Source organism: Haematobia irritans, chromosome 5 (genome assembly GCF_050003625.1).
Source record: "Haematobia irritans isolate KBUSLIRL chromosome 5, ASM5000362v1, whole genome shotgun sequence".
NCBI classification, from domain to species: Eukaryota; Metazoa; Arthropoda; class Insecta; order Diptera; family Muscidae; genus Haematobia; species Haematobia irritans.
This window is the reverse complement of record NC_134401.1, coordinates 142,027,657-142,096,154: the sequence shown is the minus strand read 5'-3', so window position 1 is coordinate 142,096,154 and position 68,498 is coordinate 142,027,657. Positions and strand designations below refer to the sequence as shown.

The 68,498-nt window shown below is 32.2% G+C and overlaps 3 protein-coding genes across 5 annotated transcripts in view; 1 reads left to right on the top strand and 2 right to left on the bottom strand.

The window, feature by feature from the left end:
- Positions 1-993, bottom strand: part of LOC142240718 (uncharacterized) — a 13,574-nt gene extending 12,581 nt beyond the window's left edge. The window contains exon 1 of the mRNA XM_075312427.1: positions 377-993. Within this exon, the coding sequence (XP_075168542.1) occupies positions 377-640 (264 nt within the window). The 5' untranslated portion in view covers positions 641-993. The remainder of the gene's footprint in view (positions 1-376) is intronic.
- A 9,125-nt stretch (positions 994-10,118) lies between these two features.
- nompA (no mechanoreceptor potential A) lies at positions 10,119-53,620 on the bottom strand. Of its 3 annotated transcripts, none has more exons than XR_012722711.1 (21): positions 53,371-53,620; positions 37,434-37,751; positions 36,959-37,306; positions 36,663-36,757; positions 35,921-36,030; positions 35,647-35,856; positions 35,433-35,575; positions 34,845-35,031; positions 34,642-34,754; positions 34,301-34,558; positions 32,879-34,147; positions 32,285-32,762; positions 32,059-32,225; positions 31,910-32,003; positions 31,621-31,845; positions 29,261-29,515; positions 28,842-29,200; positions 28,714-28,769; positions 24,486-24,889; positions 23,122-23,559; positions 10,119-10,690 (listed from the first exon to the last, which is right to left on the bottom strand). XR_012722711.1 is itself a non-coding variant. In XM_075309997.1 (21 exons), exons 2-21 carry the CDS (start codon positions 37,534-37,536, stop codon positions 10,627-10,629), a joined length of 5,064 nt encoding a protein of 1,687 aa, XP_075166112.1. In that variant the 5' UTR covers positions 37,537-37,751; positions 44,224-44,605; the 3' UTR covers positions 10,119-10,626. The 3 variants fall into 3 exon arrangements, 1 of the variants encoding a protein (XP_075166112.1); XR_012722712.1 differs by lacking the exon at positions 53,371-53,620 and adding an exon at positions 44,224-44,605 and having other exon boundaries at positions 29,261-29,497; XM_075309997.1 differs by lacking the exon at positions 53,371-53,620 and adding an exon at positions 44,224-44,605 and having other exon boundaries at positions 23,434-23,559.
- On the top strand, positions 22,566-23,120 carry LOC142238378 (uncharacterized). The gene is made up of 2 exons (XM_075309998.1): positions 22,566-22,732; positions 22,875-23,120. The coding sequence occupies exons 1-2, from the start codon at positions 22,645-22,647 to the stop codon at positions 23,003-23,005; spliced, it is 219 nt and encodes a 72-aa protein (XP_075166113.1). The 5' UTR covers positions 22,566-22,644; the 3' UTR covers positions 23,006-23,120.
- Positions 53,621-68,498: the final 14,878 nt, after the last annotated feature.

The window sequence follows — 68,498 nt, the reverse complement described above, 5'->3', positions numbered from 1 at the left end:
ATGTTTGGCATTATATTTCAAATTAGAAATATTTCATTATTTATTTATTTTTGTAAAATATGAATTAACCCGATATTAAATTAATTTATGTTTATCTTATGGTATCATATGTTAACATTCGTAATTTATTATTTCGAGCACATGCCTTAATTTCGATGTAATTTTCCTTATATAAACACTTTCGTGACTAAATGAACATTAAGGATAATATTGGCCATTCAAGTTGTAAAAATATTTCGAATTATATTTCAAATTCGAAATATTTCATTATTTTATAGTTTTCGTAAAATAGTAATTACATATGTTTACATTCGTACCGTGTCATTTCGAGGACATTTCCTATTTAAGATTTGAGGCATGTTTCTTATTTACTTACATAATCCACTATGATGGGAACACCACCTCCGGGAAATGGTCGTAAAACTCCTCGTCTTTGATCAAAATATGTACCATGGGGATAATAGTTGGGTATCTGGTAAGGATAAGATCCAGGGGCAATGGCATAACCATTACCATATCCAAAACTGCCATAGGGGTTATACACCTTAGTGCCCAGGGAATGTTTTCCCAAATAACGGCTATAACCACAGGGCCAACAATAGCAAACGAATATGGCGGATAGCAATAAAAGTTTCAACATTTTGGAAAAATCACTACAGTCTTTGAATATTTTAAATTAGATTTTTCAATTTTTTTTCGTTTTTTTAGAATAGGGTTTTTGTTTTTTGGTATGTTTTTTAGTATTTAAATATTTATATTGTTTTTTTATTTTTTTTTTCTATTTCTTTTCGATATTATTTTCCAGTTTTTTTATTCTTCGTTTACATTTTTGTCACTTTGTGTTCACCACAGGACTGAATTTTATTTATAGTTCATAATTTCTTCACTTATAATCCACAATTCAGTTGCACTTCCTTGTTTTACGATCCCGTTAGTTTCGTAGTTCGACTTTATTCTCGATTTCTATGCCGCCGTTCTTAACTCACGAAGCTTCTGTATACGATTGCACTGTTTCCGCTTTCGAGCGGGTGTTTAAATGCATTTTGCGTTGATCTGAAAATTTGCATTGCATTCTCTTGCAGCTCAAAATTTTCAATTTCGCTTTGAACTTTGTTTCTTGCATAATATTCGAATCAAACGTGGATGATTTTAGGTCAACGTGAGATTTGGTGTTTTGAGCTGCATTTTCGCTTGGCGCTTCAAAAGACCAGCAATGGCCACAAAAGAATTCACATGAAACGCCGGCTATATGTCTAGTTTGTGTAAAACCACAGAAACAGTATCGTATACCGGCTTTTTGTTTTGAATATCCAAGCGATTTCTAAATTCTACATTTTACCGTAATATCTTGGATAAAAGTCAAGTTCAAGTACATACGTCCAGATTTCAAGAAAGCCCTCACCTGTTGAAGGAAAAATGCTTAACAAGCATCTTCCGTTTTTGTGAATGATGATTACAACGTCTTTTCGTTATTAATGTGAGTGATTTGTAAATAAACTTGCTTGCTTGCTTCCGAAACTAAACATTGTTCATTCATTTCTGTAATTTCGGCATTTGTATTCGTATAGATAAACTTAATAATATTTCCATCAAAGGGTCACCAAATTACCTAATAACTTGGTTCTAGTTTATTTAAATGTAATTTATATTAACTACATTAAATTAATAAAATTTTATATAATATAATTCAATACAATACAATTTCAATTATTTTTAATTTAAAATTTTAAATTAATAAAATCTAAATTAGAAGAAATTGAAATAAATTAAAAAAATATTTATTCAAGAAAAAATGTTTGTAACTCTTTGTTGATGTGAAGAATTTTTGCGGTGGGCGTAAAAATGAGTTAATATACTATCTTTAGTAAAGAATTGTCCAATAGGGGTTGCAATGTTTTTATTCGAAGAAAATTGTTAAAATTTGAATGATTGCATATTAGCGTGTGATGGCTTTGTCGACCGTTTGAAGGCCATAATTTGTGTCAAAGATGAACAATGGACACTGATTCTAAAATTTTATAATATTTTCGAAATTTAAAAAATTAAAAATTTAGCGCTTTACTTTGTTGCATCATATACCAGAAAAAAGGTAAAATGTTTTATAGCAAGAATGAACTACGACGTGCTAAAGTTGAACTAAATTGTAATCCACATTTTGAGATTTCTTCAAAGCGTCGTTAAAACCAGGAAAATCTAATTCCCTGGTGCCCTTTTTATAAGAAAAAGTTAATTAATAGTACACAGAAAAAATTTCACGAAAATTTTTCCAATTAAAATTTTAATTGAGTTTTAAAAAATATTCAATTAAAAATTTAATTGAATCAACAAATTTTTTAATTGAAACAAAAATCAATCACAAAAATTAATAGTATCAATTAATTTTTTAATTGGATCAATTAATATTTTAATTGACCTTCAATTAATTTTTTAATTGATACTATCATTTCTGTGATTGAAGACATTTCAATTAAAAAATTAATTGGATCAATTAATTTCGTGATTTAATCAGAAAAAAAATTTGTTTTGTGTAAAGAAAAAAATCATTTTTTTTTTTTTTGGGAGCCACCGTGGTGCAATGGTTAGCATGCCCGCCTTGCATACACAAGGTCGTGGGTTCGATTCCTGCTACGACCGAACACCAACAAGTTTTTCAGCGGTGGATTATCCCACCTCAGTAATGCTGGTGACATTTCTGAGGGTTTCAAAGCTTCTCGAAGTGGTTTCACTGGTATGTGGAACGCCGTTCGGACTCGGCTATAAAAAGGAGGTCCCTTGTCATTGAGCTTAACATGGAATCGGGCAGCACTCAGTGATAAGAAAGAAGTTCACCACTGTGGTATCACAATGGACTGAATAGTCTAAGTGAGCCTGATACATCGGGCTGCCACATAACCTAACCTAACCTAACCTACTATATTTTTTGGAAATCATAGGAAAATTGTCTTTTGCTTTAGTTCATATTGAACTTATGTGTACTGCCATTGAACTTTATATCCACGTTTAGTTCATAAAATGTTTGTGACATACTTAAAAAAAGGAAAAAATCATTGGACTATGGAAAATTTCGATACAAACAATAAAATTTAACTACAAATAAATAATTTTGTTTGCAATAAAAATAAGTTAAATTTAGCGTTAGGTTAACTACGAATTTTGTTTTTGTGTACCAGCCACCCTTTATAGTGGCAACTCAACTCGGGCTCACTTAGTCTATTCATTCCATTGTGGTACCGCAGTGGTGAACTTCCCTCGACCTGGGTTAATAACAAGGAACCTCCTTTAAAAAGATTAGAGAAACTTTAATAAACCCAGAAATGTTACCAGCACTAATCAGAGGGGATAAACCTCAATTTTCAGGACAAAAAATAAGACAAATGTCTGGCTTGTATGGCTTAAGGAAATAATTTTGAAATTAACTGCGATTTTGAATCGCAAGCACAAACTCACAAAAACGAAAAAAAAAGAAAATACTTGGATCTAAAGATTTTGTTTCCGAGCCAATGATGCTGCTTCTTTAAAATATATTTATATAAAATTAAAATTAGGTTACAGATCTCATTTATAGACTTTTTATATACACCACCATAGAATGGTGACGTGGGTATAATAAGTTTGTTATTCCGTTTGTAACACATCGAAATATCGATTTGCGACTATATAAAGTATATATATTCTTGATCAGGGAGAACTTGTAAGACGATATAACCATGTCCGTCTGTCTGTCTGTTGTAATCACACTACATTATTTAATAATGAAGCAATCGTGCTGAATTTTGCACCAACTCGTCTTATGTCTGCAGGTAGGTCAAGTTCGAAGATGGGCTATATCGGTCCAGGTTTTGATATAGTCACCATATAAACCGACCTCTCGATTTGGCGTCGTGGGCATATAGAAACCGTAGTTTTTATCCAATTTGCCTGAAATTTGAAATCTATAGGTATTTTAGGATCATAAAGAAGTGTGCCAAAAATGGTGAGTATCGGTCCATGTTTTGGTATAGCTCCCATATAGACCGATCTCGCGATTTTACTTCTTGGGCTTCTAGAATCCGTAGTTTTTATCCAATTTACCTAAAAATTGAAATCAGGAAGTATTTCAGGACCATAAAGAGGTGTACCGAAAATGGGGAGTATCGGTTCATATTTTGGTATAGCCCCCAATATACACCAATCTCCAGATTTTTGGGCTTCTAGAATCCCTAATTTTTATCCAATTTGCCTGAAATTGGAAATCTAGAGGTATTGAAGGAACACAAATACGCGTGCCGAAAATGGCGTGTAGTGGTCCATGTTTTTTCCAGTTTTTATCCAATTTGCCTGAAATTGGAAATCTAGAGGTATTGAAGGACCATAAAGAGGTGTGCCGAAAATGGTGAGTATCGGTACATATTTTGGTATAGCTCCATATATACCAATCTCCAGATTTTACTTTCTTCTAGAATCCCTAGTTTTTATCCAATTTGCCTGAAATTGGAAATTTAGAGGTATTGAAGGACCACAAATACGCGTGCCGAAAATGGTGTGTAGTGGTCCATGTTTTTATCCAATTTGCCTGAAATTGGAAATCTAGAGGTATTGAAGAACCACAAATACGTGTGTCGAAAATGGCGTGTAGTGGTCCATGTTTTTATCCACTTTTTATCCAATTTGCCTGAAATTGGAAATTTAGAGGTATTGAAGGACCACAAATACGCGTGCCGAAAATGGCGTATAGTGGTCCATGTTTTTATCCAGTTTTTATCCAATTTGCCTGAAATTTGAAATCTAGAGGTATTGAAGGACCACAAATACGTGTGCCGAAAATGGCATGTAGTGGTCCATGTTTTGGTATATCTCCCATATAGACCGATCTCCTGATTTCACTTCTTGGGCTTCTAGAATCCGTAGTTTTTATCGAATTTGCCTGAAATTGGAAGTCTAGAGGTATTTTAGGACCACTAAGAGGTGTGCCACAAATGGTGAGTATCGGTCCATATTTTGGTATAACCCCCAATAGGTTAGGTTAGGTTGCAGCCCGATGTACCAGGCTCACTTAGACTATTCAGTCCATTGTGATACCACAGTGGTGAACTTCTCTCTTATCACTGAGTGCTGTCCGATTCCATGTTAAGTTCAATAACAAGGGACCTCCTTTTTATAGTCGAGTCCGAACGGCGTTCCACATTGCAGTGAAACCACTTAGAGAAGCTCTGAAAAACAAAACACACACAAAAACAAATTAAAATAAAAAATCTTAATATTGAAGCCTTTTTATCTACAATCCAAAGATTCTTGAAATCAAAATGACTTTCTTTACATTAAGGAAAATTTACTCTACTTCAAAGACATGCAACTTGAACAGAAGGAATTTAAAAAATTCGTGTCCTAAATTTAATACTGTAAAACATTGTCCCAATATGAATTATAATGTATGCAATTTACAAAATATTAAGAACAAACTTCTTTAATATAAAAAAATTATTGAAAGAAAGTTCTTTGCTTTAAGATTTTTTTTCATTAATGAATCTTTGAAATTTGTGTCCCTCTGTTAAAGACGTAGGTAAGGCACAATTTCCTTAAAGTAAAGAAAAATATTTTTGATTAAATTTTAATTAACTAAAATATGTAATATTTGAATTAAAATTGAATGGTTTTTAAATATAGGCTGAGACTTATTTTGAAGATTTTGCACTTTTGGTTTAAAGTATTTTGAAATGAAGAAATGATTTTTTTCTTTGAACAATTTGTTATATTTTGGATTTTTATACTGACATTTATTTACACATGAATACTCTAGTTGATATATTGTAAACAGGGAATGATAATGTGATAAATGAGATCTGTATCCTAATTTTAAATTGATAGATTCTAGATTTAAAGCTTTATTATAAAGAAGACGTATCTTATTCTCGGAATTAACACCAAAAACCTTAAAGTGAATAATCGATTTTAAAGGAAGCAAGCTCCTTTAAAGTCAATGAAAACATTTGAAAGCACAAGACTATGAACTTGCTTTTAATTGAAATTTATTCATTTTAAAGAAATTTGTCCTTAATATTGTGTATATGATTATATATATATATATATATATATATATATATATATATATATATATATATATATATATATATATATATATATATATATATATATATATATATATATATATATATATATATATATATATATATATATATATATATATATATATATATATATATATATATATATATATATATATATATATATATATATATATATATATATATATATATATATATATATATATGATTTTTTCTTACACAGGATAAAAAAGATAAATTATTAAAAAAAATTAAAAATAAATCTAATTTTGTTTTCGTGGTGGAGACAAGCTTGCGTCTTATAACATAGGCCTTATGAACTATAAATGAGGGTGTTCGAACCATGACATATGTGCTAGTCATTCATTAAATTTTAATTGGTAGGTGATTCGTATATATGAATGATCATTTTTTTGAGATTAATAGTCAAGATCAACATGCTGATTATAATTTCTTATTATCAAAAAACAACAATATTCATTACATTTTTAATAAAATCCATTAAGTGCTAAAATAATGATATATGTATAAAAAAATTTTGTTTACGTTTATTGAACGTGGGAAAAATTCCGATTTTTTTCTATTCAATTTAAGGTCAAATCATTTTCAAATCTGATAAGAAAACTTGCTTCGCGTTTTTTTCCCTAATTTTCGATAATATATTGTTTTTTGCAAGTTTTCATTTTTTTGCGGAAATTTCATGAGATAATAAGAACAGCCTATGTTGATAATAAAAACTTCCGGAACTAGAGGAAATAATTTCAGAAATTACATATTTAAATGCTTTGGCAAAAAAAAAAAAAAAAATACTTACAAAAAAATGCTGTCAACAAAAAAAGAAAAGAAAATACCACATGGTTTTTAATAAAACGTCGTTTCTATAAAAGTTTTCGCTTTTTTTGGCTCGATTACTTGGAGATGCTCAGTAGAGAATTACTTCTGTGAATTATGATTTATTCCCAAGGTCTTTATCACAATATTAACATATTTAAACTACACAGACAGAATAACTTAGAGCAATGTATTTGTTAAAATACTAATATTAAGCAATTCAAAATAGTCTCGAGATCATGCATTCTGAATTGAAGTGCGAAACGCAAAAAATTTTCATCTTTCATTCCACACAGCTTCAGATGAGAGTTTCTCTTGGGGGAGGTTTTATTAAGAAATGCACGTACCAATCCAAAATGTAAAGAAGTAAAAAAACATTAAATCAGCTTCCAATCCAAAATATTTTGTAATACGAATTTAATAAAAAAAAATCCATCGAAATGAAGTTAAAAAATATGACAAGTTTATTGACAAGTGTTTCCTACTTCCGCCATAGAAGAAATTCCATAAGTTTGTACCAGGAATTTTGGAGTAATATGGTACCAAGGGCATTTTAAAATTAAGAATTTATTAAAAATTTCAATAAATAAAATATAGGAAATTTAATTAAAAGAAAAATACTTTTTATTAATATCAGTAAATAGAAGAAATTTCTAGGCCGGCAAAAAATTTTGGTATGCTAGTCATCTTTTGATTAAAAACGCCAAAGGCCCGAGTGGAGACTCGCCACTGTTGTTAGTGACCACTATAGGCGGCCTACAATACTTTGAAAGGGAGCGGGGCCAAAGTGGATGCAGGAATATCTGTGGGGTCGTCGATTTTTTTCGCCTTTAGGTTAGGTTAGGTTATGGAGGATGACACGAATCCGAACTAGCGGATTTGTGTCTACTTAGGCCATAGTTGGTCCATTGCGGTTCCTCAAACTTCTTTCCATGTTTCTCATCGTGTCTGTCTCGCTCCGGCCGGAATGAGTCCATTCTATGATAATGTGTCTTTCGGATGCGCCTAGGTCCTCCACCCCGATGCCTTGATGAAGGCGAGAATACTCCTCTGGCTGCATTCTCGCAAGTCGGTCATAGTCTGAAAGAAATAAGAGTCCAGTATCTTGTTTCTTCTTAAAGATAGTGCTAGACACTGTCACAGGAAGTGAAATGAGTCTTCCGTAGCCTCGGGGTCCATACACCACCTACAAATATCATCATTCGCTAGACCGATCTTTACCAGAGTGTTTTGTCCTGTTATGATGCCTATTATCGACCTCACATCCAGTGTTGCCAGTATTTTTCTGGCTCTTGTCCCAAACTATGATGTTTTCTCCCCAAAAATCCCCAATTTAAACTTAAATTCCTCACAAAAATCCTAAATAAATTTTTGACAAGTTTTTTTGAACAAAAAAAAAAAAACAAATAAAGCAAAAGACTCTACTGTAGAAAATCAGTAATACCTTAAAAATTTAAAATTAAATTAAAAATTTCAAGATTTCGAACCACAACACCAAGAGATTGATGGTCGTCTTCCAAATGCTGGAGATATGAAAATGGGAGTTGGGTCACCTTGTATTTATGAACGAAAATTTACTTCTAAATATTCAAGTGGTAAAATTGGGTGGTAACACGTTGCAAAAGTTGGTAGAATTCTACTAGAAAGTTTAGATTTTTTATTGTTTGGTAGATTGGTATAATTTTTGATGTTTTGGTAGATTTTGCAAAGAGGTATTTCATAAAGTTTCTATAGAAATAAACTTCTGACAAAATTTTCTATATAGAAATAAAATTTTGAGAAAATTTTCTACATAGAAAATAAATTATGACAAAATTTCCTATGGAAAAAAAATTTTGACAAAATTTATGGAAATAAAATTTTGATAAAATTTTCTATAGAAATAAAATTTTGACAAAATCTTCTATAGAAATAAAATTTTGACAAAATTTTCTATAGAAATAAATTTTTGGCAAAATTTTTATAGAGATAACATTTTGAGAAAATGTTCTATAGAAATAAAATTTGAAAAAAATTTTGTATAGAAATAAAATTTTAACAAAATTTTCTATAGAAATAAAATTGTTGTTTTGTTATTGTTGGTTTTGTTCTTTAAGCATTGTTGTTGTTTTTTTTTATTTCAGCTTAAAACCATGTATTGACTAAACTACAAGTGTAGTCCAAATAAATTTGACAAACATTATTTTCTTCTGTTGGTTAAGCTACACTTGTAGTTTAGTCAATGCATGGTTTTAAGCTGAAATAAAAAAAAAACAACAAAATAAAATTTTGACAAAATTTTTTATGGAAATAAAATTTTGACAAAAATTTCCACATAGGAATAAAATTTAGACAAAATTTTCTAGATAGGAATAATATTTTGAGAAAATTTTCTATAGAAATAAAATTTTGAGAAAATTTTCTATAGAAATAAAGAAAATTTTCTATAGAAATAAAAATTTGTTAAAAAAAAGACTAAATCGATTTCTCGAAAAAACCCCCACAAAAAATTCCCAAATTTATGGAAATTCCAACAACAAATCCACAAGTTTCCAACTCACAAATTTCGTCCCCATTCACGAAAAACTATCCCCAATTTGGGGAAAAATCCCCAATACTGGCAACACTGCTCACATCCTCTCTTTGCAATGACATAAGGATTTCAGAGTTCCTAATATTACTCTCGTCCCATTCCACTAAAGTTTTCGTGAGTAACACTGATGGTAACGGCGTGAGTATGCGTGATTAACAAAACAAATGTCGTGCATCAGTCACGAAAATAATATCTTCGTGAGTGTGCGTGAGTAACGAATTTCGGAAAAACACGCTCACGAAAATAATCCCGCTTACGAACATAAAATGCTTATGAGTTCAATACATATATAGTTTTAGTGACATCCTAAGTGTTAAAAGTTTTATAACGCTCTCGATTTTAATCATATTCATATTTTCAGTCAGCTTCTATAGGTAAATTACTCATAAAATTATTCGTGAGTCACGACATTTTTCGTGAGTCACGATATTTTTCGTGAGTCATGACATTTAAAAGATTTTCGTGCGTGAGTCCTACCAAAAAATATCGTTCTTGAGTGTGCGTGAATAAGATTTCTCCGTTGTGAGTGTGCGTGAGCGTGAGTAAAATATTACTCACGTGTACACCTCTAGTTCCAAGTAAATAATGAGGGCACATAGTACTTTTGTATATTTTGTTGATTTTTTTATTTCAGAAATTATTAGTGTCCATTGTTAAACTTAAACTTACATTTCTAAGTTTTTAAATTTATTTTATATTTTTGGTTTGGAATATTTCTTTTGGTATTGGATATTTGCATTTATTTGCTTAAATTTCTTGTGATTTTTATTAAACGTTTTTTGTTTGCTTGTAAAATAATCACAGATTTAAACTGTATGAGCTTAAGTTTTCATGTTTTTTTTTGTTTTGTGAAATTTCATTATTTTTTTATAGCAAATATAAATTATTTTGAAATGAATAAATTTTTTACAGTTCTTAATAATTTATTTATAAAAAATTGAACTTATTAAGATTGTGGCAGTTTTATAATTAAATTCTATTTTTTTTTTAATATTTTGTAGTCGTAGAAAACTAATGCTGTAGTAGTTGTTGTTGTTACATTTTGTTTTCATTATCATTATGATTATTTAATTAAATGTATTTTTGGTTGTATGCGTTATAAAAAAATATTAAAACGAAGTCCATGGGTTTTCGAAGAAATGGAAATTAAAAGAAATGAATTTAAACCTCATGACGATCTTCCGAATCATTGCCTTCTCCCTCCACATTGAGACTGCGCAGAGATCTAAGAAAAACAGAAATAAAATTAAATTAAATTAGATATAAAATTGTTTCGAAATAAATTTTGTAAAAAACTGGTTAATGGAAATGTAAGTGCGTAAAACTATATTTTTAGATCTATTCTAATATATATATAAAAAAAAAAAACATAATTTACGTAAAACAAAGATCCATTTCATAGAAAAAGACTTTGTTGTATGTGTAAACAAACCACTTTGTATATGGTTGCATCTTTCTGTATACATGATTATTACCATATTATTAAGGAAACTCCGCTTTGAATTCCTTTATGTACGTGAAATAATAATAAGTAGTTTAGATTTTAATAAATAGATTTCGGTTGAATGGCGGCAAAATTTTAGTCGAGATGAGCTCACATTATCGACTGACCAAAAGTAGTCGAAGGCCCGACTACACTCAAACAAAAGTTTACTTGGATCCAAAGACCTTCCTTTAAGGGGTTTGGTATTGAATCCGTGCCAAAGATGCGACGTTTTTATCTTAAATCTAAAGTAGAAATATTTCAGTTAATTTAAGGACCATTTCTTTAAATCAAAAATGTGTTTCTTTACTATAAGGAAAATTAGATATGGGACTACAACGGAGGGACGCAAATTTACAATTTTGCGCCCTAAATTTAATGAAAAAAATATTTGAAGCAAAGATTATAAACTCTATTTTAACTAAAATTTCATTATTTTAAGGAAATTTGTCATTAATACTTTGTAAATTTCGCATCCTAAAATTTAGGTTGCGTAATCTTTACGTATCACGTAAATATTTTTTTTGTGTAGGTGGCTTCATTCTCTGGTTCCAACACTGAATGAAAAGTTTTCTTTTGTCTTGTCAACTTTATTATTAAAAGAAAACTTCGTTGATGATAAAATTTCAGAGGAAATATTTTTTTTAAAATAAAGTTAATAAGTTTGTAAAATTCGTGACTCTATTCAATTGAGTTAATCAATTAAAACAATATTGGAAAAGACTAATAGATATCAAGAGCTAACATTAATGTGCAACTTTAGTCATGGAGCGTGCCTTTAAACTACTCTAATTATTTGTGTTTATTCTGTATTAGGTCAATCAAAAAAAATATTTTGGAAATATTTTTGGAATTAGAAACATTATTAGGTCAACCGAGACAGTCGCCATTTAGGCAGTGGTTATAATGACCTATTTTATTTCTCATACCATAGAATAACAGATGATTATACGTGCTAATGCTCCACCAAAAAACTGGGTTGTTATCACATTCCAAACTAAAGATCGCATTTGAGTAACTTACAGCAGGGGAAAATACAATAGCACTATACTTGAAAAAAGCAATAACTTTTGATTAAAGCAACAAAATTGATGTTACCATATATAGAAAAATATTACAGTGTTCGTTTAGTGAGTGTACACTGAAAAAAAATATTGCCACAGGTACCAAGAGTTTATGTCCTTAAAATATGAATGTCATTAATAGCATAGAAGACACATTCTCTAATAAGAATATTTTTGTATACTTGACCAAAAGTATATAAACATTGCACTGAAGTTTTCTTGTCCTTAGGGTTAGTTGATTTGATTTTAAAATAGGTATCTTCAGATTAAAGAAAATTCCATTGAGCTGAGCACAACATGGTTTTAATAAATCTCAAAAATTCTTCAATTGAAAAATCGGAAACTCTTGTTACTTGAATAATGTCATAATTTATACTTGAAGGTGAGTTAGAATTTTAAGTTGCGGTTAATACGTTTATGTAGAACTTTGTATAAATTAAGATTTATGTCTAATTATCAAGTACACAAAACTTAAGTTTATAAGTGAATTACGTCTTAAATGTATTTTTAGTGCAATTACTAGCTTCATTGGCTCGGAATCAATATCAGGAATCAATTTAAGTGAAAACAAAGTTTTCGAACTAGGTAATTTTGTTTTTCAGTGTAAAGCATCCATGATTTTTCGATGCATTAATATCAAACATTGACCTCTTTTTATACCCTCCACCTCACTGTGGTACAGGGTATAATAAGTTTGTGCATTTGTATGTAACGCCAAGAAGGAAAAGTCTGAGACCGATCGTTTAGTATACCGATCGTCTTAGAATTGAATTCTGAGTCGATTTAGCGATGTCCGTCTGTCTGTCTGTCCGTCTGTCTGTATATGTAATTTTGTGTGAAAAGTACAGCTCGCAGTTTAAGTCCGATCGTTCTCAAATTTGGCACAGAGTTTTACTTTGGCTCAAAGACAGTCGCTATTGATTTGATGATGGCCCCAGAAGCCAGAGTTTTACCCTAATTTGCTTGAAAATTTTCACAAGGAGTACGTTTAATAGTATCATTATTTGTGCCAAATTTAGTGTAAATCGGTTCACATTTAGATATAGCTCCCATATATATCTTTCGCCCGATATTGACTTATATGGCTCCAGGCTCACTTAGACTATTCAGTCCATTGTGATACCACAGTGGTGAACTTCTCTCTTATCACTGAGTGCTGCCCGATTCCATGTTAAGCTCAATGAGTCAAGTGTGGTAAATTTTATTGAAATAGGTTCAGATTTAGATATAGCTCCCATATATATCATTCGCCCGATTTGGACTAATATGACCACAGAGGCAACAGTTTTACTCTGATTTACGTGAAATTTTGCAGATTTTTCAAATTTACATATAGATTTCGAATATATCTTTCGCCCGATTTAGACTCATATACCCACAGAGACCAAATTTTTACCCCTATTTAGTTGAAACTTTGCACAGAGAGTAGAATTAAGGTTCTGGATATGCGTGCTCATTTTGGTTGAAATCGGCTCAGATTCTGATATAGCTTCCATATATATCTTTCGCCCGATTTTCCGTCATATGACCACAGAGGTCAAAAATGTAATCCGATTTACGTGAAAATTTGCACAGGGAGTAGAATTAACATAGTAACTATGCATGTGATATTGCTTCCATATATATGTTTTCCGATTTAGGCAAAAATGGCCAAAACACCCACATTTTCCTCATTAAATCGCCACTGCTAAGTCGAAAACTCAAAAAAAAAATGACTCAAATTTAATACACATCTAACGATAAATCATAAATACGTTTTTGCGAAGTTGCTTCAAATTTGGTTCAGATTCAAATGTTTCCCAAATTTTTTTAGTAACATTGTGCTTCATCCCAGGGCATTAGCCGATTTAAATTTAAATTCTAGAGATTTTGTAGAAGGACAAAAAATTGTCTCCAAATCGGTTAAGATATAAATATTTGTATATGGGAATATAAACCTTCATGAAGGAGTTGAGATGGTAACACAAATTTTGTTCTACAAATTGGTGAAGGGTATAATATAGTCGGCCCCGTCCGACTTTAGACTTTACTTACTTGTTTTTAAACTGCTATTGTATTCTCCATTAGTGTGTGTCATTGATATGCGATGTTTACTTTAGAATGCAATATTTTTTTTATTTTGGTTACGTATTAGAACGTCTAATCAATTACCCGAATTAGAGTAGGTAACTGAAACAACTCTCCAATTGACAATTTTCTTGTCTGACCTAATACACTTTCTTTCTTCCAAAATACCTCCAAAAATTTGTTGTTGATTAGCATATACTCGTATGTATGAGAATTAAAACGAATATCAGGCACGCTCCAGTTCAAAATTGAATGGTCAGAATTGCAAACTAATGAAAGCTCTTCATATCTAATATTATTTTCCAAATTTGTTGGTTGATTAATTCAATTGAATAGAAGCACGCCTTTATGTACATCTAGGTTCACAATGCAACGATTAGTTGGTGGAATTATAAAAATGCTGAGAATTTCCGCTGGACTAATTTCGATATTCGGATTTTTGTAGAAAATTTTTGGTAAAAAGTAGAGTGTCTGTAACATTTCATAAAAATTGAAATGGATATGAACGAATCGATTTTCTTTCTTGCACAATCAAAAATTCTTTTCCCAAACATTATTTTAGACAACTTTATATGGGAAGAATATATGTAGATTTTTTGTGACAAACATTGACTCTTTTTAAAGGATGTGGAAACTATTTAATAAAGAGTGGCAACAAAATATTTTATTTCATTTTCTGGCTAGTTGTATATGTATATGATATCTTTCTCACTTCTCTAACAACCATGCAAAAATTGGTCCACATCGGTTCATAATTGTATATAGCCCCCATATAAACCGATCCCCAGATTTGACCTCCGGAGCCTCTTGGAGGACCAAAATTCATCCGATCCGGTTAAAATTTGGTACGAGGTATAACTATATGGTATCTAACAACCACGCAAAAATTGGTCCATATCGGTCCATAATTATATATAGGCCCCATATAAACCGATCCCCAGATTTGACCTGCGGAGCCTCTTGGAAGAGCAAAATTCATCTGATCCGGCTGAAATCCGGTACATGGTGTTGGTATATGGTATCTAACAGCCATGTAAAAATTGGTCCACATCGGTCCATAATTATATATAGCCCGATCCCCAGATTCGGCTTGCGTAGCCTCTAAGTGAAGCAAATTTCATCCGATCCGATAGAAATTTGGTACGAGATGTAAGTATATGGTATCTAACAACCAATGCAAAAATTGGCCCATATCGGTTCTTAATTATATATAGCCCCCATATAAACCGATCCCCAGATTTGACCTCCGGAGCCTCTTGAAGGAGCAAAATTCATCCGATCCGGTTGAAATTTGATACATTTCGCTAGTGTATGGCCGATAACAACCATGCCAAAATTGGTCCGTATCGATCTATATTATATATAACCCCCAAATAAACCGATCCCCAATCACTGAAAAATCACGGTTGCCACTCGAGCCAAAAATAATCTACCAAAATGTTATTGCCATAGAAAAATTTTGTCAAAATTGTATATTTCTATAGAATATTTTGTCAAAATTTTATTTCTATAGAAAATTTTGTCAACATTTTATGTCTTTAGGAAATTTTGTCAAAATATAATTTCTATACAAAATTTTGTCAAAAATTAATTTCTATAGAAAATTTTGTCAAACTTTTATTTCTATAGAAAATTTATGAAGCATTTCATAGTTGGAGAGGAAAATTTTGCAAAATCTTCCAAATTAATTACCGCATAAAAGTTCATATCGGTTCGTAATTATTTCTTCCCTATATATGCCGGGCAAAAACTGAATATATACGTATTTAATCGACCTTTGTTTTGTCTACTATATATCCCGCATGGACTAACTTACAATTTAGTAGAAGTTTCTACGCAATCCATGGTGGAGGGTACATAAGATTCGGCCTGACCGAACTTACGGCCGTATATACCTGTTTTTTTTAGCACACGGACGAACGCTATTGAAAATCAGAAAATCAGAAATTTAGGTATAGCTCGATTTTGACAAATGGGGTCACATTGTGGTTCTATACTAGCCAATTGTCGTCAAATTTGGCACAAACCGATCTTACTCAAAGTTGGCAAAATTTAATCTTCTATAGTACCAACTATACCTGCAAAGAATCATCCAAATCGGTTCAGATGTAGATATAGCTCCCATACATATGTATCGCCCGATTTTCACAAATTTGGCCATAATACTCTCATTTATGAATTACTGTTACTCAAATTTCAAATTCAGATGTAATAGCCTATCTTATTCAGATTTATATATAGCTCTTACCCAAATATACTGCCCGATTATCACAAATTTATCTACATTACCCACACTAATTCAGCGATTTCGTATTTTTATAATAATGGACTCAATATTAGTGTCATACTAACTCTGTAGGTGTAAAATCAAGAATAGCGCCTAATATCAGGCATTTATGTTATGTGCAGATTGAGATAAACCCCCATAACCATATGGAAATACCGGTTATCTTCCTAACCTAATTTGGGTCAAATTAGAAGCCTATTGATCGAAATCGGTTCACAATTAGATATAGCTCCATGTATACGAGTATCCCCAGAAATCAGAGTTTTACACTGACTTGATTTAAATATTGCACAAGGAGTGCAATTCATAGTGTTGTAAAATGTGCTAAATTTAGTTGAAATCGGTTCATGTTTAGATATAGCTCCCAAATATATATCATTTGCTCTATTTATTTCTATGATCTTACATTTATTTCTATTTATTGACAATGGGATAACTTGGAAAGAAATCTTAAATAGTTTCCGCAAATATTAGATGTAAATAATCTAGATATTCATCACGTCTGAACACAAGAGTAACATAAACGGTGATATCGATCAGTGTTTTCTAATTTAACAGAAGAAACCAGACAGAAAAAACATACTATTTCAACAAAAAATGGGAACAACAAAGCTTATCCAAATGATTAAAAAAATATCATCATTCATTAATTCCGAATAATTTTTTTGCTAGGTATTTTCTTTTGTTTTTAATCACTAGAATGTGTTTTTCACCATATGATGATGAACAAAAGTCACTGGCCGAGCTAGAATATCAGATTTCCATTATACTATGTCTTGTGTCTGCGATGTATAAATAATGACAAAGCCAAGAATGAAATTTGTACAAGAATTTATATGAAGTCATGGGAAAAATACAAAAAAAAAACATTGAATTACAATCTCTAAATTTTTGTTAACGATATAGGTAAACACAATAATCGTACATCGATCGCAAATTTCTCTGATATTATATTATTTGAATTGGTCAATTGAAATTTATCTTGACTTCTTGAATGCTGAAATTAGGAATTGACCTCACTATGGATGCAATCGTTTGCTGACCAGGATGTGAACATCCTAAACTCCTGTATTCTGAATATTCTGGACTTAATTTTTATTATTCCATAAATCCCGATAATCATAGACCTTGGAAGGATAATAAATAATCCTGCTTAGTGAATGTATGAATGTTTCATGCTCTCGTATTTTTCCGTAAAAATTTCAATATCAATTGCAACATAACATACAAGAAACTATGAAGAGGAAAATGGCTGATTAAAACAACGTTCGAAAACCTCAAAATATGATAATATCGAAATTTTCATTTATGAATGAATGCAATTTTTACCAAATTGTGATTTGTGACTCTGCTTGCAAATCTGTCAATGTCATAGAAAAGAGGAACTTGTCATACATTCATAAAAATATTCCTAAGTACATTTCTGGTAGAATAACATACAACGTCAGAATTGTCGTAATGCCAAAAAAAAAGAATACACTCTTGCCATTAATTTATTCTCACTCTCATAAGCTTCCGCATATTGCAGATGATATTTATCAAGATTTTCAGCACGTACTCCATAAGATGCATATTTCAGAGATGTGAAATCGGTACGTTTGAAAGGGTACGATAATTGGCTGATCGGTGGAAAAGAAACGCTAACTGTGAAATGAAGATGGGAAAGCATCCAGGGGTTTTCAAAATATGTGTACTTATGCACGAAAACGGAAAAATACGTTATACAGCTCAAATCGTACGAAATAGTACCGAAATAGATTAAAATAGTACAAAACCAAAAAAACAAGTACCAAAATTGGTAGATTTTTTATGTTTGGTAGATGGTTGAATTCTTGATGTTTTCGTATATTTTGCAAAATCTTCCTCTCCAACTAAGAGGTACTTCAATATTCTATATACAATTTTGACAAAATTTGCTATAGAAATAAAATTTTGACAAAATTTTGCCAAATTTTTTTATAAAATAAAATTTTGACAAATTTTTTTATAAAATAAAATTTTGACAAATTTTTTTATAAAATAAAATTTTGACAAAATTTTCTATAGAAATAAAATTTTGACAAAATTTTCTATAGAAATCACATCTTGACAAAATTTGCTATAGAAATAAAATTTTGACAAAATTTTCTATAGAAATTAAATTGTGACAAAATTTTCTATACAAATAAAATTTTGAGTAAAAATTTCTATAGAAATAAAATTTTGACAAAATTTTCTATAGAAATGAAATCAAATTTGGACAAAATTTTCTATAGAAATCAAATTTTGACAAAATTTTCTATACAAATAAAAGTTTGACGAAATTTTCTATAGAAATGAAATTGTGACAAAAATTTCTATAGAAATAAAATTTTGACAAAATTTTCTATAGAAAAAAATTTTGACAAAATTTTCTATAGAAATAAAATTTTGACAAAATTTTCTATAGAAAAAATTTTTTGACAAAATTTTCTATAAAATAGAATTTTGAAAAAATTTTCTGTAGAAATAAAATTTTGACAAAATTTTCTATAGAAATAAAATTTTTGACAAAATTTTCTATAGAAATAAAATTTTGACAAAATTTTCTGTAGAAATAAAATTTTGACAAAATTTTCTTTAGAAATCAAATTTTGACAAAATTTTCTATAGAAATCACATTTTGACAAAATTTACTATAAAAATGAAATTGTGACAACATTTTCTAAAGAAATGAAATTTTGACAAAATTTTCTATAGAAATGAAATTATGACAACATTTTCTATAGAAATAAAATTTAGACAAAATTTCCTATGGAAATACAATTTTGACAAAATTTTCTAAAGAAATAGAATTTTGACAAAATTTTCTATAGAAATGAAATTGTGACAAAATTTTCTATAGAAGTAAAATTTGGACAACATTTTCTATAGAAATAAAATTTGGACAAAATTTTGTATAGAAATAAAATTTGGACAAAATTTTCTATAGAAATAAAATTTTCACAAAATTTTATACAGAAATGAAATTTTCACAAAATTTTCTATAAAAATAAAATTTTGACAAAATTTTCTACAGAAATAAAATTTTTACAAAATTTTCTATATAAATAAAATTTTGACAAAATTTTATATAGAAATAAAATTTGGCAATATTTTCTATAGAAATAAAATTTTGCCTTTTTAAATTTTGTATTTTATTTTTGGCAACCGTGGGACTTCTATTTTTGGAACTCCGTGAACTCTCCAAAATGGAACATGAGGAATATTGCTCTGTGATGCTTCTCTAAGAGATATAAAAACAATGTAACAAACCTATTTGCTTTATGATGAGGGAAAAGTGTTGATCTTCTCACGTTTGCTTTTGCATCAATGAATTATTACCATCTCTGGCAAACAATCGCTAAGTATTCTTGAAAATAAAGCCAAATTAAAAATCTTTCATAAAGATTTTACTTTTTCAGCTTTCCCATGACCACATACTAAGCAAACCCAAAAAGCATTCTTAACTTATCACTTGACTTAAAGGTGAATTTTGACCAATATTAAAAATCTCCTCCAACCGACATGCATAAAAACGTGCCGAAAAACAGAAGTGTGTCTTCGAATTAATATTCCGTTTAAATTGTACACTTTTTTCTAATCAGAGTTTTACAAAGTATTAAGGTGTAGGTGAATAGCATGTGGGAGTTTGTCTATAAAAAATGCGTGGACGTCTGGCGTTAATGCACAATTTGCAAAAAAGCCCTATATTTTGACAATTAAGAAACTAGCTCGTAAAATGTGATAACTATAGAGTCCAATGACCTCTCACATATTTTTAACAGGTTTTACTATCAAATGTTTGGCAAAGCTATGTGATCTTGCACTTTTGTGATTTTTGGTTTCATTGAGTGAAACAAAAAAAAAAATAAATAAATAAATAAATAAAATTAAATTACATGAAACTTTAAAAAATTTGGTTTAATGGGAAGATTGCGGTCGTAATGGAGATATTGATCATGATTGAAATCATCCGGAGAAATTGGCGCTATCAAGTGAAAAGGAGACTGTGTTGAATAAATCTACTAAATAATTGTTGTATAAATAGATCCGTTTGGTTGTATGCGTTACTTGTATGCTGATGACTATAACGATTTCAGTTTTTTGGTGACAATTGACCCCTATTTCCAAGCAGTTGGAATTTAATACTGGTCATGGGACTGGTTGTATTTACCCTATTGGTAGACACTTCATGCATTTGTCTTTAGAACACATTGATAAAAACAAAAAAAAAAACATTGATAAAAACAAAAAGTAAAATTGGTGGAAAAAATTGAGTATGTAGCTCTTATATATAAGAGCTACATACTCAGAAAGTAATATTTAAAAATAATCAAATTTGTAACAGCTTACAAATTCATTCTATTATAGAAGAGGGGGTGGTGATAGCAAAATAAATCATGTTGAAATGAGAGTGATATACACTGAAAAAAACAGTGAACCCACCAGAAAAAATTTTGGTTAATTTTAGAAAATTTAGATAATTTTACCAAAATTTTACCTATTACCAACGAGGACATTACGCCGATATCATAAAAATAAGTATATATTTTTCGACAAATTCAAGAGAATTTATTAGACATAATTGTTTTTTGTTTTTACTTGTTAAAGAAAATTTAGTAGTTTGAAGGGGAAAAATTGGAGTTGAAATTGCAAGAATGTCTTTATTGTAATCCGAAGTTCAAGATGGGCGTAATATACAAATTTAAAGAAATAATGAACTACTTCGTGAGAAGTACGAATTTAGTAAATCTTTACGCTTCATTTGTGTATAATTTTTCCCAATTTTAGTTAATTTAACTAACATACGCAAAAAATTGTTAGGGTAAAATAAACTTTCTCCAAATATATTAATTTCATGAGCTAAAATGAAGTTAAATTGGCTTTGGTGAAATAGAGGGTTCAGTTTTCTGAGTGCAGGGAAGGTAAACTTAGACTGACGGTTTATAACAAAGTTCTGCAAGCGAAAAACCCGGAAGGTAAATGACTCAATATAAACTTTACGTTACGTTACGATTTACGTTACGTTACGATTTACGTTACTTTTGGGCTTTCGATAATCAATACATTGATATGATGCTTGTATGTACAGTGTTGTCAGTATTGAGAATTTTCCCCCGAATTGGGCATATGTTTTCGTGGATGGGGACGTAATTTTTCCATAAATTTGGAATTTTTTTCGGTCGAAAACGGGTCGGTATAATAAATCAGGTTTATGTGAAATTTTATATTTCAACATTAGGCTTATTTACATTTAGTACTGGATACCCAAGCCCCGACGCACTAAAAAATTCATATAGAAAATGTTGCTCGTCTTTATTTCAATACGATAGGGTGCAAATGAAGCATTTCGACTAGAATCGGACACATGATTTTATTATGGGGACCCCAAGGGCTAATTTATGGTTTTACTCCGCTTGACTAAGGGCGTTTTCGATTCGCAAAAAATATGTTGCCTTGGTGTTACACTACTTTTTCCCAAATTGACATTTCGCCCAAATGATAGTGTAATTCTAAAGTTATTGTTAATTTATAATGTTGTGAGGTATAAAGGATCCAAAATCTATGACAGTGTCCTTGATATGTTGCAATCAATTTCGAGAATGTTGCACCTTTTTTCCCAATCGAAATCGCCATAAGACATATTTTCCCAATTATTAATTCGTTTTGTGAGGACTCGGTCCTAAGTTTTGTACTCTCATTTTCTTTTCACGATAATTTGAAAGACGATCAACGGTCTCCTGGTTTTGTGTATTGTAATTAGAGTGATCAAAACCGGTCGGTGAAAACCGGTGGACCGGTTTTTCGTTTTGTACCGATTGTCGGTTTTGTTTAAAACCCATTTTCGGTGGACCGGTAGAACCGGTGTTTTTAATATCATAAAAACCGGGTTTCGGTTTTTTATCTTCAATGAAAACATCCGATGATAGAAAAATTCGGCCTAATTATTTATAAAAAAATTAAAATAAAACCGAAAATAACATTTGTGAACATTTTAGCTACAATTATCATAAATATGTTCGACTGTATATTTAATTCTATGAAATTAAATTCAATTTCTTTCCATTCCGAAAATGTTTGCTGTATATGCCATTTCACAATTATATTTAAATTATTCTTAGAATCGACTGATAAGGCAATAAATACCATCGTATATGAGAAAGAGATGATCGGTTTTATTTATATGGTATTTAATTCAATTTCAATATTCATTGAGTGCATTTGTTATTAATCAGTGTTACGTTGTTGAAAGAAAATCCCAACCATATTTTTTAAATATGAATCTTGTTAAAAAACTATTAATGTTTGTTGGAATATTAGCTACTTTTCAGTTACATAAAGTCTATGCAACTCCAAATGTTGAAGGTAAGTGAGTGTCTTGAAACGTAAAAAAAATTGAATTTTCAAGCTATTACCTCATATTGAATTTTCTTTAAATATTAAATTTCAAAATTTATATATGTGTCTTTTAATATTTTCTTTGTTAATATTTTCTTTTTATTTTTAGATCTGAGTCAAGTTGCGTTGCCCAACATTTGTGAACAACCTGGCGATTTATGTACCCTGAGGTGTCAAATCATGGGTGGACGTGATGGCAGGTGCAATAAAGCGAAAATGTGTTATTGCAATCCATTGTAAATTGATTAGACTATTATGTTCGCAGTGTTAAATGTTAATATGGGGTGTTAATACGAAGTTGTCACTACTAAATAGGTTTGTTTTAATTAAAAGTATATATATTTTTGAAATCTGACCTGTTCGTGTTTTTTCGAAAATATTTCATAATTTTAATGGAGTTTTTGTTTTTGTTTTTAATTTTAATGATGTTTTCATTTCTTTTTGTGATATTTGTATTTCATCTCTCTTTCGCTCTATTTCTCTTTCATTTTGCCCTCTCTAGGGCCCATTTGTGTGCGTGTTTTTGTATCGTAGGGGGTATTTAAGCTAAATCTATTCGTTTATTTAGCTGAGCATTTTGTTGTTGTTGTAGTTGAGTTTGTAGATGTGGTGAATTGCTATGGGAATTGACTTGTGCCGCTGTCGTAGTTGTTGTGTGACATACAAACCTGGATCGTTCGAATAACGAGGGATCAGTGTATATGGGCTCACTGGGATCTTCGAATTGATTTGGTCCAAGATTAGCATTGCGCATTGGATTCATTACCGGTATTTGGCACATTCGTGCTAAATTTCTGTTAAAAGAAAATAAATAAATAAATAAATAATTTTATCTTAATCTTAAGTTAAATCCAACCAATAAAAATAAAAACAAAAGGATACACAGGCAGAGACTGACTATTATCACCTTAAACCTATTCCAAGAGCATAATGTTACTTCTTCACGGGGAGCAAGTAACATGTTTGTGGCAACTATGTTAGTTTTTTTTAGAATTATATATCTGATTTCGGCAAGCATGAATAGGTTGGGCGAGAAAACACTATTTTTGCGAAAACTTCCGTTCACCCAGGTATATGTAACATGATTGTAGTCACCATTTTATTTTCTCGGACATTACACCCAAAGAAAATGTCGTTAAAAGTCGGCCAACGAAAAAATTTCATTGATATAACGAAACATTTTCATTAATACAATGAAAATATTTGTTAATACTATGAAACGTTACGTTGATTGCAGAAAATTCGTTATATTAACGAAAAAATTCGTTGAATTAACGAATTTGTTTCATTGGCCGAATTTTAACGACACATTTCGTTAATAAAACGAAATTTTTTCCATTAGTGTATGTATCTGATTTCGACAAGCGTTTATATGTCTCACAAGAAAACTATATTTTCTCGAAAAGAATGTTCCATATTCCCCATGAAAATGTCATATTCGGAATCGCAAATCGTAAGAATTTAGTTTTCCCATAAAGAAAAAATTAAGATACTATCGCACTTAAATTCAATTTGTATTTTAACTTCTTATCAAAGAGAACTATGTTTCCAAAGTTCAAATTTATATGTTTTAGGGTTAAGAAAATATCGTCAAATGAAAATTTTGCGATTTGCGATTCCGAATATCGGAACATACCACATTATAAATTATAAAAAATAAAAAATAAATAAAAAAAACTAACTAAAGAAAAAACATTTATAACAAACCATAATTACCCACCCAGTGGCAAATGTCTTATGAAGTGATCCGCCGAACATGGAGACATTCGAACGGAATGCATTTGCAGCACGATTTGTTGATGACGTATTTGAACCACCACCACTCGATCCATTTGGCATATGACCAATTTCACTAAATCTCTCATGGGTACGCATTGAGGATGAATGACCCAGTGAATGGATGGGCGAATGACGATCTGCTAAATGATTTTTAGACATTGTTTTCCAATAACGACGATATGCAAGACCTGATACCAAAGTTATGCTAAGCAGTAATATCATTAGGAGTATAATGGCCGTAATGAGTCCATGATATTCCGAAGGCGTCAGACAGACAGTCTCCACAGGGGCAATTAATTTGCGGGGGAATGATTCATTTTCAATTTCTTCACGACTTTCAAAGACCTAGAGAGAGTACAAAGAGAGAGAGAGAGAGAGATAGACAGCATATTCAGTAGTTATTAGGGATGGATCAATTGTTTCTAACTTTATTGTTTAAATGCAAAAATGTCGGATATATAAAATGTTAAATATTATTAGAATCCGTTTCAATTTGTTCGAATTGGCTACCTTTGGCTAGAATCATCTTCTTAAACGGACGTTGCAGGAAAATGTCTTTGCTTCTTTTGGCCCATTCCCGGTAAAGCGACATCTTGAGATAATCGGAATTTTTTAGTAACAACATATCTCTGCGGTGGCTCAACCGTGGTGCATTGGTTAGCATGCCCGCCTTGCGTACACGGATTCCTGGGTTCAAACCCAGTTTAGACCAAACACCAAAAATTTTTTCAGCGATGGATTATCCCTCTCAGTAATGCTGGTGAAATTTCTGAGTATTCCAAAGCTTCTCTAAGTGGTTTCACCGCAATGTTGAAGGCCGTTCGCACTCGTCTATAAAAATTAGGTCCCTTATAATTGACCTTAACATAGAATAGAGTTCGACCGAAGAATCGGTTTCGGCATTCGGCCAAAAATCAATAATCGGCCACGAATTGGCCTTCGGCGTCAAGAGGCCGATTAACCGAAGCCTAAACATTTGGATTAATTTATTTCGAATTATAAGGCATGAACTGAATTACCTTTGATTGTTGTTTTTATGCCTTTGTTCAATAAAATATGCTAACACTGAACTAAAACATTTCAAATTTCTATAATATAATATAATTTTACGAAAATAATCGGCTTCGGCCAAAAAACCAGCTTTGGTCGAGCGCTAACATAGAATCAGGCAGCACTCAGTGATATGAGACAAGTTCACAATGGACTGAATAGTCTAAGTGAGCCTGCAATATCGGTCTGCCACTATACTTAACCTAATCTACTTTCCACATTGCCTCCGGCGTTAAAGTCCATCGGATTGAGATCTGAGAACTTCCTGTTTAAGCCATTCTTAGTTGAAGCATGTTGAGTTCGATGGTGTTGAATCCTGTTGGAATGTCGATATGTTTGTGTGCCCAATACTATCTTTAGGACATTTGTCCGAAAATTCGGCATTTTTTTGAACCCCACGATCGATGAATACGAGCGGAGTACCACTATCGACCGTTATGACAGGCCACACCATTACCATCGACAGCCCTTGAATTTTGTGGCCAATTTTCTTTTGCAAGTAAAGCCGATCATTTTGTTCCTTAACAAACTGCTCAATTTGGAATGGAGGACAAAATCGAATTCGATAACTGGCCGCAATAGTGCAAGCGAAACAACTCATTGGAACGTAATTTTTTGTATTGCATCGGCCATTGAAGTTCCAAAAGGCTGTTGCACTTTTTGGAACTTCAATGGCTTTCGTCCAATCTAATTTTTCCATACGTATTGCATCCGTTCTCGCAATAGGCTCATATCACGTGCTCTACCACTGCGTGGATTTCGATCAAAGCTGACCTTCATATCTGGTATTGCTACCGTTTTTTTGTCCACTTTATGCACTGCGAGTATCACGATAACAAGCAATGGTACGAAACACAAAAGATTTATTCACATTTAAATGCTGGAGGACTCGAATAATAGCCCCTTGTGATCTTCCGGCCAAATATAAACCAATCACATTATCACACTTAATTTCCATCACGAATAATTAAATTTCTGAATGCAATAGATTAAAATGCTATTGTAAACTTGTAAACAGCTAAATGAGCCACTGGAATAAATTTGTCAGCTGTCAGACCTGATTGCAATACATATCATTCACAAAATATAACCTCAATATTTATAAGCATATATGCTAATCCGCATTTATATAGGAAATTTATTCGATTTCATTTTTATACCCTCCACCATAGGATGGTGGGTATATTAACTTTGTCATTCCGTTTGTAACACATCGAAATATTGCTCTAAGACCCCATAAAGTATATATATTCTGGGTCGTGGTGAAATTCTGAGTCGATCTAAGCATGTCCGTCCGTCCGTCTGTTGAAATCACGCTAACTCCCGAATGAAACAAGCTATCGACTTGAAACTTGGCACAAGTAGTTGTTATTGATGTAGGTCGGAAGGTATTGAAAATGGGCCATATCGGACCACTTTTACGTATAGCCCCCATATAAACCGACGCTCAGATTTGGCTTGCGGAGCCTCTTGGAGGAGCAAAATTCATCCGATCCGGTTGAAATTCGGTACATGGTGTTTGTATATGGTCTCTCACAACCATGCAAAAATTGGTTCAAATCGGTCCATAATTATATATAGCCCCCATATAAACCAATCCCCAGATTTGGCTTGCGGAGCCACTAAGAGAAGCAAATTTTATCCGATCCGGCTGAAATTTGGTACATAGTGCTAGTATATGGTCTTTAATAAACATGCAAAAATTGGTCCACATCGGTCCATAATTATATATAGCCCACATATAAACCGATCCTCCGATTTGGCTTGCGGTGCCTCTAAGAGAAGCAAATTTCATCCGATCCGGCTGAAATGTGGTACATGGTATAAGTATGTGGTCTCTAACAACCATTCACAAATTGGTCCATATCGGTCCATAATAATATATAGCACCCATATAAAGTGATCCCCAGATTTGACCTCCGGAGCCTCTTGCAGGAACAAAATTCATCCGATCCAGTTGAAATTTGGTACGTGATGTTACTATTTGGTCCCTAACAACCATGCAAGAATTGGTCCATATCGGTCCATAATAATATATAGCACCCATATAAAGCGATCCCCAGATTTGTCCTCCGGAGCCTCTTGCAGGAACAAACTTCATCCGATCCGGTTGAAATTTGGTACGTGGTGTTATTATATGGTCTCTAACAACCATGCAAAAATTGGTCCATATCGGTCCATAATTATATATAGCACCCATATAAACCGTTCCCCAGATTTGATCTCCGGAGCCTCTTGGAGAAGCAAAATTCATCCGATCCGGTTGAAATTTGGAACGTGGTGTTAGTATATGGCCGCTAATAACCATACCAAAATTGGTTCATATCGGTCTATAGTTATATATAGCGATCCCCAAGCACACAAAAATTGGTCCATATCGGTTCATAATCATGGTTGCCACTCGAGCCAAAAATAATCTACCAAAATTTTATTTCTGTAGAAAATTTTTGTTCTATAGAAAATTTTGTCAAAATTTTTGTTCTATAGAAAATTTTGTCAAACTTAATTATATAGGTATTTAATCGGACTTTTTTAGTTTAATATATTCCACGTATGGACTACCTTGCAATTTAGAAGACGGTGTTAGGAAGTTTTACTATATCTTGCCATCGGCAAGTGTTACCGCAACCCAAGTAATTCGATTGTGGATGATAGTCTTCAGTAGAAGTTTCTACGCAATCCATGGTGTAGGGTACATAAGCTTCGGCCTGGCCGAACTTACGGCCGTATACACACAAAAAAATTTTTTCTGGATCAATCACGAACTTAATTGATCCAATTAATTTTTTAATTGAAATGTCTTCAATCACAGAAATGATAGTATCAATTAAAAATTAATTGAAGGTCAATTAAAAAATTAATTGATCCAATTAAAAAATTAATTGATACTATTAATTTTTGTGATTGATTTTTGTTTCAATTAAAAAATTTGTTAAATCAATTAAATTTTTAATTGAATATTTTTTAAAACTCAATTAAAATTTTAATTGGAAAATTTCCGTGAAATTTTTTTCTGTGTATACTTGTTTTATTTTATTTTTCTTATAAATTTCCCAAAATATGTTTGAAGGTCATTCATTGTAATTTAAAACATTTCTAAATTAATTTTGCTATCTTACCTCTATCATTTCCCGTACATGCTCTGGTTCATCCGTTTCCGTTTCTGTGGTAGCATCTTAAATTTGGAAATAATAAAAAACAACATCAGTTTGTTTCTTATCTCTTCTCAATAACAACACAAATTTACTTTTATTATTACCCTCTCCCAAAGTGGCCGTTACAGTGGTGGTATCATTCAGTTCGGCCATATCATCAATCAAACGTTCAGCCACTGGTTCCAAATTATTTTCCGTACTACTAATTTCCTCGTCGGTTAAAAGTTCTGTTTCATTTATCGATCTACGACGCCGACCAAATGAAGGCTCCTGTCTCCCTGCTGGACCTGGACAATATGCTGGTTGGCAACCATCACGACAAGTGCGTACAGTAGCTTCAAAGACTAAGAAATTAGATTCGGGTATTTTAAAAGCATTGAACCGGGCCTCCAATGTATCTCCATCACGCAATTTATCCAATTCGGGGAAAACATAAGGATCCACGGGACATCTAAAAAATAAACACTCCCATGTCATTGCATTACAATTTCCCCTCAAAAAATCAACTTACCCAAATCTATCTATTAGTTGTATACTTCTACCCGAATATGGATCTCTTGCCACAACATTTGTGGCAAATATATCTGTGGCATGATTGTAACCATCCAAAGCCTCCAGACGGAAGGTTAAAGGATCACCCACCGCTATAGTTGTTGTCGGCCTTCCCTGATACAGTATACTTAAGCGGACCTTGGAGCTTAAGGTATTCTCAGCTGGCAAATATTCTATGGGTATGGGACTACCAGAGCTGAGGGGATCAGAAAGACTTTATACAGAATCAAATAGTTTTGAGTTTGCAACAAAATATTGTCAGAGGGAATCACTTTTTGTATTTACTATGATTTTTAGGAAATACAAAAAACGATTTCCTTTATATTTTGATTGCTTTTGAATGTTGAACTAAATACTTGGGGATTAGTGAAAGCTACTTAAAATTAATATTCAAAGTTTTAATAGTTTGAAAGAATCATTTCAAAGTCATAGTAAATACTTCAATCTAATGCTAACTACTTTCAATCGGTTGCCAATTCTCTAAGAAGGGCGATACTACACCAGAAGAAGTGTAGTAACGACCTACAATACAAATAATACAATCTAGGACATATGTCTTCTAGATGTAGTCGTCGAATTGTGGAATATAATTAATAGATGTCGCCAGTGAATATGTCCTAAGTTTTAGGCAAAAACGTTTTAATTCTCAAATTACAAATCTTCAAATCGACTCAAATTTACTGACCGATTTTTTATGTTGGACAAAAATGAATATAAGTATTTTATCGTCGAATTTGTCGAAAATTATTTACTTATTTTTATGAAATCGGCGTGACATCTGCGTTTCTAATACAGTTTAGTTAATATTTTCTAAAATTAATTTATTTTATCAAAATTTTTTCCTGGTTGTTATTGAAAGCTGTAGCGAGGTGGATAAAACCTAATTGTTTAGAATTTCGCCCTGATCAAGAATATATAAGATTTATAGGGTCGTAAAAGGATGAATGTGTCATAAATGGAATTTCATGGTAATTATACATCCATTACATTTTGTTATTTTCATAACAGACTCTACACATTAAAGGCGGTACTATGTTCGCTTTTCGCGTTGAAATTTCGGCAGTTACTTTATTAAAATAATGAGATGAAAATCAGATGATTTAACTCAATTAATTCGCATTATCTTTTTATATAGATTTGTTTAAGATTTATCAGGAATATATTTGTTTTCATTTATAATTTTGATTGTCTTAGAAAAAGTAATCGCGAAAGTAAAGTGAGTTTTAATTTTTTTGAGATTTGTAATCCCATTTTCATAAGGGAAATGACAGTTGAAATCTAGTTAAATGAGAGTTTGAAAGTGTAATGGGAATGTTGAATTGTGATCGGACGAACATAAGTCGAATTTCCACTTGCAAAATTGTGTCATTGTATGTATTCGACTCGTGCAGTAGACTATTTGTTAAGGCTTCGCTGTATAACGACAACAAAATCAATAATAGATACACTGCAGAAAAAAATCATTGAAGGGGCGTGCAATACATATAATCTTCGGAATAGGTTTGATTTCTTCGTCGATCTCAATATGTAGGTAGCATTCCGTGTGCTTCAAAGCGGTAATGATTTTAAATTAGCTCCATCTTCTCTGCAATAATCAGAGATGCCAAAATTTCATTTGAAAAATCTCAATTTTTTTCAAAGAGTGATACATTGGAACAAATACAACAACGACATCTATTGGGTTTGTCGGCAATTTGCAATATACAAGTGTTTGTGGCCACATGTGGTTGTCTCCGCTAAGACATTCGTCCAAACGCTAAGCCTAAATGTATGCTATAATATTTTTTTTAAAGAACATAAAGCTAGCCATTGATATCAAAAACGGAGCCCTCTCAAAAGTGGATAGTTTCCGTGAAACATTTTACATACAAGTGTACAACTCCCAAATATAAGAAAAAATTGGGAGACCATGGGAGCCCACTTCTAAGAGGTTTAATGAAGCTCTATGGCTAAAATCAGGATTTCCATTCTGTGCTTGCCTTGAAGCAATTAATCGATTTGGAAGATCACAGAAAGCAATGCTACGTTGAAGACAAGCCCCCCCAAGGTTCAACTGGGACGATTGTTAAGACTGATTTTAAACGTCATTCAAGTGACGCTGAAGCGAATTGACCAAAGGGAATTAAATTTTGATATAATTTTTTGATGAACTGATACGATTTTAATCAGGCCCTAAATAATTTTCTACTCCATTATCTAAGGTGTACTTTTGCTCTAACTAAAATCCAAAATACTTTTATTTTCATGCAACTAAGAGATCCAAATAGTTTTCTTCTTCAACATATTCGCGAACATGTCGCGAAACCCTTGTGAACATACCCAGCTCCAATATAACCTGAAGTGACCACTGCTTCACCTGGACCTCGGAATACACAAGTCAAATTATAACGTTTATCACGACTCGTCTGGACATTATCAGAGAATTGTACTACGACAATATTGGTAAGGGTATCGCCATAACGTTGAGTTCCACAATCAGGATAACCTTGAGGTCCACTAATGCGTAAGACATTCACTGTGCCACCGTTACCGCGGAAGAAGCATCTGTTTCAAAAGGGTTAAGGAAATTAGTTGTCAATGGAAAAAGTCCCTTTCATATTAACTTTACCTATCATAATAGCCATAGGTATATATGCGTCCAACAAATCCTTCCGGTGTCCTTATGGTAAATTCCATACCTTCCTCGTTACAGGTTTGGGTAACTGGAAGACCAATATTTCAAGTCCACGACATTCCGAAAATCCAAATGCTACTTACCATCCATGCATTCACCATCCATACGTCCCGCACTGCTTCTTTCATAGAAATCATAATTTGCTGCATCGAAAAGATTTGGATCATGGACATCCATATCTCTAGAGTCTCGATCACTCAATTCACAATTGGGTATATCACGTTCATCATAATTTGTGGCTGCAGTATCCCTATAATCAAATCGAAACATGTTCTCCTTTTGAATTTTCCAAACCTCCAATTGGCTTACCTGTAATTAAAACTACGGCATATAAAGTCTCGACTTTCCACACATTCCCTTTCACATTGAATTAGAGAAGGTACAATTAAAGCCCTGCGTATGAAATGTCTTCTCATCTTATGACGTGCTGCTACTTGCTTGAAGTTATCACTTTCCTCACATCGGGTAATAGGAGGACGTGGTATTCCTGGTGGACCTCCTATAGGACCAATAGCACCTCCTCCACCATAACCTCCTACAGGGGCTATAGGTGGTGGTAAAGCTCCAGGAACAGGATGATCATTAGGCAATGGTGTTAGTGATCCTCCGGCACCTCCATGATAGGGACGATTGAAAGGATGATCATAGGCATATCCTCCGGTATTGGCAATAGGTCTACGGCCAGCTGGTCTATCTGCTTCATAGGGTCCACCATAACGATCGCCATAACGTTCCTCATATTCCATATCATAATAAGATGGTGGAGGAGGGGGATGACGATTATAACCTAAACGAAACCATGCTATTGACTTAAATGAATTTTCAAGCTTTTCTATCCTTGTCACTTGTACTCTGTCATCCATGTTCATTAGTTTATTAATTCTTTTTAGTATTCATCCTTACCTTGTCTGTAACCACCTCCTGATGAGCTGCCACCATAACGATTTCCATATTTGTATATATCTATGGGATATCGATCATTACCTACCGGGAACCGATTTGGCGATGTGGGTGGATATTTTCCGGGTGGATCCAACGGTGCAGGTGGATAACGTTTGGCAGAATCCGGTTCTGGTCTTCGAGCTCCGTGAATTAACTCATCACCAGGATAACGGGCATCGGGACCATATCTTCCTGGAGGCCCGGAACCATGTCTCAAATCATCCGTAATCATAGGATAACGTGAGTCATACGATGAAGGTCTAAATCTACGATCGGGGAAAATGCCTTCAGGATCATCACGTCCCGTATAACCTCCAACTGGTTCACGAATTGGGGGATAACGCATGGGATAACGACCTGCATATCGATCTTCCGAGTATCGGTGACCTGGCAAATATGGCCGATAGGAGGCATCGTCTTCTGGCGGATATGGTCTAGTATGAGGCAAATCCGATGGTAAACTGTTGTCATCAATGGCCGGATAACGTCCACCACCAACACCACCAATGGGTCTTCGTATTGGATTATAACGATCTCTTGGTAAGTAACGATCACCAGATTCAGGATAGCGATCACTTGGATAACGATCACCTTCCGGATATCGATCTGCATAACGATCTTTGGGTGGTAATTGATCATCATATGGATAACGTCCGGTACCAGGACGCTCTGGATAACGATTTCCATAAGGCCTATATCTATCGGAAATGGGATACCTATCTCTATCTGAAGGATAGCGATCCCTATGGGATCCTCCGTAAGGCATGCGATCATCTGGATATCGGTCAAGATCGTCAGGATAGCGATCACGATCACCAGGTAAACGATCGACGGGCAGACGATCGCCCGGTAATCGATCACCTGGCAAGCGATCTCGATCTCCTGGTAAACGATCCCGATCACTTGGCAAACGATCACGATCAGCTGGCAAACGATCACGATCACCTGGTAAACGATCACGATCACCTGGTAAACGATCACGGTCTCCAGGCAAACGATTACGATCCGCATCCAAGGGATAACGATCATCATCATAGTAACCACCGACTCCACCTCCGGGATAACGATCACGTTCCCTATCACGATGTCGATCCCGATCATCATAATCATCTGGATAGCGACCAACTCCTCCTGGTATTGGTCCGGGTCTTACACCTCCAGGTCCTACTCCACCACCACCTCCTCCTCCTACTCCCCCAGGTCTGTGTATACCTTGACCTGGATAACGGTCTGTAGTGTTAGTGAGTTAACAGTTGGTTTTGGTTAAATTAGAGGTTAGGTTGAGAGTTGAGTGCGAGTATCGTTTCAATGAAAGGTTGTGGGTAAATGTAATTAGTTGGTTTAGAAAAAGTGTCAAATGGAAAAGTACAACAATATAGTTACCATAATCAGGACTGCCAGGATCACCAGGATAACGATCGTAAGGTGGACGGCCATAATCACCGCCATCACCTGGTATTCTACTACCACCACCAATACCTCCACTTCCGCTGCCATAACGGTTACCTCCACCATAGCGATCGCCGTTATCTAAACCTGGACGATCAGATGGACGATGGCCTCCTCCGACTCCACCACCCATAGATCCTCCTATACCAGAATGACCATCACCATCATTACCATTGCCGCCTATGACATTTACTGGAATTATAGGAAATTTTGCTCAGATGAGTAACCTAATTAAATACCAGCTATTCCATGTGAGACAGCCAAACAATACTTACACATTAAATTTTCATAATAATCATAATCCGCATCATAAATAATACGCATGCCATCCTTCTGATTGTAGCGACTTAAACGACAAGTACGAAAACGGTCACTGTACACAGCAGATCTGTGAAATGGACATATGGCCATAGAGGATGGATGGTTAGTTTCTGTAGATATTCATGTAATGAAATCATGTCTGCAATAAAATGTTTACCTGCATTGGAAACTCGTTTGTCTCAAACATTCATCCAGGCATTCGCTTAATGAACGCCCCGTTATCTCCGAATGAAATTCTCCACCCAAACGGGAGTTGCGATAACGTTGAAATGCTGTATCTGGTCTTCGTCCACTCGAAAAGAGATGCGATGTTACTGAATTATCAGGATAATCGGTGGCTCGTTCTACATTTGAGAAGAAGACACAAATGTAAATTGTTAAAGATTATGTGTTGTGGAAGATGAGCATGCTAACAAGTAGCAGTTTGGTGAAATTAGGTAATGTAACTGGGATCTTCCAATGGAAATTTGACACACATTTTTTAGGAGCTGACAAAAACTGGCTGAACTTTTTTGGTCAATGTTATACATAAGAGTTAATGCGAAGTGGTGTTATATAAGTTGTACAACTAATCGTAAATTTTAAGTTGACCACCTATCACATCGTTTGACTAAGATTTTGATTAAGTGATTTCACACATCAAAAAATGATTATTTCCTCCGAATTTTAGACCAACGATGTTTTCTTTTTTTGTGCAATTTATCCTTATCGTTAAAGGTAAATTAATTTTTATTGGGTTACTTACGATTATCCAAGCACACTAGATCATAGAAGTGATGTGTAGGACTGGAACTTATACTAATGTCATCTTTTTGTGATATTGAATCCTCTTCGGATAATATACATTGCTTGGTTTGATCATCGAATTCAACTGAACGGCAAAAATATCTGCAATTAGATATCAAGATCACATTAAAGCAATTGATTCAATCGTCATACATCTCTCATAGATTACTAACTTTTCGGCTCTTAAGCACATTGTTTGACATTCTTCCAATGTCATATTATTGAAAATGTCAACTTCGAATGGACCACCCAAGCGTTTATTTTCCTCTTTGACAAATACGGCCAGACCATCACAGCGCCGTTCGGCATTTAAACAAGTATTTTCCAAATAATCTGAATTGGGATCATCTTCAAGAAGTTCAGGATGAGTGCGTCGCGTAAATCTATGTAAAAGGGGATATGACATGCAATGGATTGTTTAATAGGTGTTTTATGCGATAAACTTACCTGCTGAGTGTACAAGATCTCATGGTGGAATCAAAATTTGCTGAACGACATACAAATGAAAATTCATTGAGACATTTATCCTCACAATCCGAACGATTGGCGGCTGTTATCTATTTTTTTTGTATATAGAAAAAAGAAATTGTGGCGATGGTTAGTATTGTTTGAATAAAAATAAATGGTAGAATGAATGTGGTATATAAACGTTTAGTTAGACTTTAAGATTGAAAAGGAACACTGCGCCAATTGAAAAGCAGAGCTATTTTGCATCGAATGGTTATTTTGTGTATTTCGGACACATTTAACATAACATGTAGAGATACCAGAAATGCCAAATCGCATCTACTGCCTAAATTGTCCGCGGTTAGGTCAGATTAGGGTTACGAATAAAATTTTTAATTGAATTAAATTTTTAATTGAATCAATTAAAAATTTAATTGAAATTTTTAAATTAAATCAATTAATTTTCTAATCAAATATTTTTTTATTTCCAATTTAAAACTGGGGTTGACACTATCATTTTCGTGATTGAAGACATTTCAATTAAAAAATTAATTGGATTAATTAATTTCGTGAGTGAGTCAGAAAAAAAATTTTGGTGTGTAATTAAAAAGAAATTTCGTAGGGAACATATACATTTTCGTTTTAAAAAAACACATGACTGCCAGAAACATATTTAATGTTTATCATAACATTTTTACACTAACTCTGCGATTACGAAACATCAAATGATTGCAACACTTACCTCTTTTATATCCGATATGGGTAACTTTAGCTTTTTACGGGGATGGCGTTCAAACACATAGCGGCGACTGGGACATTCTCTTTCAGGACGGCTAGCTGTTATTAAATAATAAAGATAATGGAAATAAAAAAAAAATAATCAAGATTTTACAAACAATAATCAGAATAGAGAAACCAGTTATTATTATTGAAGATCATTGAAACTATTGTATTAGCTAGAAAAAAGAGTTACCCAACACCGTTCAGCTGGGCAATCCAACTGTTTTTCATCTTTTCTCATCCCACATCTACACTTACATGTCAAACAGATTTCATTGAAATGCACACTGTTTGGCACCAACATTAAACTGCCAATGCCTTCTGGCCCGGCCTGTTCAGACGTCAAATAGCACAATGACTCTTCATACTCCATATTGCCACCAAATGCCGTGATACGACTGCCAGGTTGGAAATCAAAACTGGTGCAGGTACGCACCAAATTATTGGAGCCGGTGCGATCACGCAAACATAAATCCTGACATTTCTCTAGAACGCGAAAAGGTGGAGCTGTGTCGCGTACCACATCATCATCATAGCCTTGGAGTTGTTGATTGGGCAGGCGTTCGTAGAGAACACGGCCTAAGCCATTCTTGCATGTGGTTTGAGCTGCAATGGACAGTGGCCACAAAAATAGCCATTATTAATATGGCATTCAATGATTCGATCGGTCGATAATACCACTCCACAAATGATGGGGAATGATAAATTACTGTTTGCCTATGGCATTACTCACCATAAATCTCCTGAACACTTATACTAACAATGGAAGCGATTAATAGAATTATTGTGGATTTTGTTGGTTTCATTATCATCCAGGAAACCAGCATGGTCGTCATGATGTTTGTTTTTCGTTAGTGGTTTTTTATTTGGAATTCTTCATGAATCCACAGAAGGAATGTTGTTGAGTTTGAAATATTCTTCTTATTGTCTTTCACACTCACAATTTTCTTGGGGGTGAAGTGAATGGAAATTTGTCTTCCCTCTAGTATTGGTTATCGTTGCAACATGATTTCTTAATCCTGGTTAGTCGAGTGTAATCAGGTGCGGTCGGCTGAAATGAGAAGAAAAAAATGGAAAAATAAAAATAAATACTTTAAGAATTTAAACAAACGTCACCAAAGGTAATCAGTCACGAATATTGCTAAAATTTTATGTTCTGCAATTTTCAGAAAATTTCATTTCTACAGATATATTTCTCAAAATTTTATGTCTATAGAAAATTTTGGCAAGATTTTATTTCTATGGAAAATGTTCTCTGAAGTTTATTTTTATAGAAGACTAGCGTAACCCGGCCCGCTTCGCTGCGCCTTCCGAAGCGTATTAGTAGGAACATTTTGCGTGAACTTAGTCAACCATATCCTTCGTGCTGAAAACAAATTCGAAAAGATTTGAATTCTTTCAAACAAATCGGACTACTTGCTTTTTCGTAAAATCGGACTACTTGCATATGTAAAACGGTTCGTCTTAAAAAATGTCGGGGAGAGGGTGTACCCTTTCCTCCAAATTTTTTTAATAATGTTCTGTATTCAAGTAGTTGGACAATCTTCTATATTTCTTGTGAATTTTAAGTGGTTTGTCAAGGAAAGGTATCCTTCTCCTCAACATATCTGAATATTAAGCACTATATTATAATAACATACAAAGAATTACTGTTTCCCATCCAATAAATCGGAAAAAGCAAAAGTAGTAAAAAATGTTACCACATTAACATTTGATAAAATGTTGGAAAATGCATGCATCCTCTATGTTAGCTCCCAATTTCATGTAAATTTAAGTTCTTTGCTAAAAAGAAGTCTGGCAGAAGCTTGTGCAAAAATAATAAAATAATGTACCGAGTTCCCATTTACGGACAACCCTCTACTTTCAATTTAAGAAAAAAAAAACTAACAAAAGGGAACCCACCTTCGCTCCACTCCGACCTGATATCGGACTATCACGTACCCTATATTAATTTCACAACAACTCAATGGTCCCTATAAATTCTATCGAAGTAAATCGACAAAGTTTATTTCAATTTTCCCCTTCTCCAACCAGATATCGAAAAATCATATACTTATTTAAAAATCATGTATAAATTTAATCACCTCCTCCCACGTTCCCTGTAAATTTCAAGTAGATCGGAGATGTTTAAATTTTGCTCTATTGTTTTAAAGGGACGTCACTTTCCCCGATACAATATCGACAAACATCGTAGTGAATAGCACCCCTAACCTTCCCTGAAAATTCGTGAAACTTTCCTTCAAGTGTGGGGCAAGAAAGGTGCCTCTTCGTTCATAACCTTCCCCCACTGATTTTGTAAATTTCAAGAAAACTTAAGAATCTTTGTTTTTTTTTGCAGTTTTAGAGGAGGATCTCCTCCCCGACCAAATATCGAAAAGTGATGTAGCGTATCTTTTGTAAAAGTCCCAGAAAATGTCAAGCAAATTATAAGCCTAAAGGCAAATTATAAGCCGTCCAAATATCACAAAATCAGGTATCAACTATTAATATCGTAACCTCTCCCCAGTCCTCTGTAAATTTGGTAAAGTTTAATGGTTTCTCTGTATGTAACATACTTAAGAGAAGCGGATGTCTCCCCGATTTTCCCCGACCAAATATTAAAAAATTAAGAACCTGATATAAATTTCATAACCTCACCCATTATTTCCGTAAAATTTCAGTCGGGGGAGTTTAGTTTTGTTTTCACTGTACTTTAACAAAAAAGTCGGGCAAATGGGTGGTCCTCCTCCCCGACCAAATATCGAAAAATAATGTAGCGGATTTTTGTCTAAATGCCAACCCCAACATTCAATGAAAATTTCAAGCAAATCGCACAATTTTATTCCAAGTTTCAAAAAGTAGGGCAAGGGGGAGGTCCCCCTCCCCGTCCACATATGAAATCATCAGGTACACCATATTAATTCCATAACCTCACCATATGTTCTCTGTAAATCTCAGATAATTTAGAGAATTTTAGTTTTTTCACTGTACTTTAAAAAAAGTCGAACAAAGGGGAGGTCCCCCTCCGCCACCAAATATCGAAATATGAAGTAGCGGATCTTTGTCTAGATGCCAACCCCAACCTTCAATGAAAATTTCAAGCAAATCGGTCAACTTTGGTCTAATTTTCAAAAAGTCGGACAAAGGGGAGGTTCCTCTCCGCGACCATATGTCAAAAAATGAGGTACCCTATTTTCAGCACATGAGTGCCCCCCACGATCTCTGAAAATTTCAAGTAAATCGGTTCAGCCGTTTTCGCGCCAACCCGGAACATACAAATAAACAAACAAACAAACAAACAAATAAACAAACATAATTTGAATTTTATATATATAGATTTTCCCATAATTTTATTTCTATAGGAAATTTTGTCAAAATTTTATTTCTATAGAAAATTTTGTCAAAATTTTATTTCTATAGAAAATTTTGTGAAAATTTTATTTTTATAGGAAGTTTTGTCAAAATTTTAATTCTATAGAAAATTTTGTTAACATTTTATGTCTATAGAAAATTTTGTCAAAATTTTATTTCTATTGAAAATTTTGTTAAAATTTTGTCAAAATTCTTTTTTTATGGAAAATGTTCTCTGGAGTTTATTTTTATAGAAGTTTTTTTTACTTCTATAGAAAATTTTGTCAAAATTTTATTTCTATAGAAAATTTTGTCAAAATTTTATTTTTATAGAAAGTTTTGTCAAAATTTTAATTCTATAGAAAATTTTGTTAAAATTTTATGTCTATAGAAAATTTTGTCAAAATTCTATTTTTATGGAAAATGTTCTCTGAAGTTTATTTTTATAGAAGTTTTTCCAACAATTTTATTTCTATAGGAAATTTCTATAGAAAATGTTATCTGAAGTTGACTTTTATGGAAGATTTTCCCATAATTTTATTTTTGTAGGAAATTTTATCAAAATTTTATTTCTATAGAAAATTTTGTCAAAATTTTATTTCCATAGAAAATTTTGTGAACATTTTATTTTTATAGAAAGTTTTGTCAAAATTTTAATTCTATAGACAATTTTGTTAAAATTTTATGTCTATAGAAAATTTTGTCAAAATTCTATTTTTATGGAAAATGTTCTCCGAAGTTTATTTTTATAGATGTTTTTCCAACAATTTTATTTCTATAGGAAATTTCTATAGAAAATGTTCTCTGAAGTTGACTTTTATAGAAGATTTTCCCATAATTTTATTTCTATAGGAAATTTTGTCAAAATTTTATTACTATTGAAAATTTTGTCAAAATTTTATTTCTATAGAAAAATTTGTGAAATTTTTATTTTTATAGACAGTTTTGTCAAAATTTTAATTCGATAGAAAATTTTGTTAAAATTTTATGTCTATAGAAAATTTTATTTCTATTGAAAATTTTGTTAAAACTTTGTCAAAATTCTATTTTTATTGAAAATGTTCTCTGAAGTTTATTTTTATAAAAGTTTTTCAAACAATTTTATTTCTATAGGAAATTTCTATAGAAAACGTTCTCTAAAGTTGACTTTTATGGAAGATTTTCCCATAATTTTATTTCTATAGGAAGTTTTGACAAAATTTTATTTCTATAGAAAATTTTATTTTTATAGAAAGTTTTGTCAAAATTTTAATTCTATAGAAAATTTTGTTAATTTTGTTTTTGTTAATTTTGTCAAAATTCTATTTTTATGGAAAATATTCTCTGAAGTTTATTTTTATAGAAGTTTTTCCAACAATTTTATTTCTATAGGAAATTTCTATAGAAAATGTTCTCTGAAGTTGACTTTTATAGAAGATTTTCCCATAATTTTATTTCCATAGGAAATTTTGTCAAAATTTTATTTCTATTGAAAATTTTGTCAAAATTTTATTTCTATAGAAAATTTTGCGAACATTTTATTTTTATAGAAAGTTTTGTCAAAATTTTAATTCTATAGAAAATTTTGTTAATTTTGTTTTTGTTAATTTTGTCAAAATTCTATTTTTATGGAAAATATTCTCTGAAGTTTATTTTTATAGAAGTTTTTCCAACAATTTTATTTCTATAGGAAATTTCTATAGAAAATGTTCTCTGAAGTTGACTTTTATAGAAGATTTTCCCATAATTTTATTTCTATAGAAAATTTTGCGAACATTTTATTTTTATAGAAAGTTTTGTCAAAATTTTATTTTTATAGAAAATTTTGTCAAAATTTTATTTCTATTGAACATTTTGTCAAAATTCTATTTTTCAAATTTTATGTCTATAGAAAATTTTGTCAAAATTCTATTTTTATGGAAAATGTTCTCCGAAGTTTATTTTTATAGATGTTTTTCCAACAATTTTATTTCTATAGAAAATGTTCTCTGAAGTGTATTTTTATAGAAGATTTTCCCGTAATTTTATTTCTATAGGAAATTTTGTCAAAATTTTATTTCTATAGAAAATTTTGTCAAAATTTTATTTCTATAGAAAATTTTGTGAAAATTTTATTTTTATAGGAAGTTTTGTCAAAATTTTAATTCTATAGAAAATTTTGTTAAAATTTTATGTCTATAGAAAATTTTGTCAAAATTTTATTTCTAGTGAAAATTTTGTCAAAATTCTATTTTTATGGAAAATGTTCTCTGAAGTTTATTTTTATAGAAGTTTTTCCAACAATTTTATTTCTATAGGAAATTTCTATAGAACATGTTCTCTGAAGTTGACTTTTATGGAAGATTTTCCCATAATTTTATTTCTATAGGAAATTTTGTCAAAATTTTATTTCTATAGAAAATTTTGTCAAAATTTATTTCTATAGAAAATTTTGTGAAAATTTTATTTTTATAGAAAGTTTTGTCAAAATGTTAATTCTATAGAAAATTTTGTTAAAATTTTATGTCTATCGAAAATTTTGTCAAAATTTTATTTCTATTGAAAATCTTGTTAACATTTTGTCAAAATTCTATTTTTGATGGAAAATTTTCTCTGAAGCTTATTCCTAAAGAAGATTTTCCCACAATTTTATTTCTATAGAAAATTTTGTTAAAATTGTATTTCTATAGAAAATTTTGTCAAAATTTTATTTCTATTGAAAATTTTGTCAAAATTCTATTTTTATGGAAAATGTTCTCTGAAGTTTATTTACAATTTTATTTCTATAGAAAATTTTGTCAAAATTTTATTTTTATAGAAAGTTTTGTCAAAATTTTATTTCTATAGAAAATTTTGTTAAAATTTTATTTCTATAGAAAATTTTGATAAAATTGTATTTCTATAAAAAATTTTGTCAAAATTTTATTTCTATTGAAAATTTTGTCAAAATTCTATTTTTATGGAAAATGTTCTCTGAAGTTTAGTTTTATAGAAGTTTTTCCAACAATTTTATTTCTATAGGAAATTTCCTCAAAATTATTTCTATGAAAATTTTTATTTCTATAGAAAATGTTCTCTGAAGTTTATTTTTATAGAAGATTTTCCCACAATTTCATTTCGATAGGCAATTTCCTCAAAATTTTATTTCTGTAGAAAATTTTGTTAAAATTTTAGTTCTTTAGAAAATTTGTTAAAATTTTATTTCTATAGAAAATTTTGTCAAAAATTTTTTCCTATACAAAATTTTGTGACAATTTTGTTTCTACCGAAAATTTTGTTAAAATTTCATTTCTACGGAAAATTTTGTTAAAATTTTGTTTGTAGAAGATTTTCCACCAATTTTATTTCTATAGGAAATTTCCTCAAAATATTATTTTTATAGAAAAAATTTTCAATGTTTTATTTTTGTAGAAAAAATTTGTGAAAATTTTATTTCTATAAAAATTTTGTTAACATTTTATTTCTATAGAAAATCGTGTTAAAATTTTATTTCTATAGAAAATTTTTGTTAAAATTTTATTTCTATAGAAAATTTTGTCAAAATTTTATTTCTATAGAAAATTTTGTCAAAATTATATTTCTATAAAAAAATTTTGTCAGATTTTTTGTTACAATTTTATTTCCATAGAATTTTTGTCATAATTTTATTTCTATAGAAAATGTTCTCAAAAATTTTCTATGCAAATTTTCTCAACATTTTATTTCTATAAAAGAAAAGAAAGAAAACAAACATAAAAAAATAAAACAATTATTATCAATAATTATAATTTTTCTAGGACAAATTCATTATAAAAAATACTTTATGTTATTCTTCGAATACAACTCTGGCAGAATTAATTGTCATCATTTTCGGTCAAAAATGAGAACGCTTCAATAAAAATGACCTTAATAGATATTTGTTGTGCTTTTTATACCAACAAAAAAAAAGAGTTTGAACTAAAATTCTAAAATTTGGTGTTTTTCATTGGAAAAAAGAAGTTCATAAAATTTGGCCATGCGTAACTTGGGTTTGTTGAATGGTGACAAATTCTAGTGTTGGTTTTTTTAGAGGGGTGTATAGTTGCAGAAACACTAGCTAACACCTCACCCAGACAACCAAATATAGCACAGGGGAGTTAGAAGCTCCAAAAAAAACATTTGTCGCGTTATGATCTTAATTTACATTTGATCGGCTCCACCAAACATTAAAAACGCATATTAATGAACATCACACACACACACACCCAAACACTTACTTCTTTTGGGGGACAAAAACAAGTGAACGCGAAATCTGATTTCAACACCGGAAGTTGCTTCCGGTTCTTTGTCACCTCACTCTTGTGGGGCTCTTTTGTTGTTGTTCTTAGCTGAGTTTTATAATTTAAACCAAATAGTTTTTTCTCCAATTTATTTTAGTTGGTGTCGCCTGTTTGGTAGCCACCAAATATTAATATTATCAACTTTGGGTTGGATTGTTTTTATTATTCTTAAAAATTTCATATAATTCCAATTTCTAATCACCCTGGGGAGGCAAACGAACTTCCACTTGATCGCCTAATATGGTTGAAAGTTGCCGATACTACAACGTAAAATAATTTAACTTGAAGCACAGTTAATTACAAATAAAAATTACGATTATTTGAAATGGCTGCCCAATTGTAACTGAGAAGTTTTTGTAGCTTTGTAGTTTGATGTCGACATTGGCATTCGGTGGATTTACATTTTGACTCCCCCTATTGTTTGAGGTTTTGCTATTTGGAATTAATTTTAATTGTTATTTAAATTATTTAGTTTTTATTGGTCGCTGTTGTTATTATTATTATTATTATGGTTGTTTGGGATAAAAATGCAGCTAACCGGTGAGTTACTATTTTGCGGGAGATGCTGGGTGTGTTCTATCTGAGAAAAATTGGGGTGCATATTGTTAGCATTTAAACTACTAGTTAGTTACTAGTGAAAAAGGGCTAGTCGCATTTCTATCGAAAGTTCTAATTAGAAAATGCAATCAAAGAATGACACCTGCTCACGAGGCCGAGGCATATATTTGAATTAAATTTAATCGTATTGCTATTGAAGCCAATAGGTAGCCCAATGGGACCAAACTGACTGTGGAATGGTGGACAGAGAATAAAGTGTCCCATTTTTGTCGGAGGCGGCTGACACTAAATTGACGGCTAAGCCGATTTAATTTTGTCTATTCGGCGGCGGACATTTATCCATTATCAAATCAATTTTAAGTTATCCGAATTTTAAAGAGATTCATTGTACAACCAATCTGACAATCAAATTTACGTTTCATTAAAATTGTCTGAGCTAAATTTTTGCAAAATTATTATAGCAACTTAATAATGATAGATTGTCGTTGGAAGGCTGTGGAGTCGTCTGGTATAAAATGGTCGGCGATGGCACTCGGCGTCTTCATTCTCTGTTTCCCACTGTAAAATCAAATTGAGGTTGTTCGAATGATTATGGGATTAGTTGTAAAGGGTGGTTAAAATTTCAAGGGCCCATATTAATTTTGAATAAAACACAAACTATTTGGGAAATTATTGTAATTTTATTTTATTACGATATATTGGTATTACTCAATTATGTATGGAACAAAATATCGGCCAAATGGGCGCCGCGACCTCGGTGGCACACCTTCATCCGATGGTCCAAATTTTCAATGACACTGAGGCATAATGGAGGTTCTATGCCGTTTAATGTGCCGAATTATCTCATCCTTTAGCTCTGGAATTGTTGCTGGCTTATCGACGTACACCTTTTCTTTCAAATAACCCCAAAGAAAAAGGTCCAACGGTGTCAAATCACATGATCTTGGCGGCCAATTGACATCGCCATTACGTGAGATAACACGGCCATTGAATTTGTTGCGCAAAAGAGCCATTGTTTCGTTAGCTGTGTGGCAAGTGACACCGTCCTGCTGAAACCACATATCGTCCACATCCATATCTTCCAATTCGGGCCATAAAAAGTTCGTTATCATCTCACGATACCGAACACCATTCACAGTAACTGCCTGACCGGCCTTATTTTGGAAAAAATACGGCCCGATGATGCCATCAGTCCATAAACCACACCAGAGAACGACTGCGATCTACCGCAACCGATCAGTGTATTTAATAAACACCAATATTTGCAATCTTAAAACACCAATTGGTAAAAAAAATTTCAACCACCAATATCCAATGCAACCGGCGACTGTCGGTGTTTGTTAGTATGAGTGTTGGTTTTTCGACAATCACTCTTGGATTCTCATTCGCCCAAATGCGGCAATTCTGTTTATTGACGAATCCACTGAGGTGAAAATGTGCCTCATCACTGAAGATGATCATCCACTATTGCCATTTCTTGGAACCATTCTGCCCATTCACGACGTCCATGGTTCAAATTGAGTAAGTGTGAAATAGATCTTTTGGGTGAAATTTTTGCAGAATTGATATAGCAACTTGACATTGAATAATTGTGGATGGCAGAAAACAGAATAATTATAAGTGAATTTGTCTGATTTAATGAAATTTTTTTGATTTATTGGCGGCTAAGTTTGAGTCGAGATAATCCGTCAGGGCAAATTTCTTTTCTTTCAGGAGCGATATTTTAGGCAAACGACATTTTCTTTCAATTCTAAAAATTTCCTTTGAAAGCGAATAACAACAACTTCAACTAATCGTCAAAACGCTTCTAATAAATTTTGATTTAATTTCTCTCAAATAAAGGATTTTACAACAAAGGGAAATTTCGTTTGCCTAAAATTTCGATCCGGACCCACATTTCTGCACCCATAGATATGTGGGTGCAAGAATAATGCGAAATCGTCGAGTGTAAAAGTACTATCAGAAAATGGAAAAATGCTATATGGATGCCTTCACATGTCGGGATGAGGGGAAACGTAAATGAAATTGCCCTATAAATTAGGAAGGAAGTTGAAGATGGATGAAAATGAATTTGGAGAACACAATATCCATAGAAGCGCCCGAATTTAGATGAAGGGCCCTGGAGATATATTTTGTAAGATGTAGAACAGTCGTGCAATGGTCTGAAGGCCGAGGAAAATGCCATGGAGCGAACCAAACATGAAAAAAACTACAGAACTACTGAAGAAGAGTAGGACGATAGTCATGGGATTGTACATCTAGAGTTAGGTTAGGTTAGGTGGCAGCCCGATGTATCAGGCTCACTTAGACTATGTGATACCACATTGGTGAACATCTAGAGTTAGTGACATATCTGTGTCGAATAGCTGCAGCGGAAGACTAAGGATAAAGACCCCTTGGAGCAATGCCTATATGATTTTGTATCCCGGAAATTCCCAGCATTTTGCCATATTTTCATTTCCTCTTTCGTGGGAATGGAAAAAGTGAGAGATAAACAACTAAATACAAATAACACTTAGTTGCATTCACGGGTTATAGATGCCGTCACATATGACCAAAGGTAATTCCAAACCTGACCCACATGAAAAGATTTTTTTACTTGTGCCAAAAACGATAAACTTCTCGATGAAGGCGTCTTACCCTTAGTGTTAAGCTATTCGACGTCATAAAAGAGAATTCTTTTGATCTTAAACCAACTTGACAGTAATACACATGAAACAATTCTTAAGTATAATAGAAATATAAATCCCTAAATTCGATGATTTTTTTGGGACATTACACTGAAAAAACAGTGAACCAGGAAGAAAACTTTCGGTTAATTTTAGAAAATTTTGAATATTTGTAGAAAATTTTAACTAAACAGTATTACAAACGTTGGCATCACGCCGATGTCATAAAAATAAGTAAATATTTTTCGACAAATTCAAGAAAATTTATTAGACATAACTAAGTTTTTTCACTTGTTAAAAACTTTTTTTAGTTTGAAGGAAAAACTTGGAATTCAAAATTGCAAGAATGTCTTTAGTGACGTACGAAGTTCATGATGGACGCATTTTTGGTAAGATTTACAAATTTAAAGAAATTCTGAACTATTTTGTGGAAGACACGGATTTAGTTAATCTTTATGCTTCATTTGAGTATTCCTCGGGTTTAGTTAATTTAATTAACGTACACAAAAAATTATTACAGTGAAGAAAGTTTTCTCCAAACATAATAGTTCTATGAACTAAAATAAAGTTAAATTGGCTTTAGTGAAATACAGAGTTCACTTTTTTGAGTGTAGGAAATAAATTGTAATTTTTCATTTTCTGCTTATTTCTTTATGTGCTATCAAACTGATTTAAAAAACTTAAATTTCTTAATTCAAACCTGACATCAGTGTTGAAAGACATATGTATCCCATTTTTGAACGCTTTTTTGCTTTGTAGTCAAGATACAAAAGTCAACATAAATAAATACGCTATTATTAATTTTAAAGATTTTTTCAGAATTTTTAAAACCAAGTTGACCTTAGTCCAACAAAATTTTCCTTCATGTAAGGATATCCACTTTTTAGTCGAATCACTTAACTATGCTAAGTAAAATTCGCATTCGTATTTTAAGGACGAGAAATTTTTGACCTCAAGCCAATATTTTTTTCCGGGTGAATTATATTGGCAAAGTCAAGTCATACACTAATAGAAAAAATTACGTTCCATAATCGTGAACGGATGGTGACAAAATGAAACGAAACGTTCACAAAAAAACCAAAACGGAATGTTCAAGATTTCGACCACGGGCGTTCACGATTTCATGAACGGCATTCGTTTTTCTTTGGCCTTGAAAAGTCTTAAATTAAATAAAAATATAATTAAGGGGTTGAAAGTTATATGGAAAGATGATGCACAGCGGTGGTGAAAAAATGGTTCAATTTGGGAAGAATAATTCTCGTATGTAAATTTCATAAGGAATTAGCATAAAAGACCCAAATTAAATCGTCTCACCTGGCCATATCTCGCCAACACTGAAACATATGTATAGTCAGGCTTGCGGCATTTTATTTTCAGTAACTTAATAGTATCAATTCCCTTGAGCTTCCCGTCCAATAAGCTCGAATAAATATTGTATGTTATTAACATTGTAAGACGCTGTTATGGCAACATCGCCGTTGGTGCAATGTGCTACAGCAGCTGTTATGGCGTATGGTACCAAACTTTATGGACCACACAAACCAAGAATAGTTTGAAGTTGCGAATGAGAATTGTAAACCTAGTACAGTTTTGAATAAATGCGATATAAAGCATTTTTTGCATCCTTTTTATCGGGGAGCCTATCTAACTTAAATTAAACAAGTATATATGGTCGTAAGTTCGGCCAGGCCGAATCTTATGTACCCTCCACCATGGATTGCGTAGAAACTTATACGAAAGACTGTCATCCACAATCGAATTACTTGGGTTGTGGTATCTTAAATCGTTTCCTAAATTGTGAGTTAGTCCATACGTGGTATATATTACACAATAAAGGTATGTGTAGGTAAGTCTACAAATAATTACGACTCGATATGGACTTTTGCACGGTACGTAGAGAGGCAGAATTGAAATATGGGGGTCGCTTATATGGGGGCTATATACAATTATGAACTTGATATGGATCAATTTTTGTGTGATCGTTTTTATCTGAGGGCTATATATAACTATAGACCGATATGGACCTTGTTAGGCATGGTTGCTAACGGGCATATACTAGCACAATGTACCAAATTTCAACTGACTCGGATGAAATTTGCCCCTCCAAGAGGCTGCAAAACCAAATCTCGGGATCGGTTTATATGGGGGCTATATATGATTGTGGACTGATATGGACCACTTTTGACATGGTTGTTAAATATCATATACTACCACTATGTACCTAATTTCAACCAGATCGGATGAATTTTGCTTCTCCAAAAGGCACCGGAGGTCAAATCTGGGGATCGGTTTATATGGGGGCTATATATGATTATGGACTGATATGGACAACTTTTGGCATGGTTTTAAATATCTTATACTAACTTCACGTACCAAATTTCAACCGAATCGGATGAATTTTGCTCTTCCAAGGGGCTCCGGAGGACAAATCTGGGGATCGGTTTATATGGGGGCTATATATAATTATGGACCGATTTCGACCAATTTTTGGATGGGTGTTTAAGGCCACGTACCAAATATCAACTGAATCAGATGAATTTTGGTCTTCTAAGAAGCTCCGGAGATCAAATCAGGTGATCGGTTTATATGGGGGCTATATATAATTATGCACCGATGTGGACCAATTTTTGCATGGTCATTAGAGACCATATACTAACACCATGTACCAAATTTCAGCCGGATCGGATGAAATTTGTTTCTCTTAGAGGCTCCGAAAGCCAAATCGGGGGATCGGTTTATATGGGGGCTATATATAATTATGGACTGATGTGGACCAATTTTTGCATGGTTGTTAGAGACCATATACTAGGTTAGGTTAGGTGGCAGCCCGATGTATCAGGCTCACTTAGACTATTCAGTCCATTGTGATACCACATTGGTGAACTTCTCTCTTATCACTGAGTGCTGCCCGATTCTATGTTAAGCTCAATGATAAGGGACCTCCTTTTTATAGCCGAGTCCGAACGGCGTTCCACATTGCAGTGAAACCACTTAGAGAAGCTTTGTAACCCTCAGAAATGTCACCAACATTACTAAGGTAGGATAATCCACAGCTGAAAAACTTTTGCGTTCGGTCGAAGCAGGAATCGAACCCACGACATTGTGTATGCAAGGCGGGCATGCTAACCATTGCACCACGGTGGCTCCTAATATACTATAGATCATATACTAACACCATGTACCAAATTTCAGCCGGATCGGATGAAATTTGCTTCTCTAAGAGGGTCTGCAAGCCAAATTTGGGGGTGCGTTTATATGGGGGCTATACGTAAAATTGGACCGATATGGCCCATTTGCAATACCATCCGACTTACATCAATAACAACTACTTGTGCCAAGTTCCAAGTCGATAGCTTGTGTCGTTAGGAACTTAGCGTGATTTCAACAGACGGACGGACGGACATGCTCAGATCGACTCAGAACTTCACCACGACCCAGAATATATATACTTTATGGGGTCTTAGAGCAATATTTGGATGTGTTACAAACGGAATGACAAAGTTAATATACCCCCCCCCATCCTATGGTGGAGGATATAAAAATATTCACAATTTCTTTAATTCAAAAATAGGTTTTCTACATTAGGTTTACGACTTTTGCGACATACGTGTTATACCGTCGTAAACGTATGTCTCAAAAGTCACAGTTTGCGACAGGCCAACTCTGAACACAGGTTCTAGTCACGGAAATAGTTTTTTTTTTTTAATTTTGTTTATAAATTTGCAATCATTACGTTTTCAGATCATGAACGCTGGTTGTTGTTGTGACAACGCATGGTGTCATTTAATCGTTGTCAGATTGACACCGCATATTCTCCGTGAACGGATCATTTTGAAAGAAACACGCCGTTCATGATTTTTGTTATGAGTGTATGTTTCGCTGTATATTGAATATTTAGTTCTAATTTCCATCGATGAAAGATAAAAGAAAAACTGTAAATGAGAAAATAAGAGCTCCTCTGGAACTCAAATAAATATTTTTTATAGATTTTTTATAGATCCAGAATCGTATGTGGATCAGGTCAACAGAAATAAACTTATTGTATACAAAACACGAATATACTTGATCCAAATAATCCTCTTCATACAGAATAAATTCGTTGAATTTACTAAACCCGTTGCAAATTCTGCCCTCCGAAAAAGTCAAAGAAAAATCCTATATCCGATTTGACTGTAGTTCATGAAAATTAGATATTTTAGTAATATTTTGTAAATGTGAGAAAATTTTCCCTATTTTTATTTTTTTTTTGGTTTCAAAGCTTCTCTAAGTGGTTCGGACTCGGCTATAAAAAGGAGGTCCCTTGTCATTGAGTTTAACATGGAATCGGGCAGCACTCAGTGATAAGAGAGAAGTTCACTAATGCGGTATCACAATGCACTGAATAGTCTAAGTGAGCCTGATACATCGGGCTGCCACCTAACCTAACCTAACCTTGCCTCGGAATCAATACCAAAATCTTTAAAGGAAGGTCAAAATCTTTGGATCCAAATAAACTTTGTTTTGAGTGTAGACGGTCAATTCACTGGTCTCAATAACTCCATAGGTTAGGTTAGGTGGCAGCCCGATGTAGGTCCCTTGTTATTGAGCTTAACATAGAATCGGGCAGCACTCAGTGATAAGAGAGAAGTTCACCAATATGGTATCACAATGGACTGAATAGTCTAAGTGAGCCTGAAACATCGGGTTGCCACCTAACCTAACCACCATGTTGCAATTAGTACAATATTTTACTTAAAATTTTCTAAGATAAACCGAAATTTTCATTCATGGTAGGTTTGTTTTCATTCATGGTAGGTTTGTTAAACTCAATGACAAGAGCCTCCCGAAAAAGGGCCTATATCGATAGTACACGCGGAGGAGGAATATGATCACCCGAAACATGTTTCCAGACCACAATTATATTTGGAAAAATAACCAAAAATAACATTTTGCTATTGAAACATGTTTTTGGTGATCATGTTCTTTCTCTTTGTGTAGAGTTTGAACTAAAACCATTTGTACTAGCATTAAATTATGCCTTTGGCAAAGTCCAATCATCGATGTGAATGCAGTTTTTTTTATTTAAAAATTCATAATATGCTACAGACCCAATATTAAATGATTTTCAAAAATTGTATACCAGAAACAGAAGTAGGCATATCGCAGTTCATGTAATCCGCTATGAGAAGTTTTTTCAAAGAATATTATTTCATGAGATCCACGGTGGTGGCTATATAAGATTCGGTGCTGCTGATTTTATGACTATACTCGTATGTACTTGTTTTTGACGAACTGAAATGGCCCTGTGTTCTTCATTTCATTAAGACACGTGAAAATGATTCTTGAATCTGTTTGGTTTTTAGTTTTTTTTCTAAAGTGTTCTGGTTTAAAAAGGAGTATTTAGTTTTCACTTGACAGATATTCATATACAAAATTCAGTAACAGTAAGTTTAAATTTATTTTATTATTATTTTTTTTAATGTTTATTACAGTGAGTGATTCAATTTTATTTTTTGTATAATCCTTTTAATAGTTTTAGTTATACTGTCACAATTTTGATAGTATATCAATATATTTCTGAATTCTTAGACACTATTTTGAAAATCACTTTGTCATCACATAAACATTCAATTTATTTATTAGTTTTTTTATCTTTTATAAACTTTTAGGAATATTGTATATTTTATATATAATATATGTAGAATTGAAATAATATAAATAAAAAGGATTAGTTGTTTGTTTAAATGTATTTACACATTTTTTAAATATCTTTTTTTTTTCAGTTATGCAATTTCTACAGTTTTAATCTTTCTTTTGGGTAAGTACACATTAAATTTTATTATTTTAATTAGAATTTCTCTTTTTTGTCAACACTTACATATTTAAATATGTTTTCTTCAATTTGAAAATTATATCCTTTTTCTAATGATAAGTATTTTATTTCGATTATATTTTTTATTTATTATCAATGTTATCGTATAGGTATAAATTAATTAAATTAATATTCCGTTTCAATCACTCTAAAGGATATTGAAATATCCTTTTCCGTTATATACCGATATTGAATAGATTTATTAGTTTCCAATTTCAATAAAAAACCGATCGTTTGTTTTGGAGAAAAACTCGACTGATCGTAAGGGAATTTCGCGTTGAACTGAAATTATTGTCCATCAACAAAGTTAATAAACTCCAATGGTAGAGTACTGCTACCAATCTACATAATGGAGGAAAAATCCATAATCAAAATTATTGCCACCGCCAACGAAAACAAAGGCAATACCATGCCAGAACAATCAACATATCACCACCCCCACCCTTCTCAGCAAATGCCAAAAGAGCAGTAGCGGCAGCATTAACTGCCGCCCGTCACAGCACCAGCAAAAAATAACAATAGAACATGGAATAAATTCAAAAGAACATTACCATCATGCATATGCCCACTTCTGATCAGCGGTAGTCATCATCAACATCGTTATAGGAAGGTGGTATCCACATAAACCATTGGCGATCAGATTCGATGCCATTAGCACTAGCAGCGCTAACAATTGCATGCCATACCATGACATATCTGACGTAGTCGTAGAATTTAATCGGTAAAATTTAACTCCACTGTGGCAGAGGCTGCCACCCACCACCACCACCACTTGTTCTGCACCTAGATTGCTATTCTCATCTGTCTCCATCAATGGTCAACTCAGTAAAGCTGAGCGGTTGCGTTTAATTAGATGCGTAACAATGGTAACAGAACTGTTAAACATTTGTGGACATAAACTCTGAATTAATCATAGGAAACCATTTGGATTTAGCCCCCTCGGGGAATAGTTAACACTATGAGATTTGTGTTGTGCGATGGTTGTAAATATTTTCAATGGTCGAATTTTGGGGTAGATTTAGAAAGGTTAGGTCTCAACCAATTGCAACCAACTTCAGATTGCTTTCATTTCGTAAGTGCTTCTCTGACAGTTGACAGATCTCTTCCAGTGACAGTTCATTTTATTGTTTACAAGTTTACAAAAGCATTTTGATCTATTGGACCCAAAAAAAAGTGAACCCACCGTGGAAGAAAATTTAGGTTTATTTTAGAAAATTTTAACTAAAATAGTTTTCTAATTGCAACATGGTACAAATAAGTTAATACTTTTTGTCAAATTGAAGAAAATTTTTTAAAAATAATTTTTTTCTGTTGTTTTAAGAAAATTCCATATGTTAAAAGAAAAAATTGGATTTAAAAATTTTTAAAATGTCTTTAGCGCTGTACGAAGTTCGAGACAGGTACAATTTTAGTAAAATTTACTCATTTGAGAGACTTATGAACTCAATTTAAGCAAACTTCTGCAATTTTAGGAAAATATGAACTATTTTATTTTTTGGTAAAATTGTGCACTATATTTGTATACAACTTTTTTTCTTATTTTTAGTTCACGTCATTAAAGTTAGCAAAAAATTATTCAAATAAGGAACATTTACTCATATTGTGCAAAATTTAACTAAAATCAACTAATCTTCATGAACTAAAATAAAGTTCAGTTGGCATTAGAGCCCCTTTTTTCTGGGTGTGCATTCAGAAATAACTTATTTGTAATTGAATTCAAGCGTAATAGTGTGATTGCTTTATATTTAGCTGGAACGCCACAAGTGGAAAACCCTCAGGAAAAATTGAACGATTTTTTTTATTAAAACACGAAATTAGTTGATTGTCGTTAAATTTCGCCAAATGTTACAAATTTTTCCCTATATTAATTCTTTTTTGCTTAATTTAATAACGTGACCTGTAAATGAGAAAAAAAGTTTAAACAACTGAAATAAACAATTTTATTAAATTTGAAAATAGTTCATATTTTCAAAATAATTCATATTTTCATAAGTTTCAGAAATGAGTAAATTTTCATTACATTGGGTCTGTTTTGAACTTCACATAGCGCTAAAGACATTTCAATAATTTTTATACACACCATCATAGAATGGTGACGGGGGTATAATAAGTTAACACATCGAAATATTAATTTCCGACTATATAAAGTATATGTATTCGTGATCAGGGTGAAATTCTAAGACGATATAACAATGTCTGTCCGACCTCCCGATTAGAGGTCTTGGGATTATAGAAACCGTAGTTTTTATCTAATTCGCCTGAAATTGGAAATCTAGAAGTATTTTAGGACCACAAAGAGGTGTGCCAAAAATGGTAAGTATCGGTCCATGTTTTGGTATAGCCCCCATATAGACCGATCTCCTGATTTTACTTTTTGGACTTACAGAAACCGTAGATTTTATCCAATTTGCCTGAAATTGGAAATCTAGAGGTATTTTAGAACCAGAAAGAGGTGTGCCAAAAATGGTGAGTATCGGTCCATGTTTTGGTATAGCCCCAGATAGAACCATCTCCCGATTTTACTTCTTGGGTTTGTAGAAACAATTTTTTTTATCCAATTTGCCTCAAATTGGAAATCTAGAGGTATTTTAACCGTAGTTTTTATCCAATTTGCATCAAATTGGAAATCTAGAGGTATTTTAGAACCATAGAGAGGTCTGCGAAAAATGGTGGGTATCGGTCAATGTTTTAGTATAACCCCCATATCGACCGATCTCCCGATTTTATTTCTTGGGCTTATAGAAACCGTAATTTTTATCCAATTCGCCTGTAATTGAAAATCTGATATAGTCTTCATAGGTAAAATCTTTACATTTATCTTCGGGAAGTGTACTGGTTGAACTGCTTTGCTTAAGAGAATATCTGTCATAAAACCCCCTGAAATTTGAAAGGAAATTATTATATTTGATTCATGGTGGTGGGTATTTAAGATCCGGCCCGGCCGGAGTTACTGCTGTAAATACTTGTTAACTCTAATTTTTTCCTTCAAAACATGAACCAACTTTTCTATAAAAAAAATTGACAAAATTTTCTATATAAATAAAAATTTGAGAAAATTTTCTGAAGAAATAAAATTTTGACAAAGTTTTCTATAGAAATAAAATTTTACAAAATTTTCTATACAAATAAAATTTTACAAAATTTTCTATAAAACTAAAATTTTACATAGAAATAAAATTTTGACCAACTTTTCTATAAAAAATTGACAAAATTTTCTATATAAATAAAATTTTGACAAAGTTTTCTATAGAAATAAAATTTTGACAAAATTTTCTAAAAAAAAAATTTTTTTGACAAAATTTTCTATAGAAATAACATTTTGACAAAATTTTTCCATAGAAATAAAATTATACAAAATTTTCTATAGAAATAACATTTTGGCAAAATTTTTCCATAGAAATAAAATTTTACAAAATTTTCTATAGAAATAACATTTTGACAAAATTTTTCCATAGAAATAAAATTTTACAAAATTTTCTATAGAAAAAAAATTACAAAGTTTTCTATAGAAATAAAATTTTGATACAAGTTTCTATTGAAATAAAATTTTGACAAAATTTTCTATAGAAATAAAATTTTACAAAATTGTCTATAGAAATAAAATTTTGACAAAATTTTCTATTGAAATAAAATTTTACAAAATTTTCTATAGAAAAAAAATTACAAAGTTTTCTATAGCTATAAAATTTTGATACAAGTTTCTATTGAAATAAAATTTTGACAAAATTTTCTATAGAAATAAAATTTTACAAAATTTTCTATAGAAATAAAATTTTGACAAAATTTTCTATAGAAATAAAATTTTGACAAAATTTTCTATAGAAAAACATTTTACAAAATTTTCTATAGAAATAAAATTTTGACAAAATTTTCTATAGAAATAAAATTTTGACAAAATTTTTCCATAGAAATAAAATTTTGACAAACTTTTTTGTAGAAATAAAATTTTGACAAAATTTTCTATAGAAATAAAATTTTGACAAAATTTTCTATAGAAATAACATTTTGACAAAATTTTTCCATAGAAATAAAATTTTACAAAATTTTCTATAGAAATAACATTTTGGCAAAATTTTTCCATAGAAATAAAATTTTACAAAATTTTCTATAGAAATAACATTTTGACAAAATTTTTCCATAGAAATAAAATTTTACAAAATTTTCTGTAGAAATAACATTTTGACAAAATTTTTCCATAGAAATAAAATTTTACAAAATTTTCTATAGAAAAAAAATTACAAAGTTTTCTAAAGAAATAAAATTTTGACAAAATTTTCTACAGAAATAAAATTTTACAAAACTTTCTATAGAAATAAAATTTTACAAAATTTTCTAGAAAAATTAATACAATTTCTATTTAAATAAAATTTTGACAAAATTTTCTACAGAAATAACATTTTGACAAAATTTTCTACAGAAAAAACATTTTGACAAAATTTTCTATAGAAATAAAATTTTGATAAAATTTTCTATAGGAATAAAATTTTGAAAACATTTTCTATAGAAATAAAATGTTGACAAAATTTTCTATAGAAATAAAATTTTGACCAACTTTTCTATAAAAAATTGACAAAGTTTTCTATAGAAATAAAATTTTGCAAAATTTTCTATAGAAATAAAATTTTACAAAATTTTCTATAGAAATAAAATTTTGACAAAATTTTCTAAAGAAATAAAATTTTGACAAAGTTTTCTATAGAAATAAAATTTTGACAAAATTTTCTGTAGAAAAAAATTTTGAAAAAATTTTCTACAGAAATAACATTTTGAAAAAATTTTCTACAGTAATAACATTTTGACAAAATTTTCTATAGAAATAAAATTTCGACAAAATGTTCATAGAAATAAAATTTTGACAAAATTGTCTATAGAAATAAAATTTTGACAAAATTTTCTATAGAAATAAAATTTTGACAAAATTTTTCCATAGAAATAAAATTTTGACAAACTTTTTTGTAGAAATAAAATTTTGACAAAATTGTCTATAGAAATAAAATTTAGACAAAATTTTCTATAGAAATAAAATTGTGACAATATTTTCTATAGAAATAAAATTTTGACAAAATCTACTGTAGAAATAAAATTTTGATAAAATTTTCTATAGAAATAAAATGTTGAAAAATTTTGATAAAATTCTCTATAGAAATAAAATTTTTACGAAATTTTCCTTAGCAATAAAGTTTTCAATTAGGTAGATATTTGGTAAACTTTTCTTCAAATTTTGTTAGATTAATTGTGGTTCGAGTGGCAACCATGTACACAATGCTTAGGATAAATATCTTTCAATAGAGATGTTTTAGTTAAGAGAAGGTTCGTAAACTTTTCGTGAAGAATTTTGTTCTTTAAATTTAGGACACGAATCTTTGCAATTTTCCATCACTCCATTAATTTCGTATGTCTTTGAAATAAAGTAAATTTTCTTTAAAGTGTAGACAAAAATTTTTGAAGAAATGATCTTTAAATTAATTGTGGTATTGAATCTTTGGATTAAAATAGAAAAGGGTCTATGACTCATTTTGAAGATTTTGCATATTGGGTTTTGTTGAATTTAAGAAAATATTTTGGATTTAAAAAATCTGTTATAATTGAATTTTTAAACTGACTGTTATTTGTATGGGAATATTTGTTTTATGTATCCCAAAAACAGAATGATAATTCTATATATGAGATCTGAGCCTAGATTTCGAGCACGAATGCTCTCTAAAGAATCTTTTTATTATTTATTATTCAATTTATTTTTAATGAAAGAAAAATAATTTTGACTTGAAGAAATAATCTTAATTTAAAGATATTGAATCTTTGGATTAAATATGAAAAAAAAGATTCAAATATAGTCTAAGACTATTTTTTGAGGATTTTGCTCATTTGGTTTAAAATTTGTATGAAATTTTTGCAACCTCAAATTTAAAATGTGGAATTTTTTCTAACGTTTGCCAATTTATTCCGAAAATAAATTGTCTATAGAAATAAAATTTTTACGAAATTTTCCTTAGCAATAAAGTTTTAATTTTTCAATTAGGTAGATATTTGGTAAACTTTTCTTCAAATTTTGTTAGATTCATTTTGGTTCGAGTGGCAACCATGTACACAATGCTTAGGATAAATATCATTAAATAGATATGTTTTAATTAAGAGAAGGTTCGTAAACTTTTCTTGAAGAATTTTGTTCTTTAAATTTAGGGCACGAATCTTTGCAATTTTCCATCACTCCGTTAATTTCGTATGTCTAATCCCTACTTTCTAATAATATACGAATACCGCGGCGAGAAAACGACTCGTCCTTTGACTCATTTTGGTATTTCATTTTATGTGAAAAACTTTATTAATATACCACAAAAGCATATGGAAATTCGATAAATGAGATCTGTATCCATATTTTATAGAGTCCAGATTAAAAACGAGATAGCTCCTTAATTTCGCTATTTTAAAGAAATCGGATGTTTGGCTGGGAATCAATACCAAAATCCTTATGGGAAGGTTAACATCTTTGGATTCAAGCAAACTTTTTTGAGTCACGTGTTTAAATGGGAATCATACATTTTCAATATAAGGTTCCAAAATGTCAATGTTTCGCATTTAAAAATAAATCACCCTTTTTTTTCCCTCGCATTTAGAAGTCCATCACCATAATTTTTTTCCTTGTGTATATTTTCCTATCTGTGTATGCATAAAATAATTTTTTGAACCTCCCATCTACTAGTTCCTTTAAACCCTTGGGGCTCCCAAGGTGTTAATTAACTCTCAGAGGAATTTCACAATAGTACATCACAAAAGCCATCCTCAAATCTACTACCAAGCGTTTTAAACTGTGGATATGATGTGCAGCCATCCCATAATTGCTACTCTTTGGTGAGACCGTCTAACTTGGATTGAAGAAATGATTGTCAACAGCAAACGGCCCCCATTTGGCACCTGATCATTCCATGGCAAAATACGTTGCTGCCGATGATGATAAAAAAATTGACGTGTGCTAACCGAACTGAGGCGGGACAGCGCATAGGGCAGATAAATGTGAATGTGGCATACAGACAACCACTATCGGTGGTCATAGAACAAAATCATTGGATTGTGGCTAAAGTTGAAGTTGGTTACATTTGAATGATTATTTATTTCTGATTTGTTTGCTTTTTTTGTTGGTGTCTTTGTCTGTGTGTATTGTTCTTGTTTTTTGCGTTTTTTTATGATTCTTAATTGTTGTTGTAGGAGCTGATGTATAGCAACAAAACCATCCATATCCAAAGTTCGGTTGACTTTTGTCACAATAATTCATGGGCAAGTGTATGTTATGGATGATATCAATGCACAGCTTCATGTCACTACCACTGGGAGTGTTTTTTTTTGGTGTATTGCTCCATAGCATGTCCATTCAACGCTTCCATTTAGTGAATTGACGTCAGAATCATATTGTCAATTTTTTGACTTTTTCAAAAAGTCGGTTTTTTGATTTTTTGAAGAAGCCGACTTTCCACTAATCTGAGTTTTGCATAGGTCGCTATTTTAACTATTTCTAAAATTGGAAAAGTCGATTTTTTGATTATTTCATAAATTGGCAAACTCCTGCTAACCATTTCCCCGTCTTATTACTGTAGTAAGGCTCATCGATTACCAAACCTTTAGAGTCTGATCGAAAGCATTACATGCTAGTCTCATATCTAAATGCTATTGCGAATCAATAGAGCGGAACTAGGCAACTGCTGGCAATGGATAATAGTCAATGCAATATAGCTATTTATAATTTCCCATTAGTTGCAGACTTTGGTAATTCAAATGCAAACCCATTTTAAACAATTTTGGGATAATAAAATCATAACAGTTTTACTTGATTTTTTTTTGTATGAATGACCACTGATGCGGAAGTAAATTAGCATTAAACTCCAATTGGGTTGGGTCAATTAACAGGTCGCGGTGCATTGATTGCATTCATACAATGCCAAATGGAGATCAAGTCAATCAAATTAAATAGCTATTCAATTGTAATGGGAACATAGAAATATTCCATTTGTGACAATGCGAGAAAAAGAATGCACCATTTGAAAAAAAAAAAACAGTTTTTGATGAGATTTTTATTCACCAATGAAGTGAAAAAGGCTTGCAACAATTCAAAATTGGTCATCCAAATTTGTTATATTATTATTCCTATCAAGCATTAGAATGACATTTGATGGGCATTGCAAAAATGGGCTTGAAGGCAAGGGGTTTGCCTATCCAACCGGAAGTTATTTTGTACTTAACCTGATCTAACGACTTCCAATGGGATAATTGGATGAATATTGTGCGTATGAAACGCATATTATGCGTAGCTATTTAATGGTATTTTAAAATAGTTTCGATTCGAGCTCAAATAATGCCGTTATATTTGAGACTGTAGCATGATTACAACAAGCACGACCGACGGACTTCGATAGATTGTTTCGATCATTGAGGGCATATCGCAGCAAAAAATACTTCAGCAGTAAGAGTTTAGTTGCGCTTTTTGGTATACAATAATGTAGGCAATGCGTCCACACTGCATGAATCGGTGGCAATAACGTAAACGAGTAATCAAACTAGTTTATGATCATTCGTTTACGTTATTGCAACCAATTCATGCAGTATAGATGCATGAAAGGTAGTGCTGTTTTCCTTCACGCCAACAATGCTATACTCAAGATTTTATATCACTTCTAAGCAATATTTCTATTAAAATCAGGTTGCCTGATATGTCTCCGGTCTAACAAAGAAAAACACATTTTTTGTCAAAATTCGTTTTTATTATTCAACATAGTTCCCTTCAAGAGCGATACAACGATTATAACAACCTTCCAATTTTTTGATACCATTTTGGTAGTACTCCTTCGGTTTTGCCTCAAAATAGGCCTCAGTTTCGGCGATCACCTCTTCATTGCAGCCAAATGTTTTCCCTGCGAGCATCCTTTTGAGGTCTGAGAACAAGAAAAAGTCGCTGGGGCCAGATCTGGAGAATACGGTGGGTGGGGAGCAATTCGAAGCCCAATTCATGAATTTTTGCCATCGTTCTCAATGACTTGTGGCACGGTGCGTTGTCTTGGTGGAACAACACTTTTTTCTTCTTCATATGGGGCCGTTTTGCCGCGATTTCGACCTTCAAACGCTCCAATAACGCCATAAAATAATCACTGTTGATGGTTTTTCCCTTCTCAAGATAATCGATAAAAAGTATTCCATGCGCATCCCAAAAAACAGAGGCCATTACTTTGCCAGCGGACTTTTGAGTCTTTCCTCGCTTCGGAGACGGTTCACCGATCGCTGTCCACTCAACCGACTGTCGATTGGACTCAGGAGTGTAGTGATGAAGCCATGTTTCATCCATTGTCACATATCGACGGAAAAACTCGGGTGTATTACGAGTTAACAGCTGCAAACACCGCTCAGAATCATCAACACGTTGTTGTTTTTGGTCAAATGTGAGTTCGCGCGGCACCCATTTTGCACAGAGCTTCCGCATATCCAAATATTGATGAATGATATGACCAACACGTTCCTTTGATATCTTTAAGGCCTCTGCTCTCTCGATCAACTTCATTTTACGCTCATTCAAAATCATTTTGTGGATTTTTTGATGTTTTCGTCGGTAACCACCTCTTTCGGGCGTCCACTGCGTTCACCGTCCTCCGTGCTCATTTCACCACGCTTTAATTTTGCATACCAACCAACTTTTGTTGATTTCTCTGGGGCAGAGTCCGGAAACTCATTATCAAGCCAAGTTTTTGCTTCCACCGTATTTTCTTCCTTCAGAAAACAGTATTTTATCAAAACACGAAATTCCTTTTTTCCATTTTTTTCACAATAACAAAAGTTACTTCACAAAGACGCTCTATCTCACAAACTAATTGACTTACAGACGTCGAATTTTGACACGAATCATTTGAAGTTTGGTACTATATAAAAATAATATGCATTTAATACTAGCGACGCCATCTACGTGTCAGACCGTGGACTTATCAGCCAACCTGTTAGAAGACGCATTTCTCTAATGTAAAGTTTTTTTTCCTTGTCCAAAAGTCGATAAACTTTTCAATAAAGTTGTATTGTCCTTATAATTAAGTGATTTTACTTAAAAATAGGTATCATAACATGAAAGAAAATTTTTTTGGGGTAAGGTCAACTTGACTTTAATTATTCGGAAAAATTCCTTAAAATTAATGAAATTGTCTTTAAATTTGTTGCATTTTTGCAACTTGACTACAAAGCAAAAAATCGTTCAAAAATAGGACTTGTTTTTCAACACTTTATTTAAAGATGTTTTTACATGAAACATAGCATAATTTCTACTGGAAGTCGAGCCTGAATTTGGAAAATAAAGTTGTCGTTAACTCGTTTTAAAAGGACTTTGATAATATTTGAAGAAAAAAAGTCTGAAAGAACGAAAAATCAAGATTTACACAAAACCCAAATTTAAAACAGAATTGTGTCTTATTAAAAGTATCCTTACTTGTATTTTCCGCTTCTTTGGCTCGGAATCATTGCCAAAATTGTTAAAGTAAAGTCAAAATCTTTGGAACCGCGCATGCTTTTTTTTCAGTGTAGAAACCATGTCTCCATCAATGGAGACAAAGCGTTCCGAATTGTGAAAGTGTGAACGAAGCCACGAAAAGTGATACAAGATGTTTTCAAGGTTCAATGATATCTAAGGTACAAATGCAACTTATACCTCGAATTTATGATCTCTGAGCCAATAATATACCCCAAATTTACTTATGCCGAAATGACTGATGTAATCAACACCTCCAACACTTCGAAGGCACTAGAATTGATGCTGATTTGAGCATCAGCTCTTGATCAGATCAGACTGATACCTTTCTCTTTGGATTTTCTCATAATATCTGATGTTTGCAAAATAGGGAGAGGGATTCCAAGGTAGAGTGAACTGTACAAAACAATCTTCCTTCTCTCACATGTAGTCAAGCTAGTTGTGGTGTTACTTCCCCAGGTAGTGTCATAGGTTGGTCATTGCGTCTCCTAACCAATCTACACTAGATTTAGGATTTATAGTTCTTTTCCATTTCCTAGTTCCTTAGTTCCTTTTTTAAATTCGTTCCCCCTATCAATGCCTCATTTTTTCTCAGAGTTTGGTACAATACATCATATACAGAAGTAAGAACAAATCAGCTGATAGTTCAATGCACAAAAGGAGCGAAATAGCTGGATATAACATAGCGATAAATGTTTTCTAAAGAGCAACAGGCAAATATCGCAGACATTTTTCAAGTTTACATTTCTCGTATAATTTTTACGAGAGCACTGTATTACGCTTAAACAAAAAAGAAACTGGGGAACTAAAAATCGAAAGAGTTGGAACTAGTTCCTGCAGTTCCTTAAAGAGACTAGTTCTAAAGAACTAGTTCCATCCGGAATTACCCAACTCTAATCTTTTTTTTCTCATTTACTTGCCAGAGTTTATGCAAATATCCCTCCTTTGTGAGATTAACGAATTAATTTTTGCTGTGTATTTACCTTAATTTTCCTTTTAATTAAAATTAGTTTTTTGCTACACTTGCATGCCAACCTTTACACACCATAGGATGGGGGTATATTAACTTTGTCTTTCCGTTTGTAACACATCGAAATATTGCTCTAAGACCCCATAAAGTATATATTCTGGGTCATGGTGAAATTCTGAGTCGATCTGAGCATGTCCGTCCGTCCGTCTTTTGAAATCACGCTAACTTCTGAACGAAATAAGATATCGACTTGAAACTTGGCACAAGTAGTTGTTATTGATGTAGGTCGGATGGTATTGCAAATGGGCCATATCGGTCCACTTTTACGTATAGCCCCCATATAAAAGGACTCCCAAATTTGGCTTGCAGACCCTCTAAGAGAATCAAATTTCATCCGATCCGTCTGAAATTTGGTACATGGTGTTAGTATATGGTCTCTAACAACCATGATCCACATCGGTCCATAATTATATATAGCCCCCATATAAACCGATCCCCCGATTTGGCTTTCGGAGCTTCTAAAAGAAGCAAATTTCATCCGATCCGGCTGAAATTTGCTACATGGTATTAGTATATGGTCTCTAATAACTATGCACAAATTGGTCCACATCGGTCCATATTTATATATATCCCCCATATAAACCGGTCCCCCGATTTGGCTTGCGGAGCCTCTAAGAGAAGCAAATTTCATCCGATCCGGCTGAAATTTGGTACGTGGTGTTAATATATGGTATCAAAGACCCCATCCAAAAATTGTCGAAATCGGTCCATAATTATATATAGCTCCCATATAAACCGATCCCAAGGTTTGACCTCCGGAGCCCCTTGGAAGAGCAAAATGCATCCGATTGGGTTGAAATTTGGTACGTGATGTTAGTATATGGTCTCTAAGAACCATGCAAGATTGGTCCATATCGGTCTATAATTATATATAGCTCCAATATAAACCGATCCCCAGATTTGACCTCCGGTGCCTATTGGAGAAGCAAAATTTATCCGATTGGGTTGAAATTTGGTACGTGATGTTAGTATATGGTCTCTAAGAACCATGCAAGATTGGTCCATATCGGTCTATAATTATATATAGCTCCAATATAAACCGATCCCCAGATTTGACCTCCGGTGCCTATTGGAGAAGCAAAATTCATCCGATTGGGTTGAAATTTAGTACGTGGTGTTAGTATAAGGTATCTAACAACCATGCAGGTATTGATCCATATCAGTCCATAATTATATATATTCCCCATATAAACCGATCCCGAGCTTTGGTTTTGGAGCCTCTTGGAGGAGCAAATTACATCCGAGTCAGTTGAAATTTGGTACATTGTGCTAGTATATGGCGGTCAACAACTATGTCTAACTAGGTCCATATCGGTCTATAGTTATATATAGCCCACAGATAAATCGATCCCCATTCACACAAAAATTGGTCCATATCAATTTCATAATTATATAATTATAGCCCCCATATAAGCGACCCCCATATTTCAATTCTGGCTCTCTAAATACCGCGCATATCGATTCGTAATTATTTTTAGACTTACATACCCTTTTTGTCTAATATATACCACGTATGGACTAACTTACAATTTAGAAGACGATGTTTAGAATTTTGAAGTATTATCACAACTCAAGTAATTCGATTGTGGATGACAGTCTTTCGTAGAAGTTTCTACGCAATCCATGGTGGAGGGTACATAAGATTCGGCCTGGCCGAACTTAATGCCGTATATACTTGTTTTAGTTTTTAAAATTTTCAAAATAAAGGAAACCCTTCTCTACTGTATAATGACCATGATTAATATACGAGTAAAACAAACAAAAAATAGTTAAATTTTTATAGTTTTTCAATAGCAATTTCTGTGATATATTATGTCCGTCCATCCGTCCTTTGTTTGGTATGATTTTTTGATTACAGATATTATTCGCATTTTTGGAGCATTACATTTTCGAACAATTATTTCACAATATAACAATTATAGTTTTTTTTTGTGATAGTTGTACTACATATTAACAAATGTTTATTTATTTTATTTTTGGTTCAAATTTGTATATAACTTTTGTTGTTAAATTAGTGCATGGTTTAATAAAACCTTGACCATTCAGTTGCCTGACCCTCATGGGCCATATACATTTCAGAACTTTGCCCATCCATAGATGAGAAAAATTGTATGACAATAGAAAAATATTAGCATTTCTAATTGTTATGGAATTCCATGGTGTGCGTTCAACTATTGGGCATAGGACATTGCCATTTTATATACACGCTTGCCAGAGTCATTGACAATTACTCTGTTAGAATTATAGCCATCACTCATCATTGTTGACAATTAAGAAACTTAGAAACGCATGATTGTAGTTTCTCTATTTCTCTTATCAGAACCAATATTGCAAATAGCATAAAGAGATATATAAAATTAATTCAGTTAATTCGATTCATTAAAATGAAATAAAATGAATGTAAGAAAGTGATATGATGTGAAGTTAAATTATTTAAATTAATAAAATAAAAGTAAGGAAAAGCGATATATTTTTAAATTTTATTGTTCAAAACAAAATATGTCAGAAAGAACATCAAATTTTAGAATCAATTTAAATTTGTTCGAATTGGCTTTGGCACGAGTTATGGCTTTTTAATGGCAGACAAAGACATAACACTCTGCACAAAATTGGCTTTGCGGTGGTTGGACCCAGCGAAGCTTCGTCTTGAGATTATTGAAACTTTGGTTTTTACTGCCAACCTTACGCATGCGTTAAAGACCAACGGCTTGAGATTCGGAGATTATTGTGGCCATTATGCGGTAGAAATGAATCGAGGAGGAGCCATCACAGAAAAAAATATCACCAAAATATTTCCAATTAAAAAGTTAATTGATGTTGAAAATTTTGTCAATTAATAAATTAATTGATACAATTAACTTTTTAATCATGATAGAAACCTTAAGTTAATTAAGTCAATGATGGAAATTTTTAAAATGTTTAATTAAAAAATTAATTGATACAATTAACTTTTTAATCAAATTCGGAAGACTAATTCAGTTAAAAAAAGTGCTGATTTTTTTTTTACTTTTTTAATTAAAAATGTATTTCAAACAATCATTTGTTAATCCAAATAAAAACTCTAAGCCAATCTAACTAAGTAATTAAAAATAGTTACCTTTTTTAATTAATAAATTAATTGCGTTTTGCAATCAACATCAATTAAATTTTTAATTGAATCAATTAAAAAATTAATTGAATTTTGCTGAAAAAATCAATTAATTTTTTAATCAAGAATTTTTTCTATGCCCAATTAAAACTGTGATTGATACTATCATTTTCGTGATTGAAGACATTTCAATTAAAAAATTAATTGGATCAATTAATTTGGTGATTGAAACAGAGAAAAAAATTTTTGTGTGATTCTTTGTTGACGTGTGCTGAGCGTATTTGTCTGCCCAAGGCTTCAATACTACTTATTTTGACTCGACGATACGTCGATGAATACGAGCAGGGAGCAACCCAACGGCTTGAGATTCTGAGATTATTGTGGCCATTATGCCGTAGAAATGAATTGAGGAGGAGCCATTCTTGGTTGACGTGTGCTGAGTGTATTTGTCCGCCCAAGGACATTTTCCCTATAATATTCGGCAATTATTTTGACTCCACGGTCGATGACTACGAGCGGGGAGCAAC

Excerpts from the sequence above, each read along its gene's own strand:
- nompA (XM_075309997.1), bottom strand. The coding sequence starts at position 37,536 with ATGACGACCATGCTGGTTTCCTGGATGATAATGAAACCAACAAAATCC. Across the intron at positions 37,307-37,433 it reads AAGTGTTCAGGAGATTTATG|CTCAAACCACATGCAAGAAT; the intron begins GTGAGTAATGCC and ends TGTCCATTGCAG. Across the intron at positions 34,148-34,300 it reads TCCTGGCAGTCCTGATTATG|ACCGTTATCCAGGTCAAGGT; the intron begins GTAACTATATTG and ends CTAACACTACAG.
- LOC142238378 (XM_075309998.1), top strand. The coding sequence starts at position 22,645 with ATGAATCTTGTTAAAAAACTATTAATGTTTGTTGGAATATTAGCTACT. Across the intron at positions 22,733-22,874 it reads TGCAACTCCAAATGTTGAAG|ATCTGAGTCAAGTTGCGTTG; the intron begins GTAAGTGAGTGT and ends TTTTATTTTTAG.